We start from the raw sequence: 72089 nt of genomic DNA on the forward strand, positions 1-72089 counted from the left end.
GTGTATTTCGTTCTACTCAGCCCAAAGTCGTTTGGGCAAAATGCACGTTTTTCACACACAAAAATACATTTTTCTGCATTTTGTCACCGAATTCCTTTGGTTGGATTTGAGTCTTAATTTATATGGATTTTTTTGAGTTATCAAAATAGTAGAAACGTTTCAGTTGGTAAACCTTTCTTTTTGACATAAGTTTATTTGTTGTAAACTTTTAGAACTGGTTCGAATTTTATGACTTGAAATAGGTCGATGGTAAGAAAGTGTTTTGTTTGCAATTTGACTTTATGGTGACGGTTTCTTTTATATCTATATGTGCTTTCTTCTTCAGATCCTTTTCCACAATGTGTTTAAATTTCGGTTTGGGGGTTCGCTTGGTCTCAAATAGTCGATCATACATCTGTTTAAATTGTCAAATATTTATATTTTGAAGAGGTATTCTACAATAAAGATCATTTTCATTACTTTTCCCGCCCGACCGCTCGCCCCTCTGCTAAAACCTTGGAGATGAAAAACACAAAAAGAAGTATTTAAAAGACGCTCTTACGCCATGCACAAACGATGGTAGCTCTACCACCAAACCGATGTACCGTGAACCGGAAGTAAGACGAGGGCACATGACTGGGTTTGTTTGTCAGACGCGAGCAACCATGTCAACCTTCTTTCAAGATACAAACATGACTATGACAGTCTTTCAGTAGTGTAACCATACAACCCTTTGTTACAAATAGTCACCATTGGAACTCACAGATCATTCCGGGTTTGGATATGGCTCGGAAAAGAGGGCATCAGGTATATTTCACAAGGAAGATCATGTCGCTTTGCTCGCAACTAACTCAACAAAATGGCGTCCTCCATTCATTGGCATTCCCATGTTGATGTTTTAACCTAACAGCCAACATTTATTCCATCCAAATAATTTCAGTTTAATTTTGTTATGATTAAAGATTAACTCTTTGAGGGAGTGAGTATGGTTTTACGCTGCTTTTATAGCAATATTCCAGCAATATCACGGTGGGGGACACCAGAAATGGGCTTCACACATTGTGCCCATGTCGGGAATCGAAACTGGGTCTTCGGCTTGACGAGCGAACACTTTAACCACTAGGCTACCCGACTGCCCCTTAACTCTTTGAACATGATTAGAATAAAAAAAATGCATAAAATGTGATGATATTGTGTAAGAGACCGGTCATTTATAATCGGTGTGGGTAGGGGGGAATCGGGGAATATAACCTGACACATCGTGACATCACTGGAATATAAACCCAGCTCGCTCACTCATGAAGCAAGCAAATAAAAAGTATATTTTAGAAAAAAAATTATTTAAATTTTACTTACCCTCATTTAAACTGAAACAAGTATTCTTTTATTGGCCCTTGTTAGAAGACTGTTTTTTTATTTGATTGCCAGGAAGAAAAACTGTACACATAATTGATCATATGGTCTGTCTATGAATCGTCTGCGATAAGCTGGTGTATTTTGTGATGATGTTCCAGGAGACTGGTTGTAAACATGCCCTGCAGCCACCGGACAGAGGCAGGAAACGGCAGAAGCAAGACATCCAAGATGGCCACCAGGGAACTCTGCAGAGCGGGTTAGTGTCTGGAAAAGATGGCAGGTTTTGTTTCTTTAAAAACATTGGGAAGCATAGGTGTGCTAAGTTCAATAGGATGCTGAGTAAATCCTTCTTTTTCTCGGAGGGGTAGCCTAGTGGTTAAAGCGTTCGCCGAAGACCCAGGTTCAATCCTCCAGATGGTTACAATGTGTGAAGCCCTTTTCTGGTGTCCCCTGCCATGATATTGCTGCAATATTGCTAAAAGCATAATCACTTACACTCTTTCTGTGGAGCACTTGTTGGCCTAGCAGGGACAGGGGGGCATTTTAGAAAGAGGCCAAGGCAACAAATGAAATGCAATATTTCTTGAAATATTCCAGACAGTGCTGCTATATTTGCTAGCCCATAGTGATAGCAGAGCTGTCTGTCATCGGGTTGTTCATCTACTCTTTTGTCTCACTCACCATGCTTACATTCAGAATCACAATTTGTGGCACTCGGAAGTTATGACTCAATTCCCTCATTGCTCTCTGTTTTGGAAATAAGTTTAGAATTATTTTTTAAGTGTCTTATAACCATGATAACCCTTGCTATCTCCATTACTTTATCAATTATTTGACATGTTGTATGATAACTTTACTCAAGTACAGCAAACGGCCCATCTACTTCTATCCTTTGAAACAAAACTCTAAGTCGTAAATTGTTTACTGCATTCTGGAAGAGTGATGAAGGTGTCTGACAATGGATTGGAGAGAAGAGCTTCATAACCTACCATACATGCCATATGCACATCAAACAGGTGTGACCTGTAACAGGATCGGGTGGTCAGACCCGCTGACTTGGTTGCTGCATGTCATCAATCCTAATTCCTTGGATCAATGCTCATGATGTCAATCACTGGATTGTCTGGTCCAGACTCGATTATTAACAGACCGCCGTCATACAGCTGGAATATTGCTGAGTGCAGCATTAAACAACAAACCAAAACCAAAATCAATCATATGTTTTGTTTGTCGTACAAATTTTCTTTAAAATTGTAAACCACCCATTCTACTGCTGAGTGTTCCTGTTTACCAGGTTTTTTTGGCAGTAAAATTAGGCTTGGCCCGGAAATTCATGTGACTGGCAAATAGAGTACCTTATAAATCTTAGATGTTGAACAAAACATTGGCGATATTCTCATTCGTTATATTTCGAACAAAGTCGGCTTGTCTGTTACCATCAAGGTTTCCCGTTGTTTATTTTTTGTGCCAGGAAATCATATTTTGCTTTTCTTTGAGGTTAAATATATATTTGTAGTGACTTTGTCTTGAAATGATTTTAAAAAAGAGAGAAAATTGTGACTGAACTTTGTGTGAATGTTGTATAGATCTAACCAAGTTACTTCAGAGGTGAAATGAACATGATGTTGAAAGAATTAAAAGCTGGTAAATTTCATACATTTTTTATTTGTTTAAAGTTGGGACTGACAAAAATTAGGGGGGGCTGGTAGTTTTTAGAGTATATGCGACAACAGTATGTAGCTTTGTGTTTACAATGAATTGTGACTGCAGTCAACTGTGTGTTCCTGTTAGTCGGTGTCACTCTGTGTTGTGGTTAGCGAATAGTAGAAGCAAATTGCATACTGTCAGAGCAGGCTAAGTAATATAGAATATTCAAATTCTTGAAAGTTTATGTTACATATTATCATGTACACTCGAACCCTGTTATCTCGAACCAAGCAGGACCCGTGTTGTACCGTAACTTCGAGAGATACTCGGTCATTTGAGATAACGAGACATGAACATTATATAGTGAAGCGGTTGAGACCGGAGAAAAGGTTCGGGGTACCAGGGTTCCAGATAACGAGGCTCGGCTGTATCAACATGATAATGAAAGCTTAGAAAAGGAACTTTTGTCCAGTGTGAAGAAGAGTCACCTTGACATTAATTCCCTTACTTGTTTTGATGACACAGATATTTAACACTGGTTACAGGAAGAGCAGAGATTCACAAAAGCTGGAGACAAGCACTGGTTCAAGAACACGATCTACACAGAGCAATGAGAAAACAGCCTCCGTCAGTAGCCCTAGAACCAGATCTTCCATCTGTGAGAAAACAAAGCCTGTTTCTAGTCCTGAAGATAGATCATCCCATCACAGTGTGCGGAAGTCAGACAAGTTGTCAAGCTTACCAACTTCTGGTATCCAGAAAGAATTATTACCCACATCTAAGAAGTCTCCAGGTGGTACAGAGACAGAAGTTAATCAAGGAAAAACGTCTTTTGGTTTCCACGAAGAATTATTGTCCAAATCGAAAGAGTCTCCAGTTAGTACTGAGACAGAAATTAATCAAAGAGCACACATTGAACAGAAGCAAGAAGATGGAAAATGCCAGCAATCAAATTATGCACAATTAACTCCTCAAAAGAAATGCAGAAGGAAATCTACACAGAAGTTTGATGAACAAATACCAGGTTTTATGTCTGGACAAAGCAAAGTAGCTGATCCTGAAGATGAGGACACCTGGCAAAGGAAACCAAACATATCTGATCAATCTGACAATCAGGTTGTTGAATCTGCTGATACATTTTCTCTGACTTTGACCCCTGACCAAGGTCGAAGGTTTTCAGGTCGTGTAAGGAAACTGACTCAAAAGGCTGCCGAAGCCCGAGTGACATTCAAGCCCAAATTCCGCAGCAAAGCTACAAGTCCCAAAACACAACTCTCAAAGCCTGGGACACAACTGGAGAATGCAATCGAATTGCCAACAGCTCCTTTGAAACAAGTCACCACGGAAGTAGCGATTATCTGTGCTGACACAGTTTTAAATAAGGACAAAGAGGAGGGTGGAACTGGCAGTTCAGTTCACATGGGATCAGGGCCAACAAGTGACGATAACATCGCTAATGTTCAACTTTCGGCAGTCCAAACTGATTCATGTGTGTCTCCGTCTGGTGAAGTTGAAGAGACAGTTTCCAGCAGTGCTCCCGAACCTGCTCTTGGAAACAGTGACTCTTGTCCTAGCTCTCAATCCAGTAGTTATCCATCACATGAAACTCTTAATACGATATCTGTTCTCTACGAATCGGAAAATGTTCTTTCTAACAATCATTCCACTGGCTGTTGTTCCAGTTATCAGAACACCGATGAAGAAATACCAGAGAGTGAAAGCAGTTGCCATGGAGACTCTGGTGACCATGGCGATCATCTCTATAATGCCAGTTTACACAAAACCTTGCAACATTCAGTCTTATCCATGTCCAAACCTCTTGACCATAACAGTGTTTCTGTGGTAGCGGATAGGGGTGTTCAAGCCTCTTTGTTAAAAGACTCTTGTAACCGGGTCAGTACAGGTATTCAGGTCGACTGTAGTTATACATTGCCATGCCGACAGGCTCAGTTGGACAGCGACACGCATGATGATGAAGACCCAACATCAAACCCCCAGCAGTCGTCTCCCTTCTCCACAGGTCTTCCCAATGTGAATCTCGCTTCTCTTCTTGCCTTACCAGAGGCTGGAGAAAAGGTTTGGTTCAAACATATTATACTATATTTGACATAATAAGCGCCTAGGGAACTCTCAAAATTAGAAATAGGGGGCTCTTATTGGAATATAATTTTGGTGAAAGAGTTGAAAGATCGTAAATTTTGTGGTTTATGCTTACAGCCTGAATTGATACAAAAGAAAAGTTTGTGTGTATTATACATAACAGATGTATTTTTCCGGAACTTATTTGCCTGTAAGTAAGGGTGCATATAACACACGAGTGTGTATTATACACAAATAAATTTAAGTCTTGTGTACATTGAGCAATTGCAAGGGGTGCTAATTGGGATTGTTCACCAGCAAATATATTAGCAAATATTGCCGTTGGCGCTTATTAGAGCGGGGCGCTTATTACATCCAATACCGTATTCAGAGTGAAGTGGACATGGTAGATCAGGTACAAACTGTTCAACTGCAAATTAGTTTTTTTATTATTATTTCTTTGTTTGCTATTTTTAGGAGGCCAAATTAGCATGCTGTAATATAAACAGTAGAACACGGATATAACAAACACAGATAGAACAAAAATACGGATACAACAAACTGTTAGAAAATCCCTGATTTATTTCCTATTTATTATCATATAACATTAACGCACATAATGAACTCTCTACAGCGAAATAACGGATATCGCGAACTGATATCTGATCACCGACAAGCCCATCTACCACTAATTAGTGACGTGTATAGCAAACTGAGAAATCTCACTCAGTGTCAAGTGTCACTGACAACTGGGTGTACGCAATCAGCGGTGAATCAACACAATCACTGGTAAAAGTTCAACCTTGTTAAACTTGCATTATGTTAATCTTACCTGTCCATGTAATTGGACTAATCTAGTCTGTAAAACAAACAAATTTCATTCAATAATGTTAACATTAATTGCGGTGATATTGGAATGTATTATTCTGATAAAATAATAATTTCATATACAATTTCTTCCGACCATTGCATTAAAAAAATTTGAAGTTGTATCATTGGTTACTTTTTACCCTAATCACCGGTAGATGCGGGAGGAAACGTGTATAAATGTGTATGTGTATTGTGTTTTGTTTGAGCCAAGATGGCAGACATTTTGTAGAAGCTGGAAACCTTTGTTTAAGCATGTTTCCTCTTAGGATCGAAAGAAGAATGAGAAATGCATAGTGTGAGATGGGATAAGTAAATATATAGACAACTTATTGTAAAATTTACAATTGTAAAATCTTTCTAATATTTGTTTTTTAAAATGTTAACCATGTTGACATGTATAATTTTATTAGGGAAAATAAGATTGTGAAAAAAAGGATTCTGTTGGCCCAAACAACATGATGAAGTTACAAAGCAATGTAATGTTTAGCAGTTCTTCATGATGCCCCCAATGTATTATGTCAATGTTCTGTCGTGCAGGTTTTGGGTGGAGTCTCTGCCCTGGTCAAGGATAGCCTGCTGCAGATCCAGGGCATGCGACACTTCATCACCCATGACCTTCCCACCATGACCAGTGTGGCGTGCTTCCAAACTGCGGACAAGATCGCCATCAGCGGAACCATCCAAGGCGTGTGCCGAGCCTGGTCCATCCTCAGCAATGTGAGTGGGTTCTGTGTTCAATGTTCACAGAAGCCCCAGATACAAAGATGCCAACCCCAATCAGTAAAGAAATAGTAATTTCATGTGAATTGTAATGGTATTGTTTTGGAATGGTTGTCACCTTATAGAATCTCCAATGCAGGTTTTTGCCTTGAAACTTTCGTTAGGCATAGATGCAAGTGAAATGTATGGTCAAAATTTCACACCTTCTTTAAATTCATCATACGGCACTAATTACCATATTCGATGTAATAAGCACCCAGGGCACTCTCAAAATTAGAAATAGGGGGCTCTTATTAGAATATTATTTTGGTGAAAAAAAACAGAGTTGAAAGATCCTAAATTTTCATGGTTTATGTTGACAGCCTAAAATGTTTATATACGACAGACATAATTTTCCAGAATTTAATTGCATATAATTGAGGGTGCATATAACACATAATAAATAAGTCTTGTGTACATTGATCAATCGGAAGGAGTTCTAATTGGGATTGTTCACTAGCCAATATATTAGAACATATCGACTTGGGCGCTTATTACGTCAAATATAGTAACTGTTTTTCAGAAAGGCAATGTGGTGTTAGAGTTCAGAATTAACAGAATTCATGGGGGAAAAAAAGACAAAAATCCTAATGTGGGGGAGGACAGGCGTCATTGTGTAATTTTAAGCTAGAAATTATGATTATTTTGGCATCTCTGCAAATGCAGGCATCGTTTGTTGTCTCAAACTCCTGGGGACCAGAAACAGAGTTCAACTTTTCCTAGAGTTTGATGTGTCTAACTGAAACTTATTACCATCTGAGGCGTAGAACTAGAAGCATCTGATACATACCAAGGATAAGACACATTCTTTACTAGATTGCAGGGATATATATTTCTACCATTTTCTTGACTTTGATGATGCATTCCATATAGTGTTTAGGTCATATCTGATACAATTAGAAGTTGTGCTTAAACAAAAATGTTGAGTTTGACTTATGAGGGGAATTCAATAAGTTTTGCAACTTCAATATAAGACCAAGTCGCAGAACATCTTTTGCGCTTTTATTTTTCAATATAATCTCCGTTCACCTCAGTACACTTATTCCATTTGTCCTTCAAGCTTTTAATACCACTTTTATAGATATCTGCAGATTGGCCCTCTAACCACGCTTCTGTGGTAGCCTTTATGTCCTCGTCATCCTGGAAGCGTCTTCCACGTAGGGCAGATTTCATTTCCTGGAACAGGAAATAGTCACTGGGGGATAAGTCTGGGCTGTAGGGTGGGTGATTTAAGTGTTTGAATCCATATTCACATATGGCGGCCTGTGTGATTCTCGATTTGGGAACCGGGGCGTTGTCATGCAAAAGTAGAATACCATGTACTAGGGTAGTTTTATGTCAAAGTTAAAGAAGGCAGGATGTTGTGCTTTTCTGTATCATTAACTGCAGCAGAACTGTGTCATGTATGATGTTTACAGTCGATCAGTAAATATAAATCTGTAACGAAATACAAAATAAACTGGTGACTTTGGATGGTAAATTGTTTGGTGTATATCAGACCAGTGAAAATTAGGTTTGATCTTTAGCAACCCATGCTTGCCAGTAGAGGTGACTGACGGGATCTCAATTATGCAGATCAATGCTCATTATGTCAGTCACTGGAATGTTTGGTCCAGAGTTGATTATTTACAGGCTGCATCCATATAGCTGGAATAATGCTGAGTGCAGCATTAAACAACAAACAAAACTAAATTGTATTTTTTACGCAAATATGAAGCTTATCTGGAACTAAAGATAACTTGCTCATTCTCATGATTGCTATGATCGCTTATGGTATTTTTAAAAGAGTTCCTCACAGGAGGTGAATGTTTCTTAATTATGCTATTCCTGTATTTCAGATAGAACACCATATTCAACAGAGGGATTTAAAGAGTAAAAAAGCTGTCCGTGAGTAATTTCTGGATATCAATGATGATTTTTTACCATCAGCTTTGAAACTGGAACATTTAAGACTTAACATATGGTTAAGATGCTGTTGGGTAACAGTTGAATATAATTTTGTGGCAGATGGAGCCTAAGCTTGGTATTTCAGGGGCAGACTTGGTATCTATTTACTTCATTGTGTTCATGGTCGTGAGAGTTGACCCCCATGGGAGTCCGAACACCTCGTGGTCTAGTGGATAGAGAGGGGAAGGTCATGGTTTGATCCTGGGTCATGTCTTACCAAAAGATGTTAAAAGATAGTACTTGTTGTTATCCTGTCTGGTGCTCAGCATTAAGGGGACAGAACAGGGATGGATTGGATCGGAGTCAGTATTCTGTTTCTTAGTAGGGTATTCATTTTAAAACTGCGGCATGGTATCTCAGTGGGCTAGCACCAAAAATCGGCATCAGTCCGGACTAGTACAAGCAGCCACACATGCGTACATGCAGTCGCTATATAAGTGGCATTAAGTGCAGTAATCTTGGACACAACGTTAAACCCCATTTCACCTCTCTTCCTGATTCTGGGCTAGAAGTTGTCCCCAGCAGTCAATGCTGGTTGGAGAGGTAAGTGGATTGGGTGGTTAGACTCCGTGACGTGGTTGATTGTTTGTCATTGTACCCCGATCAGTGTTCGACGCTAACAGTGGCCTGCTGGTCCAAGTCTTGTAGTTCCTACCACAAATGCGTCTTTAAGGACCAGTAATATTAAATAAATGCTGGTCCGGTGGTGTAGTGTTATTTTGGGCTAGAACAAAGTAATCTTAGTTTGTATGATTTTTTAAATCAGTGATATATCGACTCTAAACTCTAAGCAACACCAGCAGCCTCAGCAGCGATAGAAACTAACAGTTTTAGTCCACTAGTCCTTATAATGATAACATATAGAGAAACCCTTGAAAAGGACAATTTTCTACTGGTCCTTTGGATACCTTAACTATTGGGCAGGTTGGTGCCAATTTCTAACGCTGCTCAGCATCCTAAACAACCCTGCGTGGTTCAGTGGTCACCTTCCTGACTGGTTTCTCATTCTAAGTACGCCTGCTCATTTGTTGTATGGACGTGATGAAGTATCTGGGATAGAAAACCTTTCTTGGTCAGCACCCTTGTGTCTAGTAGAGATCCAACAGGACCATTACATCTTTCTGTGTGTTGGGCCTTTGGACCACTGACAAACCTTGGTCAGCATCAAACACTGCCGATGGTGTGGGTCATTGCCTCACTGGATTGTCTGGTCCAGGTTCTAGACAGCTGGAATAATGCAACAAGATGGTGGATTGTCTGGTCCAGGCTCTAGACAGCTGGAATAATGCAACAAGATGGTGGATTGTCTGGTCCAGGCTCTAGACAGCTGGAATAATGCAACAAGATGGTGGATTGTCTGGTCCAGGCTCTAGACAGCTGGAATAATGCAACAAGATGGTGGATTGTCTGGTCCAGGCTCTAGACAGCTGGAATAATGCAACAAGATGGTGGATTGTCTGGTCCAGGCTCTAGACAGCTGGGATAATGCAACAAGATGGTGGATTGTCTGGTCCAGGCTCTAGACAGCTGGAATAATGCAACAAGATGGTGGATTGTCTGGTCCAGGTTCTAGACAGCTGGGATAATGCAACAAGATGGTGGATTGTCTGGTCCAGGCTCTAGACAGCTGGAACAATGCAACAAGATGGTGGATTGGATGTCCAGACAGACCATTAAGCAAACAATTGTTGATTGTGTCTCATTGTTGTCCAATGTGATTGTGAAGTACTGATGCTAACACCCTAACCACAGTTTACTTGGTAAATGCTTAATTACTTGGCATCCACGATATTTATGTCTTGGAATTGGCTGAAAAGTCCATACTGCCTGTTTGGTCAGATCATGTTTTGAGCCTTTTGGGGATTCAGGGGCTGAATACATCCCGAGTAACTCTGTTGTGTTGTAGTGAGTATGATTTTATGTCGCTTTTACCAATATTCCTGCACTATCACGGCGGGGAACGCCAAAAATGGGCTTGACAAATTGTACGCATGATGAGAATCGAACCCACGCATTCAAAGCATGACGAGCAAAAGCTTTAGCCACTGGGCTACCCCACTGCCCCCTATTGTGTTGTAAGAGGTGATTGAAATGAAAGTGTCTGTGATTGTTGTTCATGCTATCAACCACTTCTTTGCCTGTCCCAGATTATCCAGAGGCAATCATTAAATAGGAAGAGTTCAGCTGAAACAATATTCACTCACTTATTTGTAAGAACAAAACGTCTACAGATCAGCTGGTCAACTTTGAGATGATAATGATTTTATATTGATTGACGACTAAAAAGAATTGTGTAATTATATAAGACCCATGAAGATCAAGGTTAGAATTGGTCTTCAGCAACCCATGATTGTCTTAAGAGGTGACTATGCTTGTCAGAATGGGATCAGGTGGTCAGGCTCCCAATTACATAGATCAGCGTTAGAAATCGGCACTAGTCCTGTAGTCCTTGCCAAACTGCCCAATAGTTAAGGTATCATAAGGACTAGCAGAAATTTGCCATTTTTAAAGGTTTTGCTATATGTTATCATTAAAAGGACTTGTAGACTAAAAATGTTCGTTTCTACCGCTGTAGATCGATGCTCATGATGTCAATCACTGGATTGTCTGGTCCAGACTTGATCATTTGCAGACTGCCATCATATAGCTGGAATATTGCTGAGTGCAGCGTTAAACAACAAACAAACAAAGATTGATTGTATTAAAATGAAATAACAAAATTTAGTATGTGTTGATTTCTCTCCTGCAGAAATTCAGTGGATAACAAAGGCTGGAGTGAAGAAGGTTATCGAGTTCAAGCGTCCAGTAGGTGATGATTCTGTGTCCCCAACCAAGTCTCCCAAACCTCTGACTGTTATGGTTGACATCAAGACACCCGAGAAAAGAACAGAATCAGCGAACATGCCAATCTCTCCACTCAGGAAATCTCCCCAAACACATTCCACCTCAGACCAGAATAATTCTAAAGGAAACATTCCGGATCTCTCTTCCAAAAAGCAAGTTAGTTTGTTGTCTGGAAAGTCTTATTCTTACCCTCTCGTGGATGGACTTCCTCTGGCAAAAGATGGTGAGAAGCAGACAAAAGATGCAGATGTGGGATCTGATGGAACTGAGACGGAAAAGCAGACGTCATGTGCACCAGATCTTGCAGATGACAAGACAGCTAAAGCAGACGGTCGAATGGAACCAGTAGCTCATGAGGACAATGGAACTCTTAACAATATTGATATAAAGAATTTGATTAAGAAGAAAATTAAAGCAAGTTTGGAGAGAAATGAAGAAGAGACTCAGACTGATTTGCAAGATGACTTATCCGATTGTGGTTATGATGATGATGTTCATGATGAGGACAGAGATAGTAGCGGGGTAGATGCAGAGAGAGTAATCAAGGTTGAGAAGACTGCTGAAGATCATGTCCAGCAAGGCGACACTGTCATCTATAAGGGGCGGGACAGGAACGACTGCATGATCATGGTTACGAAACGCGGTGAATACGTTTGTGAATACTGTCCCGAGACCTTCCCTACAGAAGATGATCTCGCCTCCCACAAAGTTCACGAACATGACATTGATGAAGCTGCAGAAGAGAGTAGATCATTTGTGGAATGCAAAACTTGCTCACAAAGGTTCCGGTGTCATTTGGAACTTCATCGACATCAACGTCGGGCTCACAGTCTCGTCAGTCTGCTGCCCAAGACCGAGCCATCTGTAAACCATTCCTGCAATGTCTGTGGTAAGAAGTTCTCTGAAAAACGCTACTTGACGACACATTTAAAACGCCACACTGGGATCAAGAAACACAAGTGTGATACTTGCGGATGGAGGTTCTTTGAAGCTCACAAACTAAAGTTTCACCTGGAGACACACAAACGTCAAGAGGACCGTCAACTGCCATACCGCTGTGTCATATGCCTGCGTCAATATCACAACCGTCAATCTTGGAATGATCACATGAACACCCATACTGGAGCCAAGCCTTACAAGTGTAATGCCTGTCCGTCAACATTTGCCCATCGTATTGGTCTCCACAGACACAAACTCACCCATGAGAAAGAGTGTCCATTCAAGTGTCCCTATTGTAGTCGTGGTTTCAAGGTCAAGGCCAACCTTAACGCACATATTACAATGCATACCGGCATCAGCAAGCACACATGTAATGCTTGTGGGAAGGTGTTTACCGTTGCCACCTCGCTCCGTCGTCATAAGTGTCAGCCAATTAGCTCGAAACAGGCGTCGCCCGAGAAGGAAACTGAAGAGCAGTACACCTACATGTGTGGTGTTTGTAACATGACCTTCCAGACCCTTGAGCTGGCGGAGACTCATTCCCTGGCCCATGTAGATGGCGCCACCGGGGATATGAGTCTGGTTGGGGTCCAGGTAGAAGAGGTAACTGAAGATACCGATTTTGCTACTTCTGGTTCTATGGATGCTTCTACTACTTACATTGTACATACCGATAGCAATGGACAGCCTGTAACTGCTAGCGATATTTCAGCTATTATATCGTCTGTCGAAAAGAATATTGGTCAAGATGGCGATTCTTTGGTTGACGAGGCAGAGAAGATTCACATTGCGGCGAGCACTTTGGCAGATTTGTCAACGCTGTCGAAAGACGTGGAGACTTTAGGAAGAGGGTCTGTGGATTCTTTATCCCAGGAATTGGTGGACGGGACATTGCACAAAACACACACAGCAGCAGATGCAGCCCAAGTCAACATGCATGATACAACAAATGTAACCATGGTAACAGGACAGGATACAGTTGCTATGGCAGTGGTAACACCCAAGACTGGGACCCAGGAAACTACAAGAATGCTACAACGTGATGCAGCAGGCAAGACCGTGGGGTCACAGGGTGCAAGCAGGGGTGCAACAGAAACAGATGCTGAGGATAACTAGATACTGAGACATAGATGTTTTTACCTGTTCAGGATACCACAGGTAGGAAGAGCTCCATGCCTTGAGGTGGCGCTGAAACACACTTCTGTGTCTTGAGGCAGAGCTGAAATGATTCTTTGTCGTCAGGAAGAGCTGAAACACACTTCTTTGTCTTAAGGCAGAGCTGAAATGATTCTTTGTCATGAGGAATAGCTGAAACGCAGTTCTGTTTCATGAGGTAGAGCTGAAATGATTCTTTATCTTCAGGAAGAGCTGAAACACACTTGTGTCTTGAGGCAGAGCTGAAATGATTCTTTTTCGTCAGGAAGAGCTGAAACTCACTTCTCTGTCTAGAGGCAGACCTGAAATGATTCTTTGTCACGAGGAAGAGCTGAAAATCACTTCTCGTCTTAAGGCAGAGCTGAAATGATTCTTTGTCATGAGGAAGAGCTGAAACGCAGTTCCATGTCATGAGGCAGACCTGAAATGGTTCTGCGAGGAAGAGCTGAAACGCAGTTCCGTGTCTTGAGGGAGACCTGAAATGGTTCTGCGAAGAAGAGCTGAAACGCAGTTCCGTGTCTTGAGGCAGACCTGAAATGATTCTGCGAGGAAGAGCTGAAACGCAGTTCCGTGTCTTGAGGCAGACCTGAAATGGTTCTGCGAGGAAGAGCTGAAACGCAGTTCCGTGTCTTGAGGCAGACCTGAAATGGTTCTGCGAGGAAGATCTGAAACGCAGTTCCGTGTCTTGAGGCAGACCTGAAATGGTTCTGCGGGTGTCTTGAGGCAGAGCTGAAATGGTTCTGTAAGGAAGAGCTGCCACAGAATGTGTCTTGAGGCCAAACCAAACTTGGACCAAATTTAAGTGATTTGTATGAAACAAGCTGAGGGCAAAGTTATACACTTATTGACACCAGCAGATGACAGATTCCTGAATGTATGCTGAATCAGAAATCAGATGGTGTTGGAACATGTAGAACCTAAAAGAATCTAAATGCAAAGCAATTGTGAATCACAAACCGACATCCGAAGTCAGACATGCTAGATATGTTGCAGGAGACACAGCTTTTCACTGCAACAAACAGCAGAAGTCACTTAGGTCAGTTTCTGGAGATGTGCAAGTCGTCATTTATAGGACTATTATGAGTCAGCTCAATGGTTTCTGACATTCATAAGTGACAAAGCACTGCACAGCACTGCACAGCAAATCAGTGCGCGTCTAGGTACGACAAGTGATTCCTGTCTGATCATGATCAGGAAGTGAGGACATCCAAGGACCAGGAGAGGGGTTTAAATTGGATATGCAATTATTGTTGACGCTTTAGATTGTGATACAGTGATTCCTGTTATGTGGTGGTGTATGTGAAAGATATCTCATGAAGTATGCATTGTATAGTACTTGATGATGCAATAACTATCATGTAACTGCATCAAAAAGATTTTATGTCAAAACATTCAAATATTCGTTAAATGAATCCTATGCAGAATGAAATAATCTTCATTATCTTAAATGGCAGCATTGTAATTGGTACAGGTCAGCTTCTATGGAACAGAATAGCTAATGGAGCTGAGATGATATACAAGTCGCGATTCATATTACAAGAGTGAAATCACGATACAATATGTATCATGATGCAGAGAAAATTCTCTGTAGAGCGGCCAGTGACATTGGTGAAAAATTTACTTTGCACAGCCAAAATTAGTTTCAGCTCACCTGACTGAATTTCATGTGAGCTTATGTCATAGGCTGTTTGTCTTGCGTCTATTGTGTGTGTGCTTCGTCCTCAAAAAAACACTGGACCAATTACACTGAAACTTCACGTTTGTTCCCACAAATTATGACATTCAAATTTGTTCTTGATCTTAGAATCTGATTTTCAAAATGGCCGCCATTACAGCCATATTAAAAAAACATTTCTGTTAAAAAATGTAAGGAAATTTGGTACGTGTTGTTAGTAGAGGGAATTTGCATGTTCCAGATATATTTGTTTTGACCTGACCATGGTCTAATTTCTCACAAAATGTGCCCCGAGGTCTGTAAACATCATCTTTGAAGAAACCGCTGGGCCAATAAAGCTGACACTGCACATGCTTTTTCCCGACCAGTGACAACCCCTGAATTTGTTCAAGAGGTCTAAATTTGAGTTTCAATATGATTGCCAGAACAACCTTTTTATTGCCATTGCGAAGCCATTTTGTGTTTAAAAATGTAATGAAAATTTGCATATGTTTAGTAATTTTAGTAGTGGGGCTAACATATATGTTCCAATTTTTGTGTGTGGTATCCTAAATTTTGAAATTGATTTGACCTTAATGTTCTGACCATAGTTCTTAAATAAGCAAAAAATGCATATTGGGTTCTTAAACATCTTCTCCTCTGAAATTAGTTTTTAGTCCTGTATATTTATTAGAAAATATTTGAATATCAATTTTGCAGCAACTTTTATTAAGTTGGCAGCCATTTTTAAAAAATCTCTTTTATGGCCATTACTCTACCATTTGTGTTCAAAATGGAATGAAAATTGTAAACCTTTTCTCATCTAAAATTGCCAGAGCAAGCTTAACATTGGCATTTGTGTATGTATGTTCTATTATGCTGACATAATATTTTGTTCAGTTCAACTGCAGGACTACATACCCAGGTGAGCTACAGTGCCATGGCACTATAATTATGCCGTAAAAGGCGACTTTGCTTGTCATAAGAGGCGACTAATGGCATCGGGTGGTCAGACTCACTGACTTGGTTGATGCATGTCATCAATTGCATGGATCTATGCTCATGATGTCAATCACTGGAATGTCTGGTCCAGACTTGACTATTTACAGAACGCCGTCATATAGCTGGAATATTGTTGAGTGGGGCGTTTAACAACAAACAAACTTACAAACATGATGTGTAACTTTCATTGTTCCATAGCAACACATCAAACTACAACCCGATAGTCAAAATCAAAACTTGATGTAACTCCTCCCCCAAACACAGTACCTTGTAATAGCTGTCCAACAGAATGAAAAGAAGGTGTGATCTGTATATTTTAAATGTGTTGTATATCTCTACATTTGTTATAAGCATATTTGCTGTGTATATGAAATGTTTGAACAAGTTAAGCAATATGTTGGTATCCGTTTCTGATGTTACCATGGTTACAGAGGTAATGAAATATGGATACCTGCCAGTACCATGAGTGCTCTTTGGTGCAGAGTTTTGTTACAGTTAGAATAAATTCTATACAACAATTTGTGTGAAGTATTTGCCTCTTGTAGATGATGTCTTCAGTAGGGACCGCCTCAGTGCATCTTCCTGAGGCAAGAGCGAGTCTTAACTGACTATTAAGGTCAAGTTTCGACAATTGCCCAACTAGACTTTCCAGGCTCAATTGTTGCGCAACCAGTGGCTATTACGAGTTATGTCCCTTCAGATTCAACACTCATATCACTTGCATTTGCCCCAAACAAAAATGTGGCCCCCAATCAAGTCAGTCTGATCGATAATCAAGATATATATTGTAATAAAATGGGTCTTGATTAAAAACATGAAAAGATTTGCAAAACATCTGTCGACGCCCAGTTGGTAGTACACATGCTTTGCAAATGCTGCAGTCAACCGAAATCTGCATGTTGAACATGTTGTTTACAAACCGGATGTCTAGTTGGTTACGATTTTGATTGGACTATGCATAAACTTGTTTGCCCAGCCAAAAAGTAATTCCAGACTTCCAGCCTAGTTCGGCAAGGTTGGAAACTGGACTTCTATAGTCAGTGAACTCTTTTGCTTCGGAAGGTGGCCTCAGTGATTTAATAGATAGAACGTCGGCTCAGAGAACAAAAGGTCGGGGATTTCAATCCCTTGTCGTGTCATACCAAAAGATGTTAGAAGATGATGCTTGTGCTACCCAGTCTGGCGTTGTGTATTAAGGGGATAATACAAGGACTCAGTAGGGTATCCATGTCAGCTGGTATGGTATCTCACTGAGCTGGCACTGTATAACCAGGATTAGTCCAGGCTACTGCAAGTAGACACACACAAACACACATGTGCAGGCACATCACAATATAAGTGCTATAATCTCAAATGTGAAACCCCATTTCACCTCACCTCAATTAGGATACAGCAACATCTTTAGTAAATCCCATAATATGCATTATGTTCTGTTACACTATGAAAACACAATCTTCATGGCCGTCCATGGGTTTTAGTTGATAGTTTCAAAACATGATTATGACAGATGTATACAATTTTATGTACTTTCTTACATTCGATCCTCTGCAACAGACCCATGAAGAATCCAGGGTAGAATAGGTCTTCAGCAACCCATGCTTGCCGTAAAAGGTGACTATGCTTGTCGTAATGGGATCAGGTGGTCAGGCTCACTGACTTGGTTGATGCATGTCATGGATCCCAATTACGTGGATCGATGCTCATGATATCAATCACTGGATTGTCTGGTCCAGACTCGATTATTTACAGACCGCCGTCATATAGCTGGAATACTGCTGAGTGCGGCGTTAAACAACAAACCAACCAACCTCTGCAACAAGAATTATTACATTCCACTGCAACCAGAATTATTACATTCCTCTGCACCCAGGATTATTACATTCCCCTGCAACCAGCATTATTACATTCCTCTGCAACCAGCATTATTACATTCCCCTGCAACCAGGATTATTACATTCACCTGCACCCAGCATTATTACATTCCTCTGCAACAACAACTATTACATTCCACTGCAACCAGCATTATTACATTCCTCTGCACCCAGCATTATTACATTCCTCTGCACCCAGAATTATTACATTCCACTGCAACCTGCATTATTACATTCCTCTGCACCCAGCATTATTACATTCCTCTGCAACCAGAATTATTACATTCCTCTGCAACCAGCGTTATTACATTCCCATGCAACCAGCATTATTACATTCCTTTGCAACCAGAATGTTTACATTCCACTGCAACCAGCATTATTACATTCACCTGCAACCAGCATTATTACATTCTCTGCAACCAGCATTATTACATTCCTCTGCAACCAGAATTATTACATTCCCCTGCACCCAGCATTATTACATTCCTCTGCAACAAGATCTATTACATTCCACTGCAACCAGCATTATTACATTCCTCTGCAACCAGAATTATTACATTCCACTGCAACCTGCATTATTACATTCCCCTGCAACCAGCATTATTACATTCCTCTGCACCCAGCATTATTACATTCCTCTGCACCCAGCATTATTACATTCCTCTGCACCCAGAATTATTACATTCCTCTGCAACCAGAATTATTACATTCCACTGGAATTACATTCCTCTGCAACAAGAATTTAGCTAGACCTGCTCAGAGGTCAGACAAGTTGGCAGCAATGTCAGTAAAAATTTGAATGAAACATTTCTTCTCATTTCTTCAGAATTTTTAAAAATCAGAACATTTATAATATCCATTCACCAGTGCATCCAGGCATAAACTTCCAACAGTGCCACCAAACATTATTTCATGCCAGCAGTGTTTGAAATAATTTTAAAACCCATCAAGACAGTCGGGCAGGTGAACCATAAATGTTACCTTCCCACATTCAGACATTATAAATATTAAAAAATCACATCATGATTTCGTTGAAATAATGCAAACAATAACCAGGGAATCTACGGAGAGGGATAATAAAACTGAATACGTAGTCTTAAATCATCTGCCAGACAGTCGGGCAGGTGGAGGAAAATTTCATGCAGCCCGACAGAAAAGTTGCCAGCCACGGGCAGGCCGGCAGTTATTTTGTATGGTGAGTGAGTGAGTGAGTTGGGTTTAATGCCGCTTTTAACAGTATTCCAGTTATATCGCGGCATGTCGTATGCGAGGAAAGTGATGCAAATCTCAGACGTTTACCACTTCGGTGAAACCCAAGTTCTTAGAAACAAAATCCGGGGGAACCGGGATTCAAACCCACAATCATAGGTTTCTGGCGAGCCAAAGTGATGCAACTCTGCACAGCAAATCGTGGCACCTTAGACGACTACGCCACCCGTGCCCCCGCAAATATGGAAAATACGGTACGATAATTATCTACTAATTACCGTTAATTACATCTTAAAAATACTGTGGACTACTGAATGCCAGTGTGTCAAGTCAAAAGTTCACAAAATTCACAGTTATGTTTTAACTCGCACCACTGTAGCCACGCATGAATTTACACCAGCCTAATATAAACTCGCACTAATGCAGAGGTCACACTTTGGACTGTATGGAGTGAATGATGCCGCTGTCCAGTCACCACTGGACTGTGTACAGATGGCCAACATTATGCCAGTGCTACAAAGCAAATAATCTAGAAATCTTGCTAAAAATCTTTGCTTTATTTTATCAAAATATGAATCTGTATAATGACAAGAATATGACCACTTGAAATTAATGAAGTGTTTTTCAATCACTTGAAACACTAAACCACTCAGTCTTAGATGTAAAAACAATGTTATATCTGATAAAATCTTAAAACTTTCTTCCTGAGCTTTAATATGGTGAAGTATATAAATTATACTTGTATAAACAATTAGCATGCCCTATCATCCTGTTAGCATGGTTAGTAATACTGCTGTTATCAAAGCATCAGTAAAACACTGTTCCATCACAATTTTATTTAATGCAAAGATGTCCTGTACTGTTCAGGGATACAATCCAACAGACCCTTTTCTTCTAAAACCTTCCGGCTGAAGAGTTTGTTGTAGTATTTATGGCCAGTGTCACACAGGCAGGTCACAATGGTGTGCCCTGGACCCATCAGTTCAGCTGCCTTCACAGCCCCAACAACATTCAACCCTGTCGAGGCCCCAACAAAGAACCCTTCCTCGTGAAGTAACCTGAATGTCATAGCAACAGCATCAGTGTCCAGTATTGCAAAAGCATCATCAATTGGGGCACCTTCGAGGTTTTTCGTTACACGACCTTGACCTATACCTTCTGTAATGGAACTTCCCTCTGTCCTCTCCAGCTTGCCATGCTTGATCCAGTTGTAAAGAACGCTGCCTTGAGGATCTGCAAGATAGGACTGTATCTTGTGGTTCTTATCTTTCAGAAAGGTGGACACTCCTGCCAGTGTCCCTCCCGTCCCCGTCCCGAAAACAACTGCGTCCACCCGGCCTTTTGTCTCCTGCCAGATCTCAGGGCCTGTAGTTTCTATGTGGGCCCTTTTATTGGCTGTGTTATCAAACTGATTCGTCCAGACAGCGTTTTCTACACCTTCAGCAAACCTCCTAGCCTGGTGGTTATAATTGTCTGGGTCGGTCCAGGCAACGACAGGCACGCTTCGAACTTCGGCACCTAAAGTTCTCAGTGTTTCAATTTTCTCTTGCGACTGGTTATTTGGCATGTAGATGACACACTTATATCCAAGAGCTAGGCACATGTGGGCCAGACCGATCCCAGTGTTTCCAGCCGTTCCTTCAACCACTGTACCCCCTGGTCGCAACAACCCCTTTTCTTCGGCATCCTTGATCAGGAAAAAGGCAGCTCTGTCTTTCACTGAACCACCTCCGTTACAAAATTCTGCCTTTGCGAGAATCTCACAGCCTGTCTCGTCGCTTAGTTTATTCAGACGGACTAATGGCGTTCGCCCCATCATGCCTGCCAATCCATTCCGTATTGAATCAGATGATACATGTCTGCTGCATGCGTTCTTGGCCAAACATCTCTTCAGAACACCTTGCCAAGCCATGTTTGTTTATGTACAGCTGTAAACATATGCTATTTCCGTGAGCACAAGTATCATTTGAAGAGGGAGTCCTGTGATTTAGTGTCCTACTTGGATCTGTCGGAACGTATTGTTAAAAGTGCCTCGTCACCGTGTCGACTGCTGATATACAGGAGATTAGGTTACATCCAGAAATCATAGCAGATAGTGGAGTATTTTCGTGAATCTGGGTCATTCATTCTGGGAGCATTATTTCTTGAATATCAACCAAAGGTTTCACGACCTTCCACTGTCAGGTTTTGGGGCGGCCGTTTTCTGACTCCTTAATTGACATGAGTAAGATACAACGTAACAACTAAATGTGTGTGAAATCTTCATGATGACAATTAATAGGCTACTTTATCAGCTGTACCGGGGAAAGGGTCATACACGACAATATGGACAAACACCTTGAAGGTTCGCCCTAAATATGACATACTCGGACCTTGTGAGATCATTTTTGTTTAATCTAGTTTGGATATATAAATATATAAGTTACATATGGAAGGTGAGAAGCACTAGATTTGCTAATATGGGACAACAGGTGTCTTAATCTTCGGAATTCGCTGTGCATAGTTGCCTCCTTTAGACGTGTCAGATACTTACGATCTTGGGTTTGAATCTCGGTTCTCCCAGAATCTGTATCGATGTTTGTCAGCACCATTCCATACCTCCATACATCGCCGAACCCATGTATGCAAAGACAATTCCTTAATTCAGTTACCCATTTGATTCTCAGGGCACTCAGAAGGCTTATGGCTCGATAGTTATCTGAAAACGTTGCGTCATCTTTCTTATGTACTGGGATGATAATTCCTAATGACCAATTTTCAGGAAAAACACCAGTTTCATACATACTCTTGAATATAATCTCAAAGTAAGGAGAAAAAACAAACATATGATGAGTGTTTTGGGTATTCGCTTATGATATGGTCAACTCCAACTGGTTTATTGTTCTTTAAGGCACGAATACTGTCTGTGATTTCTGATCTTGTTATAGGGCAGTCAAGAATGTCTGCTGTCAGTTCATGAGATTCACATAAGTACGGACTTTTATCGTCACTGTCAAGAGGATCAGTATTTGTGTACAATGTTGAGAAATATTCGGCCCACTCTCCCGTGGAGATAGGATTGTGATGATGTTGACGCCTGGACACACGTTTGACAACGTCCCCAAAACGTTTGGAGTCACCAGTTAAGTTTATCAGTCCTACTCTATTACACTGTCGATACTGGTCCCCCTTTGTCCTACACAAGGCCCTGTACTCATTGCGTACCTTGTTGTACTTGGCTAGATGTTCAGTGCTCTGAGTAACCCGAGAAGTGTTCAGTGCATGACAGCGTTCGTGGTTTTTAGTAAGACATTCGTTGTCATACCATGGGGAGTCACTATGCCTTTTACGTCTATTTGAACACACAAGCGGCAGACAGAATCACATCTGTCAGTAAAGTCACTGCAGTAGGTGCACCTGAGAGTGAACTAAATCTGCACGTTCTAGCATATCAGTGATACATGGTGATGATATATTCATCATGAATGTCTCACGAAGTCTATCAGTCCATATATACTTATAATGTAACTGACTATCCTCAGGTTCGAACGCATCTCCCTTATGACGAATGCTCACACGGACTGGTAAATGATCACTTTCTGAGCGGGACAATATGTCAAAGTCTGCAATATGTTGAAATATATATGTTGATGCTGACGCATAGTCTATGACGCTGCATCCCAAATGTCATATGAAAGTGAAGTCTCCGGAGTCTGCCCCAACCCTTCCATTGATAATATGGATGTCCAGAAGTGAGCACATTTCTGGTCGCTAGATATTCGTGGCATATCGAAGGTTGGTATAATGTTCATCCCCTTCCACATAGAGAATGATATCATCTCCGACGTAGTCTTGTTCTGTGCCAGTTCTGCTGTTCAAATCCCCGAACAATAAAATTGAGACATCTGGATACTTTTCCAACACACTAAGTAATAAGAACAAAGGTAAGTCAACACCATTGCGACTGTCTTTGTCATCATACCATGACGAGCCTTCTGGCTGAATGTAACTAAAAACACATAAGACATTTAAGTCACAACTTAATATGTCCTTGTCAAACAACACGGTAACTGCATTATCCCCAACCTTAACATCAAGAATGTACTTCGCTAATTGTGCTTTAACTAAAACTACTATTCCCCCAGAATATCGACCATACTGAGATAACGTATTTGCTGGTAGAGAAAGGATCTTATAGTCAGGAAAATGAGTGCTAATGAAACCGATTTCTGACGTCCATGGTTAATATATCGAGATGACCTCATGGTTGTATATGAAGGTACAAAAGTCACTATCCTTGAGTTTATGTTGCGGGAGAGAAATCTACAGGTGTTGGGTAAAGCATTTGCCACACCCCTATCTCCTTAACCCATGAGCAGAGTTGGACTTGGGTCTAGGGCGTAGTACACGGTCTTGGTCCCGATCCCTAGGGGTCTCCGTAGGCGGTGGTGATTGTCTGTTTTCTGTCGTCTTCGCAGTTGGTGACACATCTTCCACCATCAGTTTGTCACCTTTGAAGTAACCTCGCTTGTTATCAGAACGTAGGACCCGTAATGTTTCCCGCTGACGTAAGGATGGATCGTTTGGTTTTTTTAGCAAGTTCAGATCTATTTTTTAATAGTGACATCTTCTCGTCTAAATCTTTAACCTTAGCGATGAGAGGTCTTGATTTTTACCTGAACAGGTTTACCAATTCTATGGGCACGTGCAGTGTCAGATACTGTCAACAGTTGTGATGGCGAAGTCGAGTTGAGTGCATCTACAACTTTCTTTTTACAAATATTGCTAAGTATTGCTTGTTATGACATTTCATTGTTTATAATAAATTTTGTAATTACATTTCTCTGTTTTGATGTCTTTTTAGCCTAATCCCGCCTCAACGACCATAGGATTTAGACGTTATGTAACATACAAACGATGGAAAATTTAGTCTGAATGTAAAGGAATTTTCAAAAATGAATTTGTTTTAATCCCTCCAAATTATGTTGCTCGAGCATGAACCTATTCGAAGAAAGAGTGTGTGAGTTTGATTTTACGCCAGCCGGTTCTAAAGGAACTTGCTTGTTTTACGTTATATGTATATCATCTGTGTGTATGATTAACATAAGTTACAGAAGTGTTTGTTACAGTAATAAATCGATTAAATATTTATCATTCAAAATTCTGAATCAATAGTAGAGAGAAATATTAAGGGTTTGTTTTTGTCATTCGTGTCGAGTGGCGTTTTCGTCATGTCATTGGACTTTTCGTCTGATAGCGTTTTTTCACGGGGTCGTTTCAGCTATAACCCTTTTACATTGTGTTATATACTATAAGTTTAAAAAAATTAAATCCATTTGGGGATTTCGCTTTTAGAGTTAGCCGATAGGAAAGTACTTTATAACTTCTTATGTATCTCCTGATACAGAAGAGCGTTTTGACATACGGAATAGCTCGGGCCGTTCCGGCTCCCACTCAATTTATGTTGAACGTTGTGTCAGATGTGAAACTCCGATTGGTGTGAGGAGTTGACCAATGAAATCATTAGTTTACAATCATGGCGACAAGTAGAGGCAGGTTTGAGTTGTTTCCAAGCAGGATATGATATGAAGGAATAAACCTACTTAGATGTGAGTACACAAAGTGATTAATGTTGTCTCATTCATAGATAATGGCCTGTTGTAGGTATCCATAGTTTTAAACTAATGACTTTGCACCATACGTGCTTATCAGAAAGGCAAAAAGTGTTGCCGCGTCAAAACATTCACATGTACAGCAACAGTTCAACACTCCAAGCTGTCAGAAATATTATCCGTAAATTATCACGCATGGCGGCGTTTCAAGAATGCCTGCTCGTAGATCACTTAGACGACTTCACGCCGAGCGTAAATCTCTATCACAATCGCATTTAGTTAACAAAACAGACATTTAGCAGGTTCTTATACACACCGACCACATACTTATATTGGGTAGACTACCGTTGGAATTTGGATGACCATTGGAGTAGCTTCGACTACATGTCAGTAGGAACACTATGCAATATTTTGGATGAAAGTTCAGTTTGTGAAAACAAGTAAGACAAGTAGGCACAAGCAAGGTATGAGGTGTGAATTAAGTGTCATTTTGGCCGTAAAGTTGTGTGTGTTTTTGTGGGTCTGTCAGACTTTCTGTCATGGAATAGGCCTTCAGGGTTGTTGTCAGATTATAAATCAAAGTTTATGATTATCTGAATACTTTTAACAGTTTGTTTGGATGTTTAGTAATAATAAAATGTGCAAATTATTTTTCCGAAAATTTAAACAGCAAAAAGTTACCAAATTGTTTTACTCCTCTTTGCTCAAATTTTAACCATTTTTGATAGGCTGATCTCTATACTTAGACAATGAAACAAATTGCACATGTTATAAACTCAGATCAAAATAACCTCAAGGGATTTGTCTTCTCTTGCAAAATATAATTAATCTTTACAGGAAATATGAGCGTCACTCGTATCCCTGTAATGAAATGATGTAGTGTACTGTACTGTTACATTAATCAAATTTGAAAAAATATTTAGTAACAGAACATTTGTTTCTTGTCCAGAAGTTGATAAATGAATATTATTGTTTTTGTATGCGTTCATTCTATGCATTTGTGTGTACTGGACACCCATTTCTGAGTCGTCTAAAACACTGCACACATGACAATGTCAACTCACCTCAGCATGCTAACAGATGACTGACTTCACAGGGTTCAGTATCACTTGTATTTGAGTGCCAATGGCAGGGTTAATAACATGAGTAAAATGCCGACGCTGAGCATGCTGAGGGGACACTTAGAATTCAAACATCAAATTTAGTTAAGAATACATTGTGCCAATGTTTGTTATGTTAATTATATAAAATATGTAATAAAGTAAATTTTGCACTAACATGGAACGTATGGAAAATGAACATATGTTCTTCAATGCACAGTATTATTCATAAAATCACTCTCGAGATTCTGTAACTGGTTTTATCAATCTCACCAAAAAAAGGGCAAACTTTCAAAGTGTCATTTATTAATATCCTGCTAGTAAATATGGAGCCCAGAAGCTGGATCCCAGCTTATCGGCCAAGGAAATGGTTAGGGTTGATTGACTTGTACTTCCAAGTTACCTAATAGCATGTGTAAACTGCAGGGATAGAAACTAGCACTTGCCCGTTGACCCAAGCCAGTACCGCCAATGTTAAGGGTATCCTAAGGGCCTGTAGTCTTTTGAACATTTTGGAATGTTTCTGTATGTTATCAGTATTCAGTCAAGTAGACTTTCCAGGTGAATTTCTATCCCTGATTCTGACCAGTGTGTGACAGTAACCATGGTAACACAATATCGATTGCAACACATTTTTAATTGATCAGAAGTATTCTTCTTGTTGGTCGATTTAAATTCTAAAAGGGTACATCTAAACATATGTATGCATGTTATAACCATGAGTGCCCTATGCCACACTTGAACATAAAGGCATTTCGATCCGTGCTTCACTAACAACACATGTGCAATTCACAGAAAGTGCCCCTATCTAAAGGATCTAGTGTTTCAATAAAACTGTCAGCAGGTCAGTAAGGTGTGGTGAGCTGACATTCCAGAGTTCCTCCCCCACTGCCCAGCTTGTCACAAGGCAGTTTCATATACCTGTAAACATGGTAAATAAACAAATCTGGTTCCTAGCAGTATATGAGGAACTAAGTTTCAGCATTAGAAATTGGCACTAGTCCTGTAGTCCTTGCCAAACTGCCCAATAGTTAAGGTATCATGAGGACGAGTAGAAATTTGCGCTTTTGAAGGGTTTTACTATTTGTCATCATTATAAGGACTAGTGAACTAAAACTGTTAGTTTCTGTCACTGAGTTTACATCATAAACATATTGTATTGCGTTGAAAGATCTACAATCTGGTCAAAATTGACCTTTTCTAATGGAATGTGACAGGCACAGGGGCACACAGGACAGGGATATACAGTGGAACAGCTGAGGCATGGGGTGTTAAGCAGTTTGATTACTTGATTTTCACATACTTTCTGCAATTTTCATATGAATACTGTAAACAGTGAATTTTTGGCGACCGTTTTATTATTGCGAGTTTTGCGAACGAGACTCAATCGCAAAAATTAAAAACGCAAAAATAAGTATAAATAATACATACATACTTTATTCATTGCAACACGTCATCAAATGTTGAAATCATCAACCAGAACTACAAGTTACTCAATAAGTTAAAAACACAAATGAATGCAGAATGGTCACACGATACATCACAAATGACAGTGTAAACAGACCAGTTAGTGTCACGGTTACCTCACAGTAATTCTGCCTTCTTCCAACCTCGCTTGATTGCGTCAGTATCCTTTGCAATTTTGTCCACACATGACATGACACTGAGTTGAGTCAATTATCGTATTTGATAATTGGTCGCAATCTCTTCTGGTCAACTTTCCGGCCAACTCAGAAAAACTAGCTTCGGAGAGAAGCTGTCTATTGTTTGGTACGCGAGGGGTCATCTCAACACGACAACTCGCAAAAATATCTCATCGCAGTATTGTCTTTGGTGTGGTATTCGCAATATTTTAACGGCGCAGAAATAAAGCTGTTTACAGTAAATAGTTTACCATCTGAACAGACCTGTCCAGGGGCCATAGGATCGAGATAGTTGACTTACGCAGGTTAGTTTTGGTTTCTACTGCTGATTTGATAGGATGTGATACTTTTGTGAGTGTAGAGGTTGATTACACTGGAAGTCCCTTTCCAATATGAATTTGAAAAGTAATGTTTAAAAAAATCCAAGATAGATTATTTTCCTTGTAGCTTGTGTGTTTTGAATGCATGTAAACATAATTATGGAAACAGACTGTGTTTGATAACATTTTTTATCAATATTTCAAATTATACTTATAATCTATTCAAGTTTTTGTATTTTTGTTCTTTGTTTGAGGTGATGTGAGACACTACTTACATTTCATTAGAATAAAAGGCGACTGTTGCAGTCTAGCAATGGATCAGTTTCAGGTAGAGATGACAGCGAGGACATCAAGCAATTATTACACTGTGATGATGGTGAAGTGAGGAAAGAGAGTAGCAGGCATGTCGAAGCCTGTCATCCCCCCATTCGCCCCGGCATCCCCCTCGGGACAGACTATCGAGGTCCTGGAGCACCGACTCCAAGCTGCAGAATGTGACACACGTGACCTCATCCACCGTCTCAACGAGATGGGCTTCAGCCGGGAAGTGTCCGCTGATGCTCGTAACGAGGATGAAGGGCCCATGGAGCCATTCAAAGCTAGGTTAGCCGATGCTGAACTTTTACATACAAATTATGAAGCGCTGGTGTCCAGGGTGTGCCGGACAGAGAGTGCAATACAGACGCTAAAGCTGTCCCTGCTCAACATCCAAGGTGATAAGGACTTGAAGAAGAAGATATACGCCCAGGTGGAAGAAAAGTGGTCAGCAGCCAAACAGACGTATGAAAGTCAGTTGTCGTATCTCAAACGGGAGGTTCGTGGGCTGCAGGATGAACTGACCTCGGAGTGTGAGACGAGGACGAGACTCAAGGATGAGGTGAAGAAGCTGCAGAAGTCTCTGGATGAGGCAACCACTGCCAGGGTATGTACTCTTTTCTCGACATGTTACATTTTGACATGGTTAATACCATTCTCTATAATTCTTTCAATCTGTACTTTACTAAGAACGTGTTATCCCAAATATTACATTTGTTACACTATGATTATTACTTTTGGCACCTTGAAGGTGACGGAAAATTGATACATATATCATCAATACCTTACATTGACTACGTTGGAGTTTGACTATGATATGTCAACATAATGTTTTTATATTTGAAATGGCTAGACCATGGGGAGTCTCCATACTGGGGCTGTAACGATTCACCGATACCTACGATATCATTGATACACATGTACACACAATACTTGAATCATCAGTTTGTGAGATCGCAATACTCTATAAATAGGACAGGAACTAATAGAGCTACATCCCGTAATGGCCGAAGTAGCACAGCGCCACCTGTAAGCATGGCAGAACACAAGGATGTGTACCCGAGGAGGCACCGTCTAACTGTTACATTTGATAACCAGCCCTTCATTTAAACCTGTTTTATTCTTGTGGATTTCTTTGTAAACATTTTTCAGGTAACAATGAATAAATGTATGGAGAAAGAGAAAATTTCAGTGATTTCAACTTTTCATAGTATTTGATGTGTATAGTTACACCAGTAGTATCACAAGTCCGTATTGTGATACGAATCATGTCACAAGATACCAGACGATACACAGCTCTACTCCAAATTTAGTATACCTTGCTTACGATCCAATGCATATCACGATTCTTGCATGTGCTCTTTTCTGTGTTCCCATGGTGACAGTCATGCTGGTTTTGTTGACAGGCAGAAGCTTCTGTGACGGCTGAGGAGATTGCAACATCAAAACAGAAACTGATCCGGCGTGTTGCGGAGATGAAAGAAGAACTCAGCATGGAGTCTAGTCTCAGGTCAAGTCTGGAGGACTCCCACAACACTCTCCTAGGGAGGATCCGGGAGATGGAAACAGTCGTAGAATCTGAGAGGACAGAGGTAAGGGAGTGTGGTGTGGTGTGTTCTTAATGGCAGCCTAGTCTCATGGCGAGTCTGGAGGACTCCCACAACACTCTCCTTGGGAGGATCCGGGAGATGGAAACAGTCGTAGAATCTGAGAGGACAGGGGTAAGGGAATGTGGTGTGGTGTGGTGTGTTCTTAACGGCAGCCTAGTCTCAGGTCAAGTCTGGAGGACTCCCACAACACTCTCCTAGGGAGGATCCGGGAGATGGAAACAGTCGTAGAATCTGAGAGGACAGAGGTAAGGGAGTGTGGTGTGGTGTGGTGTGGTGTGGTGTGGTGTGCAGTCCCTTCAGTTGTTAGATGGGTTTCTGGAAAATATGCGGGGCACAGGTGGCCTTGTCATCTAGGCGCTGCTATTTGCTGTGCAGAGTTGCATCACTTGGGCACGCCAGAAACCTATGATTGTGGGTTCGAATCCCGGTTAGCCCAGATTATGTTTCTAGGTTTGTCTGCACCATAACCTGGCACGTGGGTTTCACCAAAGACCTGCATCACTTTGGGCTTTCCTCCCACATTAAGCTGACGCGCCGTGATATAACTGTAATAATGTTAGAAGCCACGTTAAACCCAACTCACTCACTCACTCACTGTAAAATATGCACAATGCATTTACAGGTTTATAACTTGACCACCACATGCAAGAGTCTGAAGACGGAGGTTATGAGATTGTCAGATGAGCTTGGCAAGGAGCAGAAGATGCGAGGGCAGCTTGATGAGAGATGTAGCGAACTCACCCACCTGAGAGGTATGCTCAACATAAATGTCCATCTTATGTCCCTTGGGACAGTTTACAGTAATGCTTCACTTGTAGCATGGACATTGCTTATTATATCAATCACTGGTTTGTCTGACAAGACTTATCTACTGGACGCTGTGATATGGCTGTATATTGCTCAGTAAGTGTGACTTTTCTCAAATATTTGTTAGTGTGCATGTAGAAGTTTGGGAGAATCCATGTTGTCTGGGCAGTGATCGTCTGTTTCCATGGTTGCGGCCATACAGGTGTTATCTAGGCACTGACCAACTCAAATGTCCACCTTGATGTCCCTTGGGGACTGCTTCACTTGCAGCATGGGACGTCACTCTTATCAATCACTGGTTTGTGTGACATGGCTTATTTACTGGAGGCTGTGATTTGGCTGGAATATTGCTGACTGCAGTGATAAGCAACACTCACCCACTCAGATTATTAAAACTTTAAGAGCACATTCTGAACAGTTAGAGGACTAGAAATATCTGGTAGTGTTGTCGATGTTTGGGTCCACAGAGAAGCTGCAGTACCAATACGACATAGCAGAGGCTGAGAGGCAGGTGGCTGCTACAGAGTTGAGCCGCTTCCAGAGCCAGTACCAGGAACTCATCTCCCAGGTGGAGAAGACACAGACACTCATCGACCAGAATAAGGTGAAAACAACTTTCAGAAAAACTGAGTGGAGAATATTTGCTTCAGGCATTCCCAATCTCATTAAAATCAGATCAAACCCTAGTAGATTGATTCTTCATTGGGATTCCAGGGCAGAGTAGGTCCCCAGTACCCCATGATTGACTCTTCATTGAGATTTCATGGCAGAAAAGGTCCCCAGTAGCCCATGATTGATTCAGCATTGGGATTCTAGGGCAGAGTAGGTCCCCAAGACCCCATGATTGATTCTTCTTTGGGATTCCAGGACAGAAAAGGTCCCCAGTAGCCCATGATTGATTTTTCATTGGGATTCCAGGACAGAAAAGGTCTCTTCATTGGGATTCCAGGGCAGAGTAGGTCCCCAGTACCCCATGATTGACTCTTTTTTGGGATTCCAGAGCAGAGTAGGTCACCAGTAGCCTGTGATTGAGTCTTCATTGGTATTCCAGGACAGAGTAGGTCCCCAGTAGCCCATGATTGAGTCTTCATTGGGATACCAGGACATAGTAGGTCCCCAGTAGCCTATGATTGAGTCTTCATTGGGATTCCAGGGCAGAGTACATCCCCAGTACCCCATGATTGACTCTTCATTGGGATTCCAGGGCAGAGTAGGTCCCCAGGACCCCATGATTGAGTCTTCATTGGGATTCCAGGACAGAGTACATCCCCAGTACCCCATGATTGACTCTTCATTGCGATTCAAGGGCAGACTAGGTCACCAGTACCCTATGATTGACTCTTCTTTGGGAATTCAGGACAGAGTAGGTCACCAAGACCCCATGATTGATTCTTCATTGGGATTCCAGGGCAGAGTAGTTCCCCAGTAGCCCATGATTGATTCTTCATTGGGATTCCAGGACAGAGTACTTCCCCAGTAGCCTGTGATTGATTCTTCATTGGGATTCCAGACAGAGTAGGTCACCAAGACCCCATGATTGATTCTTCTTTGGGATTCCAGGACAGAAAAGGTCCCCAGTAGCCCATGATTAATTTTTCATTGGGATTCCAGGACAGAAAAGGTCCCCAGTAGCCCATGATTGATTCTTCATTGGGATTCCAGGGCAGAGTAGGTCCCTAGTGACCCCATGATTGATTCTTCATTGGGATTCCAGAGAAGAGTAGGTCCCCAGGACCCCATGATTGATTCTTTATTGGGATTCCAGGGCAGAATAGGTCCCCAGTAGCCCATGATTGATTCTTCATTGGGATTCCAGGGCAGAGTATGTCCCCAGTACCCCATGATTGACTCTTCATTGGGATTCCAGGGCAGAGTAGGTCCCCAGTACCCCATGATTGACTCTTCTTTGGGATTCCAGAGCAGAGTAGGTCACCAGTAGCCTGTGATTGAGTCTTCATTGGGATTCCAGGGCAGAGTACATCCCCAGTACCCCATGATTGACTCTTCATTGGGATTCCAGGGCAGAGTAGGTCCCCAGGACCCCATGATTGAGTCTTCATTGGGATTCCAGGACAGAGTACATCCCCAGTACCCCATGATTGACTCTTCATTGGGATTCCAGGGCAGACTAGGTCACCAGTACCCTATGATTGACTCTTCTTTGGGAATTCAGGACAGAGTAGGTCACCAAGACCCCATGATTGATTCTTCATTGGGAGTCCAGGGCAGAGTAGTTCCCCAGTAGCCCATGATTGATTCTTCATTGGGATTCCAGGACAGAGTATGTCCCCAGTAGCCTGTGATTGATTCTTCATTGGGATTCCAGACAGAGTAGGTCACCAAGACCCCATGATTGATTCTTCATTGGGATTCCAGGACTAAGTAGGTCCACAGTAGCCTGTGATTAATTCTTCATTGGGATTCCAGGACAGAGTATGTCCCCAGTAGCCTGTGATTGATTCTTCATTGGGATTCCAGAGCAGAGTAGGTCACCAAGACCCCATGATTGATTCTTCATTGGGATTCCAAGACAGAGTAGGTCACCAAGACCCCATGATTGATTCTTCATTGGGATTCCAAGACAGAGTAGGTCACCAAGACCCCATGATTGATTCTTCATTGGGATTCCAGAGCAGAGTAGTTCCCCAGTAGCCCATGATTGATTCTTCATTGGGATTCCAGGACAGAGTATGTCCCCAGTAGCCTGTGATTGATTCTTCATTGGGATTCCAGACAGAGTAGGTCACCAAAACCCCATGATTGATTCTTCATTAGGATTCCAGGAATAAGTAGGTCCCCAGTAGCCTGTGATTAATTCTTCATTGGGATTCCAGGACAGAGTATGTCCCCAGTAGCCCATGATTGATTCTTCATTGGGATTCCAGAGCAGAGTAGGTCACCAAGACCCCATGATTGATTCTTCATTGGGATTCCAGGATTAAGTAGGTCCCCAGTAGCCTGTGATTGATTCTTCATTGGGATTCCAGAGCAGAGTAGGTCACCAAGACCCCATGATGGATTCTTCATTGGGATTCCAGGGCAGAGTAGGTCCCCAGGACCCCATGATTGATTCTTCATTGGGATTCCAGGACAAAGTAGGTCCCCAGTAGCCTGTGATTAATTCTTCATTGGGATTCCAGGACAGAGTATGTCCCCAGTAGCCTGTGATTGATTCTTCATTGGGATTCCAGAGCAGAGTAGGTCACCAAGACCCCATGATTGATTCTTCATTGGGATTCCAAGACAGAGTAGGTCCCCAGGACCCCAGGATTGATTCTTCATTGGGATTCCAGGACAAAGTAGGTCCCCAGTAGCCTGTGATTAATTCTTCATTGGGATTCTAGGACAGAGTAGGTCCCTAGTGACCCATGATGGATTCTTCATTGGGATTCCAGGACAGAATAGGTCCCCAGGACCCAATGATTGATTTTTCATTGGGATTCCAGGACTAAGTAGGTCCACAGTAGCCTGTGATTAATTCTTCATTGGGATTCCAGGACAGAGTATGTCCCCAGTAGCCTGTGATTGATTCTTCATTGGGATTCCAGGACAGAGTAGGTCCCCAGGACCCCATGATTGATTCTTCATTGGGATTCTAGGACAGAGTAGGTCCCCAGGACCCCATGATTGATTCTTCATTGGGATTCCAGGATGTCCCCAGTAGGAGGTCCCCAGTAGCCTGTGATTGATTCTTCATTGGGATTCCAGGACAGAGTAGGTCCCCAGTAGCCCATGATGGATTCTTCATTGGGATTCCAGGGTAGAGTATGTCCCCAAGACCCCTTGATTGATTCATTGGGATTCCAGGACAGTAGTTCCCCAGTAGCCTGTGATTGATTCTTCATTGGGATCCAGGGCAGAATAGGTCCCCAGGACCCCATGATTGATTTTTTATTGGGATTCCAGGGCAGGGTAGGTCCCCAGTAGCCTGTGATTGATTCTTCATTGGGATTCCAGGGCAGACTAGGTCCCCAGTACCCCATGATTGACTCTTCATGGGGATTCCAGAGCAGAGTAGGTCCACAGAACTGCATGTTTGATGTGAGAGTCACTAATATAAGGACTGGTTGGTAACAGTGTGTGACCGGACTGACAGTGTCATGTCCTTGAAGCCCTTGCCATGTTATATGACAGGTCTGTGAACCAGACAAGCAATGATAAGAGCAATGCCAAGTCCGGGCAGCCTGGATGACATGTTCTCAGTGTTTGCTGTGTGTTGTAGATGAGATGCCAGGAACTGGAGTGTGACAACCAGAGACTGGGCAGCCAGCTGGACACCACGTCCAGTGAACTGGAGCGTCTCAGGACGATACACAAGAGGGAAGTGCAGGTAAAACCCACCGATTGCTGGACTTCAATACAGAACAAATGTCAGAAGGATCATGGCCAGGGGGTAGCCTTGTGGTTGAGGAAGTGGCGTTACTTGTTACGCTGAAAACCCGGGTTGGGATCCCCAAACATGTATGATGTGTGAACTGCGTAATACCTGACTAACTCACACACTTTGACCTTTTGTGTATCAAGTATATCTGAGCCGAGTTCTTCCTGCATTTTACATGCAAACTTATGTTGGTTTCAAACAAAGTGCTGAAAACAGTCTTGAAATATTCCAAGTATCTGAGACCCCTTACATGGTTTCTGCCTGGTGTTTTGATCCCCGGACACGTCATACCCAATGATATTAATTCGCGTGAAGATCCGGGGTGAAATAGGTCTTCAGCAACCCATGCCTGCCATAAAAGGTGACTATGCTTGTCATGAGAATCGACTTACGGGATTAGGTGGTCAGGCTCGCTGACTTGGTTGATGTATGTCATCATATTCCAATTGCGTGGATCGATGTCAATCACTGGATGGTCTGGTCTAGACTTCATTATTTACAGACCGCCATCATATAGCTGAAATGTTGCTAAGTACTTTGTTAACCAACAAACAATAAACAAAAAAAGATATTATTAGATGGTACTTGTTACCCTGGCGTTTGGCATTAAGGGGATGAAACAAGGACTTGTCAGCTCGGAGTCAGTATGCTGTGTCTGAGGAGGGTATCCATGTTAAACTGTGGCATGGTATCTCAGTGTGCTAGCACTCTAATACCAGCATAAGCCTGGCCTAGTACAAGGCGCCACACATAAGCACACGCACATGCATGCACGTCACTAAATAAGAGCAGCTCCAACAACCAAGAAGGGGCCAGTTGATGTGATACTGTATACTCCCCAAGGAGCTGATAATTCAACTTTTGAAGCAATTGAGCAGGCTGATCATTATGTACTTTTGGCAAGACATTCTGTGGTGTCAGGTCTTTATTTTTTATTGGAATATTATTTTTGAACATGGTAATAATGACGATGTTGTTACAGGTGGAAAAGACCCACGTTGAAGAGCGTCTGGCCCTGGAGGAGGAGGCCGTGAAACTCCGCAGTCGCACCCGGGACACTCATGCTGAAAATGAAGACATGAAGAAAAAAATGTAAGAGCATGGTTTTTTGTTGATATTGAGTTCCAGTAAATGTGAGGGTATGGATAAACCAAACTTGAAAGTTGAAAGTATCCTTCCACTGCCCCCCCCCCCCCCACTGCCTTCAGATATGCGCCGAAAGAATTGGAAGTCTTGCCACATCCAAACAAGACAGCATTATGTTGGCATTGTCTTCCAGATGGTCAACCGAAACGTCTAATATTTGGCCCAGTCATCTAAGGCATAGCAATTTGCCGTGCAGAGTGACCTCCATCACTTCAGGCTTTCCTCCCGAATCAAGTTGACACCCCATGATGTCACTGAAATACTGCTGGAAGCGGGGTTAGACCTAACTCACTCACTCACTGTTTTATTGCTGTGTTGATCAGAGAGTTGCTGGAGAAGGAAATGAGTTCCACAAAGGGCGAGATGATGAAGAAGGACGTAGAGTTCTCGCAGGCGGCAGAGTGTCTGGAGAGGGAGCTGAACTCCCTGAGGACCCAGCTGCACAGCATGCAGGACGAGAAGCAGAACATCCTCCGGGACAAGGAGAACCTGCTGGAGGAGGTCAGTACACACGACACAGCCATGACTTTACACCGCCGCCACAAGCTAATGTGTCACATTTCACTTGTTTGTAAACGGACAGCCTCCGTGGTCTTGTGGTAAAGTGTCCACCCTGTCTGGCTCTCGGTATTAAGGGGTTAAAAATAGGACTGGTTGGCTCGGAGTCAGTAAACTGTGTCTGAGTGGGGTATTCATGTTAAGTGAGGGAGTAGGTATGGTTTTACGCCGCTTATAGCAATATACCATCAAGATCACGGCGGGGGACACCAGAAATGGGCTTCACACATAGCACCCATATCGGGAATTGAACCCGGCGTGATGAGTGAATGATTTAACTTCTAGGCTACCCGACTGCCCTGTATTCATGTTAAACTGTATCTCAGTGGGCTAGCACTATAAAATCGGACTATAAAACAGTTCAGACTAGTACAAACACACGCACAAGCACACGTGTCACTGTATAAGTGCAATAATCTTGGACGCAACGTTAAACCTCATTCCACCTCACCCTGTTTGTAGACACATTCTGGAATGGCCTCAGTATTTCAAGTGTGTGGACAGTTTATCCAGACAGTTGAAGCTGGACCCACCCACCAAGCCTGTTGCTGGCTCCAGGGTAATGTCTGTTGACTGTGTTGTAGGTGAACCAGACTGTGGACACGTTGATGGAGGAGAGGGTGGTGCTACAGACGGACCTGGAGGAGACCAAAGTGGAGCTGGACACACTGTATGGGACTCAGAGACAGCTGGAGAGAGAGAAGGCAGACCTCCTGGAGCGACTGGCTGGATACGAGCAGCAACAGGTGAGTCGGACAGATAGGTGGAGAGAGAGAAGGCAGACCTCCTGGAGAGACTGGCTGGATACGAGCAGCAACAGGTGAGTCGGACAGATAGGTGGAGAGAGAGAGAGAAGGCAGACCTCCTGGAGAGACTGGCTGGATATGAGCAGCAACAGGTGAGTTGGACAGATAGGTGGAGAGAGAGAGAGAAGGCAGACTTCCTGGAGAGGCTGGCTGGATACGAGCAGCAACAGGTGAGTCGGACAGATAGGTGGAGAGAGAGAAAGAAGGCAGACTTCCTGGAGAGGCTGGCTGGATACAAGTGAATCCTGGCCTGATATGGTTGGAATATTGGTAAAACCAGCATCAAACTTTACTCACTCACTTTTGGTTAAAAGCGTCAGGATGTCCTCTGTTCTAAAACATTGCAAACAGAAACCTATTACCTCCAGGTTTACTCTGCCCTGCTGGAGGGAAGTTTCTGCTCCTGTGACCACACGTAGAAGTAGGCTCAATAGAAGATGAGGCTCAATTGTCAGTTTGCTTCTAAACATGGCTGAAGTCAGTTTATTCTGCACAGTGCTTGGGTTGTCCGCCGGGCTGTGTGGAGCTCTGTTGTTTGGTTTCAGAATTGAATCATGCAGGAACGAAAGGTGTGACATACACTTGTGAATGATTTAAAATCACCTATAAACGTTGGCGTCCCGGTCGTTTAAGACCTGTCAACAGTGACATTCTTTTCTGGTAGATGAGCCACAAGAAAGTCCACTCAACGCTGAAGGAAATGATGGAGCAGAAGAACAAGCTGGCATATGAGAATGGACGTCTGCAGTCCCAGATCCACCAGCTCAAAGACGACCTTGACCTTGCCACGAGGGGTCAGCTGGATGCAGGCCATATCAAGAAGTTGAATCAAGCTCTCCAGGAGAAATACAGCAGTGTAGGTTGAAACACTTAAAATGATCAGTCAACAATCATAACTCCTGGGATTGAAGCTTCCGTGGTCTAGTTGATAGCACGTCTGCCCCGAGAGTGTTATATGTTCAATGCATTACTGTACAATTTACCTTTAAAAGCCACTTCCTATTTATTAGTCATCCAATCAGTGAAGACCCGTGATGATCCGGAGTATAGAATAGGTCTTCAGCAACCCATGCTTGCCGTGAAATGCGACTATGCTTGTCGTAAGAGGCTACTAACGGGATCGGGTTGTCAGGCTTGCTGTCTTGGTTGGGGCATGTCATTGTATCCGAATTACTTGCATCGATGCTCATGATGTCCATCACTGGATTGTCAGGTCCAAACTTGATAAGCAGATTAGTTATAGACTGCCATCATATCACTGGAATATTGTTGAGTGCGGCGTTAAACAACAAACAAAACAAAAAGATATAATAATCAGTGAAACATAAGTCACCTCTACTAAGTCATCACATGAGTTACAGACACATTAACGTAAATTGTAATTTATTTTGGTTCCCATTAGAGAATATTTGACGACATTCGCTTCAGACTTGGAGCCGAATATTGGTCTCTGTGTGTTGAGATAAGTGTGTGTGTGTTCCAGGCCCAGAAGGAGGTGAGTGAGCTGAAGGTGGCTATCCAGTGTCTGGAGAACCAGCACCGCCTGTCCCAGGAGCTGATCCAGCACAAGGACCAACAGCTTCAGACCGTCACCTACACCCGGGAACAGCTGGAGAAGGACGTGTCCAAACTCGGGGCCCACGTACAGGCCATGGACGACCGCAATAAACACAAGGTGGGCTTGCTGGCAACTGCAGTTGTTGTTTTACTATCAACAGGAGTTTAAACATGCACACTCGTCTGAGACGCAGCAATTTGCTGTGCAGAGTTGTGTCCCTTGGGCATGCCAGAAAGCTTGCATTGTGGATTGGACTCCTGTTCTCAGGTTTGTCAGAACCATACCTGTGCTTGTGGGTTTTACATCAGTGGTATACGTCTGAGACCTGCATCACTTTGAGCGTTCCTTCCACATTAAGCTGACATGTTGTAATATAAGTGGAATACTGTTCAAAGTGGCGTTTAACCTCACTCATAGATGATTGGCCATAATGTCACCACCACTGTCTTCTCTCTTACAACTGACTTAGCACAAACTTTCTCTATCACATGAGTGTAATCAGATTGGATGGCTGTCTGTAGCATCATGTAATTTAAAATGGGTTCAAGATGAAAGTATGGAAGCAAATGGGTCTAGGGTAATTTTGGTTATTCATCATAATGCAGATTTAATACCCAGGATAATCAAGGCAACAAAAGTTGGAAATGGGAGCCTAGAAGTCCTTGTCATAACCCTCATATTAAATTAAGAAATATACAGCTGTTGCTGAAATATGATGCTCTGACGAAATACCAGAAGGGCCAACTTAGATTCAGACACTTTCAAGTGTGTAGTTTATCACAAGCCAGGTTTAGTAAGTTTCATCTTGGGATAACTCTTAAATGCCTCTCAAAGAAGTTGGGATAACTTGTCAGTGATGATAGCCAGTATGTTAAAGAATAGGTCTCCAGCCCCTTATGCTTGTATGAGCTGGCTGACATCCTAGTGGTAGTGAGGATGTGGTGGTAACCTGGCTGTAACCCCTCACCTCATCTTGTTCAAGTTTCATAAACTGGCTTGATTTTTTAAAACATTACCAGGGTGTAACCAATGTTATTCTCATATTTTTGGGGGGTTGAGTCCTGTCTGGGATTTGATCCCACACTGCTAGAGTGGAGCACCTCATCGCAAGCACACAAAGTCAGCAATCCAACCCTCTCAGCCACCCAGATTTCTATGGCATTGTGTGTTCATAGCTTTCGGCCATAGGAGCAGTGCCAATTTACACTTGTCAGAGAGGTACACAAAGTACGTGATCTAGACTACCAGTTGTTAGACTTTCATTTTTTGTGGAAGTTTCGGTGGCTGAGTGGGTTAGATTGCTGACTTTGTGTGCATCCCAAATTTAACATTTATTACATTTGACCACTTTCTAAATGGCTTTGTGTGTTCATTACCAGGGTGTCAGCTATCACAAGAATCTTGAATCCGCCAAGACTGTCAATCGTGAGATCACCAGCACCCTTGAGGCGGTGATGGCGTCACACTCTCAGCTACAGACACTGGTGGAGAGCCTACAGGTTGAGCTGGGGAAAAGAGACACGCAGATCACGCAGCTCCGCAGTCAGAAGTACGTACCCCTTCATGACAATAAAGAGCCTGAGTTGGCCGGGGAAATCCTGTGTCTATGTGTGTAGGACAATCAGCATACAGAGTATGTGTGACTCAGATGGTTGGGAGGTGACCATGGTGATGCAAGGTGTGTTTGGGTGAATTGTTTTTTAGAAGTTGGAAACCTTTGTTTTGGCATGTTTCCACTTAGGACCGAAAGAAGAATGAGAAATGCATAGTGTGAGATAGGATCAGTATATAAATAGATTTCTGGTGTAAAATTTTCAAAATGTGTTCCACACACTGATGTTTATATATAATTAAAGTTAGACGTTGAGCATCCATGTTAAAAACTTTGCTTGTGTGTAGGCTTTGTCTCAACAATAACAGGACAGCAGTAAAATGTTTACTCAACTATATATTGGTTGTGTTGGTTGGTCAAGTTTGTATGGACATTGTTGTTGCTATGGTGACAGGAACAAGGACCAGGAAGAGATGAGGCTGGAGATGAAGAACTTCGAAAGCAAGATGTCTTCCCTGCGAGAAGAGCTGAGGAAAGAGAGGGACAAATCCTTGAAGAAGAACTCCAAGGAACTGGGAGAGGTATGACACAGGCATTGCAAACCAGTCATTAATCCAACTTTACTGTGATAAAGTCTAGAGGAGGCAGCGTCTCCCCCAAGAGCAGTTCTATCCTTGGCTGTGTTATGCCTCTAGATGTTGATGTTAAAGATGGTGCTTGTTTCGGCATTCAGGGGATAACACAAGGACTGGTCGGCTCGGAGTCAGAAGAGTGTGTCTGAGTGGGGTATTCATGTTACACTGCTGTGTGGTATCTCAGTGGGATAAAACAAGGACTGGTCGGCTCGGAGTCAGAATAGTGTGTCAGAGTGGGGTATTCATGTTACACTGCTGTGTGCTATCTCAGTGGGATAGCACAAGGACTGGTCGGCTCGGAGTCAGAATAGTGTGTCTGAGGGGGGTATTCATGTTACACTGCTGTGTGGTATCTCAGTGGGATAAAACAAGGACTGGTCGGCTCGGAGTCAGAATAGTGTGTCTGAGTAGGGTATTCATGTTACACTGCTGTGTGGTATCTCAGTGGGATAAAACAAGGACTGGTCGGCTCGGAGTCAGAATAGTGTGTCTGAGTGGGGTATTCATGTTACACTGCTGTGTGCTATCTCAGTGGGATAAAACAAGGACTGGTCGGCTCGGAGTCAGAAGAGTGTGTCTGAGTGGGGTATTCATGTTACACTGCTGTGTGCTATCTCAGTGGGATAAAACAAGGACTGGTCGGCTCGGAGTCAGAAGAGTGTGTCTGAGTGGGGTATTCATGTTACACTGCTGTGTGGTATCTCAGTGGGATAAAACAAGGACTGGTCGGCTCGGAGTCAGAATAGTGTGTCTGAGTGGGGTATTCATGTTACACTGCTGTGTGGTATCTCAGTGGGATAAAACAAGGACTGGTCGGCTCGGAGTCAGAAGAGTGTGTCTGAGTGGGGTATTCATGTTACACTGCTGTGTGGTATCTCAGTGGGATAAAACAAGGACTGGTCGGCTCGGAGTCCGTGCACTGTGTCTGAGTGGGGTATTCATGTTACACTGCTGTGTGCTATCTCAGTGGGATAAAACAAGGACTGGTCGGCTCGGAGTCAGAATAGTGTGTCTGAGTAGGGTATTCATGTTACACTGCTGTGTGCTATCTCAGTGGGATAGCACAAGGACTGGTCGGCTCGGAGTCCGTGCACTGTGTCTGTATGGGGTATTCATGTAAAACTGCGGCATGGTATCTCGGTGGGCTAGCACTATAAAACTGGCATAAGCAGCGTGTATACACATTGTTAGTAAGTGCAATGTTAACCACATTTCACCTCACTTCCTCCGAAGAATGCTGGTTCATGGGAGAGAGCCCCCCATACTACTAGTAGATTTGCACATTCTCCAAACCAAACCACATGAAGTGTCATAAAATCTCCTCCACCTTTTGTAATGATCATATTTCTTCATGAGAGATGCATGTGACTCTGCAGCGATCTGGAAGGATAGGATGGCCAGATGGTTTTAGTCATGGTGACTTGTTTGGCAGACTTATGTCCCCTAGCTTGCCAGAATTCACTGATCATCCCTTTTGGCTACCTCCCACATTCAGCTAACACAGTGTGATATAACTGAAAAACTTTTCAATCCTGACCTGTAAATTGACCTATAAGTCCTCAAATCCTAATATCAACTGTCAATGTCGGACACCGATGCTTAACCAAGTACTCTTTTCATCATGCACAGTTCGTCTCAGTGTGTCTTGTGACCTGTGAAGATCCCGGGTAGAATAGGTCTTCAGCAACCCATGCTTGCCGTAAAAGGCGACTATGCTTGACGTAAGAAGCGACTAACGGCATCGGGTGGTCAGGCTTGCTGACTTGGTTGATGCATGTCATCGATCCCAATTGGGTGGATTGATGCTCATTATGTCAATCACTGAATTGTCTGGTCCAGACTCGATTATTTACAGACTGCCATCATATAGGAATATTGCTGAGTGCGGTGTTAAAGAACAAACAACAAAAACAGCCCTGTGCCTTGCTCCTCTTCCTGGTTAGGTAGTTTGTTTGTCTCTGTATCTGTAGAATACTTCACATAATCCACTTCTGGTTGAGTTGTGCAGGTGGGTGGGGAGTGCTGTGCAGCATGTAACTTCAGTCAGTATTTAGAGCATATTGTATGTCAGTTTTCATATCATACCCCTAGTCAACCCGAGACCCCTATAGCAGTGCAAGGCTGAAGGCCAGTGGACAGATTTTGGGGTTGAGGGTTGATATGGGGTATCACATAAAAACTTGCAAGTGAATGCAAAACATTTTCACCTTGTTTGGAAGTCATTGTCTTGGGAAAGCTGGCTGAACAGATGAGCCGACAACGCACTAAGTGATGTAACTCCAATTTCTTACCACCCGGACTGATATCGATCGCCCTTTAAAAATGCATTGACTAACCATATCAGCCCGCCATGGGTGTAATACGGGTCTGGTTATCACACCCCCTATAGTATGACCCTCTCCATGTTGGCTCTATCATACATGCAGACTGCCTCATATCATTGATAGGTACATGATAAATAGCCTTATCACACACAAATTGTTGACTATTCATTTTGGCTTTTTTGTCAAAAGCATGACAACAATTTTCTGTCAACTTGAGGAATTAAAGCAGTCTTTTACCCCCCACCCCATGTAGCTGTTTAAGAATCTACTTTGATGTATCAGAAGTTTAAATATTGTCTTCTCTTTTTCTGTGGAGATGATCCTGTATTTTCATCACAATTTCCTACGGCAGTGGTTGTAGCATTCGCCTTTCATGCTGAAGGCCGTGGTTTGATTCCCCACATGGGTTAAATGCGTGGAGCCCATTCTGGTGTCCCATGCCGTGATATTGCTGGAATATTTCTAAAAGCAGCATAACTAGCACCATATTCACTCACTCACTCACTCACTCAACATTTCTTGCTTCAGATTAAGAAGCAGAATGAAAGCTTATCATCTCGCAACATGGAGTTGGTGAGGACGAATACAGAACTGCGACATCGGGTGAATGAGTCGGACCGTACACACACGGAACTTTCCCAGAAACTTGTGGATCAAAGACGCAAGACTGAGTACCTCAACAAGGCCAAGAAACAGCTGGAGGAAAACCTGGCGAAGATGAAGGTAGGTCAAGGTCACCTGTCAAGGTGACACTTTCTATTTGGGTGAATTTTCATAACAGGTAGAATTATTACAGATCTTATCAATAAATGGTTGGTTGGAATGGGTTGGTGTTGTGTGCAGTGTATGAGTTAGTTTTCCAAAGTCACTGGCCAGGATGGCTCGTAAAATAAATGTTTCCAGCCCAGATCACGCTTTACTATCACTGTCTGCGAAAGGTATGGGATTGCCACAAGAACACACATTTTATCTTCGTCAGATATGACATTAGCCTTAGCATTATATGTACCACTAGTTCCTTTCCTGCACAACATTATAAACGTTCCGTGAAGATCCAGTGTAGAATAGGTCTTCAGCAACCCATGCTTGCTGTGAAAGGATACTTTGCTTGTCGAAAGAGGCGACTAACGGGATCGGTTGGTCAGACTCGCTGACTTGGTTAATGCATGTCATCGATCCAAATTGTGTGGATCAATGCTCATGTTGTCAATCACTGGATTGTCTGGTCCAGACTCGATTACTTACAGACTGCCGTCATATAGCTGGAATATTGCTGAGTACGGGTGTTATAGAAGGAACCTTGTTCTAAGCTTCCTGAGATAACCATGTGAATACAAAATGTCAAAGGCATTAGCCCACTTTTTGCATTAATGAATTGTTGCAATAAACAAGAGACGCTTGGGACTATTAACTATAGTCAATCTACCTTCAAAAACATATTTCTGGTCCAAATCATAATCCACTAGCATTTTACAAGCAGGCAGACAGCTATTTAAAAAAGTTGAATGAAATCAATGATGTTTGCAAGGATATTGACATGTGTTATTGTTGCAATTGTGAAACCTGCGTTAATCTCTAAAGTTTGTCATTGTTTCCTTTGCGACTGAATATTCTTCTCTTTATCACATGTTTCACTTTGCCTTGAATGTGTGGAAATATATTTTCCTAAAATATTTAACAGTATACGTGATTATATAAAGTTTGTTTGGTCTTTCTACAGAGAAGTTGCCCTAATGATACAAAGTAAACCTAGTGAGCGGCCTCTTGTTCTCATGCACTTGACGTATCTGTCTCTCCGACCTGGGGCTGTGGCTCTCTTGTACTCTCGCTCGCCTTGTTTAATGACATTACGGGGCAGTGGTTAAGGTACTGGCTCACCACACAGCTGGCCACGGTTTTAATCCCCATACAATGTGTGAAGCCAGTTCTTGGTGATGCAAGCTGGATGTGGCTGGTGAAGTAATAAACGCAGCATAATACCTTACTCACTCACTCACCTTATTACAGCTATTGCCAACATTAAGATTGAGGAAAGTTTGAATTTAAGAATATAAATGTATATCCTCGTGATACAGTGAGTTCCTCTTTTAATGTGATATTGCATGTTAAATAATATATTGTTGAGTTTGAATATTGTGGTTAATCAGCAAGTCATTTCCCATTTGTGATTCCTCGTCAGGTTATCTTCCCAGCAACCTTTACTTGTAATAATTATCAATGTAACTATCATCAATTCATGTTTTAAGCCAACTCATTGCTGAGCATGTTTAAATATTGGCTAGTATTGTGCACAACCACCAATAGCTAAAGTGATGACATAAATCCTGCTGCGGTTTTGTTAAGCTGAGGCACCAAAAGTTGCCATTATCCCCAGCGAGGTGGCCTAGCTTTGGTCACTGGTGGTCTATAGCCTGTGTTTTAAACAGTTATAAATAATGTTGTTATGCCCAAATATGTTTGACAAATTTGCTTTTCAAAATAAATTGTATATATGTTAACTTCTCATTGCTATACGGCTGAAATAATGCTGATGAGATGTTAAATGTTCACTCACTCACTCATGCGTTAAATGAGGATTGGGTGGTGAGACTCTGTGACATGGCTGATTGTGGGTCATGTACCCCAATACCACGGATCATTGCTCATGCTTTCAGTCACTGGTACAAAACTTTATAAAGACAGCCATGATATAGTGGGAATATTGCACCGGTGTTAAACAACAGAGATTGTGGATAGAGTTGGTCCTTAATAGCCATGTTTGTCATAAATGCTACTAAAACGGGAATTGGATGGTTACAATGGCTGGTGTGTAGGACCAATAGGAGGGCACAGCTTAACTATGTACATTTCATATCTTACTCATCAGGACCATTTACATGGACGACTATGCTTGTTGTAGGAGGTGACTAACAGGATCGAGTGGTCAGACTTGCTGACTTGGTTGATGCATGTCATCGTATCCCAATTGCATGGATCGATGCTCATAATGTCAATCACATGATTGTCTGGTCCAGACTCGATTATTTACAGACCGGCGCCATATAGCTGGAATATTGCTGAGAGCGGCGTTAAACAACAAACCAACAAAACAAATGCTGGCACTACAGTGATTATTTGTAATGTCTATAATGACGACAGAATTGAACTTCATTTACTCACTCACTCACTCACTCACTCACTCACTCCTGCTCTGTGTGTTGTGAGACTCTGTGTGCAGTGCTTCTGTGTGAAGTGAATACTGGTAACCATGGTAACAGGGCTACGTCAACTGGAAATGCTAACTTTAGTGAACTACTTGAACCAGAAAGAATACGGAGACAGCATTAATTGGTATTCTCTCTAATCACATGAACAACTGTTAAACATATCCTTCACTTATAAAAGAAAACTTTCTCTTAAAACCAAGATATCATCTGAATATTTACAATGTCTGTGAGATGCTGACACCCCCCCCCCCCCCCTCCCCATTTTTGTGCGAGTAATCACGATAAACATGGCATAAAACTTATGATGTCCAAAAACCTATGATCCAACGAATTATGGATGATGCTCTTTTCTTTATAATTTTGTTTATGATCGTGATGGTAATAAGAAAAGTGAATTTATTTATTATTATAGCATGTTTCAGAGACAGAGAGAATAAAAATCTAGTTCTTGATACTGGTATGTTGTGAAACCCTGATGAACCCTGGTTTATCGAGTTGTATGCAGGACCCACAGGACATGACACATGTATGATGTGGAGTCTGTATTGTTGCAGTCGGTGAGACAGGACATAGACCAGCTGGAGCACATGAGAGACGAGTACATCAAGCGTAACGAGACGCAGGTGAGAATGTCACAGTTTTCGGTCTGTCAGCAGGAACTGCAACAAAGAATTTCTGCAAAATATTATTCCTTGATTACTGTACCATTGATTTTAAAAGTAAACTGATTATTACAGCGATGATGAGTTGCTTCCCTTATCAGCTGGATCTGCTGGCTGTGGGTTCAAATTCCAGATTTGCCCCAACTGTTGTCCTTGGTCAGTGTTTAAACACAGCCTGTGTCTCTTAGGAAGTAAACAATTTTGTATACTGAAGTACTATTCAAAGAGGTGCTGCACTAAAACCATGGGTCACAAGGGAAGATAACCCCGTACCTTCTGTTTCATGGGGGGCCCGGTCGTCTAAGGTGCCACAATTCGCTGTGCAGAGTTGCATCCCTTGGGCTTTCCAGAAACCTATGATTGTGGGTTCGAATTAATTAATTCCAATTTGGGGATTTGCATTGACATTTGCACCAGACAACAGAATATGGGCTCCTGGGAGATGGAGATGAATATCTAGCTTAAACTTTCAGCAGTGATATTGCAGTGATACTGCAGTCCCTTCAGTTGTCAGATGGCTTTCTGGAAAATATGCGGGGCACGGGTGGCCTTGTCATCTAAGGCGCTGCTATTTGCTGTGCAGAGTTGCATCACTTGGGCACGCCAGAAACCTATGATTGTGGGTTCGAATCCTGGTTCGCCCAAATTACGTTTCTAGGTTTGTCAGCACCATACCTGTGCTCGTGGGTTTCACCGAAGTGGTAAACGTCTGAGACCTGCATCACTTCTGGCTTTCCTCCCACATTAAGCTGACACGCCGTGATATAACTGGAATACTGATAAAAGCGGCGTTAAACCCAACTCACTCACTCAAGCTTCTCACAGAGACAGCCTATTTGCGGAGCTCTCTATATTATCGCTGCTACCAGTCACAGCTCCCCGCTGTGCTAGGGGGCCTACAACCATGCATGGAGTTGAACTCACATCTGACTGATGTTATGTTTACAAACAAATGATGGCTGTCATGATGCTGAATACTCTTCCCCATCTATAATATTTTGTTTGCTTGTCAGTTAGAATTTCTATTTCATTTCAACTATCAACGATATACAGGAGAAGATGGGCACTTTTCTGTTACTGTGCAATCTCAAACTAATCTGATTAAACATTCAAATGTCAATTCATCTGGGAAATAGTAACTCAGTGGTATTCACCATGAAGGCATTTCCAAAGATGCACACACAATATTCAAATCACTACTGTTTGGTTTAGAAATAAAATATTGCTTTTCTCACAGCTGCTGTTGGGAAAGGCATTTTACTACCTACCATATTTTTCAGCGCCAGGTATTAAGCAGAGCACAACGCAATAAGCACCTGGTCTCTAATAAGTGCCAGGTATCATGGAATATATTCTGTATCAAGACCATAAAATTCTCTTGTTTGTCAAGTTTTTAGTGACACTAGTTCAGACATTAATTGCCAGGTCTCTAATTACCGCTAAGCCTCTGGATTTGGTAGCTTGTTGAAAGAATAGGAGCAGACGCTCATAAGGGGAAATATGGTACCAAAGATTTATTGATTTAGAAAATATTTTAATCCAGATGTATTTTCAAAATTAAGCCTGAAAGTCAAGGGGTCCTTATAAGAATAATGTAACAACTTCAAGATGTAGGGGTCCCTAGATTAAGTTTCGATTGTACTTTTGTTCTGATCCCATAATTCCTGGCACTGCAGATGTTTCCACAATACCATCAAGATTAACTAGGTTTTGGTGCATATAGGTTTGCAGACTGTGCATCACTTGCTGGCCTATAGACACAGCTGTTATTGCTGAGTAAGGTGTTCACTGTCAGCTTGCTGCTGTGACATTGCTGTTGGTATCTTGTTCCAGGGGGAGACAATCCATCTGTTCATGAGTCAGATAGCCTCCCTCCAGGAGGAGATTGGGCAGCTTGCCATGGCACAGGCCAACACCAGCCAGCTGCTGCAGCAGAAGGAAGCTGCACTGGAGAAGGAGAAGCACATCCGAGACGACATCAAGAAGAAGTACTATGTGAGTGGGAGGTGGTAGTGTCATTGTGAGAAGGGGGAGTCTTAGTAGTACCACGTGAGAGAGGGGAGGTGGTAGTGTCATGTGAGAAGGGGGAGTCTTAATAGTGCCATGTGAGAGAGGGGAGGTGGTAGTGTCATGTGAGAAGGGGGAGTCTTAGTAGTACCACGTGAGAGAGGGGAGGTGGTAGTGTCATGTGAGAAGGGGGAGTCTTAGTAGTACCATGTGAGAGAGGGGAGATGCTAGTGTCATGTGAGAAGGGGGAGTCTTAATAGTACCATGTGAAAGAGGGTGTGTGGTAGTGTCATGTGAGAAGGGGGAGTCTTAATAGTACAGGATTTGTACAGGATTGAAAAGGCCTTGAATGTTTAGGTCCCTCTTGAAAAGCCTTGATTTTTAGTGTCAGCCTTAAAAAGTCTTGATAATAACCAAAAAAGCTTGAAAAGCCTTGAATTTGTACAAAGTGACATCTACATGTACCTGTTCATTGAAGTTTAATTGTGATTTATCCCAGTGATAGATTTGCGAGGCAAAGACCATGAAGAATTCATGACAGACTTAATTTAATTTTTTTTCTTTACACATCACTAGATTTCAATTATTCAACATGTAGTATGAAAGTAAGTGGTCCCCATATTTGCTCTTTTGCTGAAGGTAAAGATTTGTGAGGTCCCTTGATTCCAATGCTACAGGATCAAACCTCAAGGAGCCCAGGAACACATCTTTCTGACAGTGCCCTTTTTGGGTAATCGAACAGGAAGCTCATACTGACAATTCTTAGAAATAAGGGGGGCGGTCGGGTAGTCTAGTGGTTAAAGCATTGCTCGTCACGCCAAATACCCGGGTTCGATTCCCGACATGGGTACAACGTGTGAAGCCCAATACAATACGCCGTGATATTGCAGGAAAATTGCTAAAAGTGGCGTAAAACCATACTACTCACTCACTCTTAGAAATAAGAAGCAACACAAACCATTTCCATAATCATATGATCCAGGATTTAAAAAAAGCAGGAATGCACACTATATCCAAAACATGAGAGGTTGACTATAGGGTGTGTGAAGAAAGTGGGTTTGCTTCTGTTCACTGTTTCCACCTGTGATTCTTGTCCCATCTCTTGGGATGCCACTAAGACTTTGATCTGGCCCTGCAGGAGACGCGCAAGCGAGAGGAGGCAGTGTCGCGGAGGAAGAAGGATGCAGAGGGGAAGCTGAAGGATGCTCACTCAGAGAGTCTGGAGATCTCACAGCATCTGCAGGAGGCACACGAGTGGTTCAAGACCAAGTTTGACAAGCTACAGATCGAGCTGGACATGTCCAAGTGAGTGACTGGTGTCCTGCATGGAGTAACACTGGGTTAAACCAATTTCACCCCATCTCACGCGTAAATACATTTCCTGGAGCTGTACACTGTAGCCGTCTCCTGGAGCTGTCTGCATCTTGTTCCAGGAAAACCCAGGCCAAGCTGGAGGAGGCTAACGCAGCCCAGCGGGAACAGCTGGAGTCGGAGAGATACCACGCCCAGGAGGCGGCCGAGAAGGCCAAGGACATGATCAAGGTGAGGAACAAGCACTATGATACTATCCCATAAAATCAGCACTCGTCTTCTAGCAAATGTTCTCAAAAAGGAGACAAGGCTTGAGCCAGCTGGCAGTCAAAGCACAATTGGTTCAAGTCGCTCAAGCATCACTTATTGTCTTAAAATAATTAGGTAAATTTCACTGTGTCCAGATTTGATTGTATCTCAATGTTCCTTGACTGGACTTCGAAATACTTTCTTTTACAACGCATGTCTACCTCAAACAAATGCTTTTCATTTATTTTGATTTTTAAATTTATCCTATCTCATATGATATATTTCTCTTTCTTCTTTCGATCCTATGTGGGAACGTGTCTGGACATGGGTTTCCAGCTTCTAAAATTAATTCACCCGGACATAGCTCGCATCACCATGGTCACCTCCCAATATCTGGGTCATGCACACTTGCATGCTGGTTGACCTACCTGCACTATCACATGGTTTCCCCAGCCAACTCATTCTCTTTCCGATCGCCACAGAGTGTTGACATGTTTGTCAACACTTGGGAATCCACACACGTTTCCACTCAGGATCAAAAAAGAAAGAGAAATGCATAGTGTGAGATAGGATAAATATATAAATATGTAATTTATTGTAAAATTTACAATTTTTATCACATTTCCATTATTGTGAGTTGACCAAATTTTAAAAGTTTTGGTATATAGGTTCGTGTGTCACCTGGCAGACTGTGTGTCACGCCCCACAGAGTGGATCAGTGCTCATACCATCAACCACTAGTTTCCCTGGCCCAGATATTCTTGTCAGACCACTGTGTTACAGCTGTAACAGACTACCTCTGTGGTCTAGTGGTAGAGCCTCCAGCCAGAGAGTGGAAGGTCCGGGGTTCGATCCTGGCCATGTAATACCAAAAGATGTTACAAAATGGTACTTGTTTTTACCCTGTCTGGCGCTCGGCATTAAGGGGATAAAACAAGGGCTGGTCGGCTCGGAGTCAGTATACTGTGTCTGAGTGGAGTATTCATGTTACACTGCAGTATGGTATCTCAGTGGGCTAGCACTATAAATCAGCATCAGTCCAAACTAGTACAAGCAGACACACACGTGCATGTCACTATATAAGCACAATAATTTTTGACGGATTAAACCCCATTTCACCTCACCTGCAGCTGTAACATGGCTGTGCCTCAAAACTTTCACCCACTCACTGCTACAGAAGTAATAAAACAGCAAGACCTCTACTCTACCAATTTCTACTTTCAGGCAAGTCGGGAGACAATCAGTCGCCTGGCAGACTACGCTGACCAAGCCGAGACGGACACCAAGCAGCAGATGGCCAAACTGAAGGCTGAAGCCCGGACAGAGAGGGATGTCAATAAGTATGTGGAACTCAGGCACCAGAAGTATAAAGTGAGCGTCCATCTTGGTTTAAGCATGCCATGCATTCAGACGTTGCTGTCGCCCAGGTTTGCCGAGGGCTGAGGTTCTGTTAACATCATTGACAGTCTGGTTTGATTCTTGTTCTGCTGAATGAATGGAAACCAACCTCTGTTTCCCAGCTTTGATTAATTTCAATGATTGACTTTTTGAGAACTTTGGCATGGTTTTGGTTGATGCTTGACTGATAACACTATTCTGCTCAATTGATTTCATTCAGTAAACATTTTATTAGTTGTTTTTTTGTCTTATTCAAGTTATTTCTCATTATATCCCACCCAGGTAGCATGTTTATCTGTCCGTTTGTTTTCAGAAACATCACTCAGAATCTATTCATTATCTTTCATGACTGTTTGCCCACTTCGATAAAGTGATGGTGCCTTTTGATTTTATGCGATTTTTTGTTTGTTAATTTAGCATTTTTGGATTCAAGTTGTTTAAGATTCATTTCTGGATAAGAATTGATAAAAAAAACGTTCGATATTTCTTCTGTTCTTTGCTCAAAACATATAATAGCCTTGGTCCTCAGGCACCGCCCCCATCATCTTAAAGTCTGCCACACTTTTTGTTTTTATTTCCATTTTCAAATTAAATTTTAAAAATCCTAATACTTATAAACAATGCGATCCAATATAGCATAGTGCACCTTTACATGTGCACTGCTTTTCTGTGCATCTAGTGTTATGGTCATAGCGGCAATATGGAGGCCCTTTCCCAACTGTTTATTTGGTTACATACTAGATTGACTCCCCCCCGAAAAACAACAACTCACGCCCGCACTAATAGTGATGATTTTTTTGTTAACATTTTGATACTGATTTTGTTCATGGTAAACAGTATCTACATTGATGAAAGTTAATTTGTGTTGGGGCAGGGGGACCAGTGGTGAAAGAAGCCACTATTTCATTGTGCCTGGATCAGCCAGATTTACCATAATTATGATCTGGTTAATGTCTGCAGCCTGCATCACTCTGGGCTTTCTGTAACATCCTGTATGACTGAAAGAACTGCTTTATATCCTGTTATACCCAGTGCTAATGCTGCTGCTCCAGTACTAACCATTGTGATGTGTCGGTTGTCTGTTGAATATTTATTGGTTAACTTAATTCCAGTTGATTGCTCATCATTATCACACCAATGTACACACATGTGCATGCATGCATGTTGCTCTATATATGCAATACTCTTGAAAACGAAATAAAACACACACACACACACACACACACACACACACACGTGCGTGGTGAAATATAATCTGGAACTCAACATTAAACCCCATTTCACCTGAACTACATGGTCCACTGGACAAGTAAATGAATCTCTCTCTCTCTGTCTCTCCCTGTCTGTCTCTCTCTGTCTGTCTGTCTCTCTGTCTGTCTGTCTGTCTGTCTCTCTCTCTCTCTGAGTGTCTCTATCTCCCACCAGCTTCACCCACATATTGCTAAATAGGGTTGAGTATATATTCTTCGGGTCCTGAGAAAATGTTACTTGTATTGGGGTAGTGGGTGTGGGCATTATCTGCTACAGTCTCAAATCAATCTCACCTGTCCCTGAGTGTAGATATCTTGAACACAATGTTAATCCACATTCCCCCTCATTCTAAAGATATGACAATGTGGACTGTTATTATCAGCCGCCCAACAAAGTAGGCGGGGGATATAGAAACGGGCTCCGTCCATCCGTCGGTCACGTTTCGTTTCCGGAGCATAACTCATAAACTGTTCACTATTTTTTCGTCAAACTTTGCAGGTTTCTCAGGTACATGCTGAACTGGTGCCTTTTGTTATTTAAAAATTTAGAAATTTTTATTTTTTTACGTTTCCATGGCAGCAAGAGTTCCAAACTCTTCTTTTTTTTACAATTTCCATGACAAGTTCCACCTCAGTTAAAAAAGGTTAGGGTTTGTTTAGATTTAATTATGTCATAAATTCTGCAACAGGGGCGGGGGATATAGCCACGTTAGTGGCAAACTCTTGTTGAACTTGAACTGCAACAGCCTTGAATAGGTGATTATGTTGGGTGATAATCTTGCAGACATGTTGTCTCCTCCAAATCTTCAGGAATTAACATTTGTTTCTGACATCACTCTTCATTATGTAAAGAGTGTTTCATGTGGGAGTGTTACGATATATTGATGTAATGCAATGGTTTGTCCTACGATTGGACTATATCAATAGGAATTGATAAATGCCACTAGAATTGTTGATAGTATAGATAACCATCAACACCTTTTATACAATGCTATAGTTGCAATTAGCTATAAATATAACATAAATTATGCGTATTTCACACCTTCATGTGTAATGGCTAGCAATGATTACAACTTCAGAAAAGAGTTACTTCCCTTTGGTTAGAGTAGCGACAGGGCCGACTTTGAAATTGTCAACAATACTTTTTTTCATTTCTCTTACATTGATATCATAATTATTCAGCACTAAGATGTGGGATACTATAGGGAAAATATCCTCAATCGTCACCCGAGTATAATGTTGTTTATATTTGTTTAGCCTTCTTAATGAACCATGTTGAACTATGATGACCATTGACAGAGATTCCTGTGTCTTATTCTCCAGAAAGCCAATGATAGCTACTTGGACGAGCTGATGATGCTGTTAGACTCCACATCAGCAGAAGGGGATGTCGGCTGGCTTGCCTGACCTGACCTTCACCTCCAACTCAACTGCCTTCACCTTGCATTGATGACCTTCACCTCGCAATGATGGCCTTCACTCTGGGCTGCTCAAATGTTTTGTATGGCAGTTTTGGAAACAATGAACAAGGCATGAAGTTCACCTTGCTTATGTGACCTTTACTTTCAATGTTCTTAGTTTTAGAAAGTTTTCTTCATGAGTCATACGTTGTCATGGATATTAGTGCTTCCAGAAGCCTTAAAGAACTGATTGAAGCCCTGCTTCTCATTATAAAGTAATGTCTCCAGATGTAATGATATTAGAACTTAGTACTGTATGATATTGCTTATTAGGTACTTGCTGTATACTGTCAATTACCATTCTTGTCTTAAGAACACAAAGACCAGTCGTCTAAGGCGCTGCGATTCGCTGTCCAGAGTTGCGTTCCTTGGGCACACCAGAAACCTATTGCCCCGATTATGTTTCAAGGTTTGTCAGCACCATACCTGTGCTCGTGGGTTTCACCGAAGTGGTAAACGCCTGAGATCTGCATCACTTGGGCTTTCCTCCCACAGTAAGCTGACACGCCGTGATATAACTGGAATACTGTTAAAAGCGGCTTTAAACCCAACTCACACACTCACTCATTCTGCTTGTTGCATAACACATCCACTGGGCACAGCTGCATCCCTTAGCTGTGCTAGGAGCTGCTGACTGGACCAGACTAGTCCCATTATGATCCTTAGTCTGTGAGCACTCATTGTCCTGGGTTTTACCAAGGCGGTAATATCTGATTGAATCCAACTCATGAAGTTGATAAACCAAAGATTTTCAATCTGCATTTAATCATTTAGTCAGTACCTTATTGTATTTCCAGCTCACAAAGAAAAAAAGGAGCTATTACGTTAAGGATCTGTTGCCAGTCCATGGGTATATTTACTTGATATGTGTTTGTTGTTAATTGTATATATTGTTAGGAGAGACAGGAGTAGAAATCCAACTGTGGACATGAATGGTTGTTACAGGGTTGTAGTGTGGTGAGTGGTTTGATGCCGCTTTCAGCGATGTTCCAGCAATATCACGGCGGGGGACACCAGGAATGGGCTTCACACATTGTACCCATGTCGGGAATCAAACCCGGGTGATCGACGAGCGAACGCTTTAACATGTTTAACCACTAGGCTACCCGACTGCCCTACAGGGTTGTAGCTGTGAAAAACACTACCGGTATATAGTGCATGCATGAAGTCAGTGGTAAGTAGGATCATGGGGGGGCAAGCATTAATTCAAGAAGGGCATACCATACCCTATGGCATGGAGTAAGTAATTCAACAGGGTACCCAGTCAGTATTCAATAACAGTCTGATGTTACAGCGACTGAACTTACAGACTTATATTTTTATTAGGGTTGTACCAATTCGAGGATATGGTGCGTCTCAAAAGTTATGTGTACAGAATTGAACAAGTATCTTTATAATGCCTGAAAAGCATATGTTTACCAGACTGATCTAGATTTAAGGTGCCGATACCAGTTATCAGTGTAATAAATGTTATATTTGGGACAACACTTTCTCAGTGAAGTAACGATTCTCGTACTCTTTGGGTTGAGTCCTGTCAGGGATTCACCAACGCACAACCCACTCAGCCACCAAGGCTTCCACAAAAAATGGAAGTCCGACAAGTGAGGCACCTAATCGCAGCACACAAAGTCAGCGATCTGACCCACTCAGCCACCGAGGCTTCCACAAACAGTGGAAGTCTGACAACTGGTAGCCTAGATCACATACTTTGAGTACCCCTCTGACAAGTGTATATTGGCACGGCTCTCATGACCGAAAGCTATGAACACACACAATGCCATTTAGAAATTGGTCAAATATAAAATTTCTTATTGGCATTGTTTGTTCATAGTTTTCAGTGATTTGTGACGAAAAAATCTCACTTGAAAACAAACAAACACTGCTTGTTTTACAGTAGTTCTTCATAGAAGTGTGTTTTTTTAAATACATCCAATTTTTCTCATTTTTAAATTAGGCTAAAAAATAATAGTCTTGGTTTTCAGGCACTGCCCACATCATCATAAAGTTCATTTTCAATGTTTTTTGTGTATTTTGTTTAAGTATTAGGATGTTTTTATTTTTTTTAAAATGGAAATAAAAACAAACGTGCAATGAAGTTTATGATGATGCGGGCGGTGCCTGAGAACCAAGACTATTATTTTCTTTAGCCTTAAGTGTAATCAGAACGACAGTATTATTTTATTCTTCTAAAGGAGGGCATGTTTAATTGTATGAAAATGATTGTAAAATACTATTTCTGAAAGTGTGTACAAAAGTTCTAAAGTTATACATGAGTGAAATTTCTGAATGTGTTTTTGTAAACCTCTGTTGTTGATTGAATTTGCCTTCTCCACATAACAAGTTACAGCTTTAGAAATTAACAATCCCATGCTTGTCATGAGAGACGACAAAGGGGATCGGGTGGTCAGGCTTGCTGACATGGATGTTGCATGTCATTGAATCCCACTTGCATAGATCAATTCTCATATCAATCACTGGTTCATCTGGTCCAGACTCAATTTACAGACTGCCGTTACATGGCTGAAATATTGCTGAGTGCAGCATTAAACAAACAAACTGCTTGTTCACATGGAACTTTGAGACTCATTCTCGACCCAAAGTTTTTTTCTCCCCTTTTGGAAAAGTCGTATGTTTTCACTGGAAAGAGCTGTGTGTGACAGAGGTGTACAAGATTTTGTGTAGGAAATAATGGAAGTATTTGTATTCCACTCCTTGCTGAAGATGAGTATGTGTTTCCATCACAGTTGCCAGAAGACATTCCATATGATATTACACTTTGATGTTCAGATTTGCACTGACAACTATATTCTCCATTTAAAAAAGTATCTTTTTATGGATGCAGACTTGACTGATTAATACATAACAACAATTTTACATATATGACCTACTGGAACCAAAAGCCACAATCAATCAATAAATGGAAGTTTATTTGAACTTATTTTTTCCTGCGAGAGGAAAGAAAATCTAGTTTTGAAATTGGATTATTATTATATTCAGACCTCCTGATCTGACTTTTTGGACCAAAATTTCATACACAAAAAAAAGAAGAAGAAAAAGTCTGGCTTTCCTTTGTCATTGTGCACCTATTACTGCACAGCAAGCAACACCTGCTCATACATATTGGTGATACAAACATATTATGTTCATAGATTCTCTTGACGATCCTTACCAATGTATAGATCTGTTTTCTCTCTTGTTTCACATCATTTACTTGGCACAACACAGGGTACATGAGATATGAGGAAACATCAAATAGAACTGAAGTTGATAATTTGATCAAGACGTAATGGTAAACGATGACATGAGAATGGTCTGCAAAGCATTATGATGGATGGTCATTGTTGCGACATTGCACCCAAGGATATCTCTTTTGGAAGCCTGTTTGGGATGATAAATAGATCATTATTACCAAATAAATATGAAGAGTTCTTTCCTTTTCATTGAACTAGCTGCCTGGATTGGTCAAGGCAAGCCTGTGTTTCCATCCAGGTTACGAGGGTATCGCAGTATTAGTTACTTTCTGGTGATATTGCTGGATAACTCAAATGACTGTATATTCTTTCTGTGATATTTTAACATGATTATACATTAGATGTTCATGTATATGATTGAAGTCATAACACATCATATTTATTTTGCTGATTTGATTGTACATGTATTTATTTTAGCCATCCTTTCATCTGCTGTTCTTGTCTGAATCTCATGTTAATCATAATAATTCAGAATGTAAAATGTATATTTGTATTTACTTGTATAAACAATAATTTATCTCAACTTGCTTCTTGTATTCATTAGTTTTCTTGAGAAATTGAACAAAAATATGTTTCAGTTCACAGTTCTTGTGTTTTATCTTTTAAGTATAATTCATGAACATAATTAAATGCAGTTTTGGTCATCTTATTTTATTGCTCGGCCAACTTTAAACACTACACGATCAGCATGATCAGTCACAGCCTTTTTCTGAGCATGCTTACTGCATGGTTGGTTTGTGAATGTCACGCCCTGTGCACTAATACATTAGCCTCGGCACTCTCCCAGTAGTATAGGTAATGGGGGTTCTGGCTCACTTCCACTGGAGCCGGATTTATATACCAATACCACCACTACAGGGGGAATTTTTTATGCAAAAAATGATGATGCGATTCAAAGATAGTCATGAGATTAAACTAAATTGACTCCAGCTCACCACCACCTGGAGTCAATCAATGCTTCTGTGCTAATTTTTTTATAGGTAATGGGGGTTCTGGCTCATTTGGCTGGAGCCGGATTTATATATGCCTATACCACCACTACAGGTGGCATTTTTTATGCAAAAATGATGATGCGATTCAACGATAGTTATAAGTCATATTAAAAGAAATATCAATATTAATTAATAATGAATAAAATTTCCTATAGCCCACGAGGATATTGGAAAGGTATAGGAGCAATAAGAAAAATTAGCCACCGCGGCTAAGGTATCTAAAGATGTGGCCAAGGATTGGTTAAAGAAACAAGCGATGTGGCAAATATATTTACCGGCACCGCGTTATATACCGAGTTTGATATATTTACAACGTATGAAGTTCATCAGGCTGACCTCTTGTTTCTTCCCCACGATAAGGTAAGACACAAAACATATAAATACGCTTTAACCGTAGTGGATGTGGCTAGTCGATACAAAGAAGCTTAGCCATTAACCTCGAAAGATTCAACAGAAGTAGCTAATGCACTGAGTCGCATATATAAACGCGGACCACTAAAATGGCCTAAGCTATTTCAAGTAGATCCTGGTCGCGAGTTTAAGTGATCGGTAACTTAACTGTTAACAAAGCACGATGTTGAAATCAGGCGTGGTGAAAAAGAGGCCCACCGCAGTCAAGCTATCATCGAAAGATTTAACCGGACATCAGCTGAACGTTTGTTTGACTATCAGTATGGGATCGAAATGAAATCCGAGCGATTGAGATCAACCGAATGGGTGACACGTTTATCAGCTGTTGTATCAGCGCTGAATAATGAAGTGACGAGATTAATCGGGAAGAAACCATCCGATGCGATTAAAATGAAATCCGTGACTTCCGAATCTTCAGCACCGAGGAGAGGCAAAGAACGAAAACTTCCGGATAAAGTAAGCGTAAGATATTTATACCAGCCCTGTGAACTCGAAGGAGGCCTTGTTACGACGTAAATTGTAATAAAAAGGTAAATTGTAATACTTGCAGCAAATTGTAATAATTTTGACGCAAATTGTAATAACAACGTAAATTGTAATACGCAAATTGTAAAAAAATTGACGTCAATTGTAATAACCTTATAAATTTAGTGTCAAAGGCGTTAAATGACTAGAACCTATCCTTGTCAGGGTTGGGACAGGGTTTATCGTACAATCGTCATTAAAGTATGGGTGCTGGGGAAGGATTGAGGTCGTTATCGTACATTATTGTATAATTATATAAACGCATTGGAATTTCATTTCTATGGTTGTCCAGAAGAGGATTAATTACTAGAATGAACTTAGTTTCCTTCTTTATTTGAGAAATACTGTGTGTGTGTTGTATTATATTTTGACGAAGAATTCAAATACAACAAATGAGTGACAGATCTCCTGTGCAAGCTCAAATGAAATAAAACAGTCATCAGCAAATGCAGCATAGATTTACCATACATGGGAAAGAAGAATACTTAATACATAACATTATGTAACATGTTTATATTAATATCAAAAGAGGGGCGTGGATATTCTTTACCTACATTGCATATACTATTAGAGATTGTGTATTCTCGATCTCTGTGAACTTCTCACAGATAAAGAAATAATAATAAATAAATGCAAACCATGTTAACGTATGCAATATTTGTAGCAATGTATGATTAACATGTGGATCATTAATATAACAGAAAAATATTTCCTTTCATAGGAAGAAGTATATTTAATGAAATAAATGAATAAATGTAACTGTCTGGATTCCTTTCATATGTCACGAAGAACTAATAACAACTTACTGACAACTTTTGCTGGGATAATAACTGCTTGCCCCAACGACAAAAACAGAATCCATCATGATAACGGCACGAAATTATAATTCAAAGCATACACAAATATTATCCGGTACCTTCGGGCATGTCTTGTTGAGTTTCAAAGAGCATCAGAATGTATAATAAATTTGTTACAATCAATTATTGCTGAAATAAATCTGTATTGATCAAAGCTGAAAGGATGGAAAATCTATGATGAAAAGGGTTTTGTCACTAACGTAAATATTCTCTTTGACCTTATACGAAGAGTATTCTAAGATCATTAAACTCGGCAATCGTTGGTGGATTGCGCCAAGAAACCTTGATACCAAATTTGGTACCTCACGTATAATGCGGTGCATAATTTTCGAAACAGATAATTACGTTTTTCATAAGTTATCACTAATTCGTGACATATATACGGACAAAAATTACCTTTAGAGGATAATCTTCTATTGGGGTTTAAGAGGATTAAAATAATTCCAGCTAACATCAAGCACTGTAATAAAATATTGAAATTAAAGCATACCTTCTTAACATTCCAATGAAAAGAATAGTGACTAAGTAAGAAATCAAATTATATTATCTCCGATACTATGCCCTCATCAGTATACACACACACGCACACACACACACACACAAACACACATATACACAGCAACACACACATGTGTGCGCGCATGTAGGTGTGTATGTATTGACAGTAAATGTGAGCTCTCTGTCATTGGTATCACATATATGACTGCACTTCTACATACTCTAGATGACAGTATCATGTACGTAGATGAAAGTATGTAAGTGGACGATAGTATCTAGATGGCATACTATCATCTACGTAGAAGATACTATCATATACGTAGATGAAAGTATCTTCTATGCAGATGATAGTATCTTCTATGTAGATGAAAGTATCTTCTATGTAGATGAAAGTATCTTCTATGTAGATGATAGTATCTTCTACATAGATGATAGCATGCCACAAATATCACACCACTTCCACAGATCCGATTTGGTCTCTTAAGACATATAACATTAGTCGATTGGTTACGAAAGAAGGAGAGCCTATTCTTTATTATCTTCAAGATGGACCGGGTAGGGCATTTGTACGAGAAGAGTTGTTCATAGTTCCCAACGATACAGTATTACCCTCCTAAGTAACCATAAGCATAGGTAGTTACACCATCCTTATCAATCCATCTCTTTGTATCTAAGGGGGGTAATGATGTCTTGTTCATTCTTAATCCATATATCCTATGATTGTAACTTCTGAAAGAGTTCATCTCATGTTTGAACGTTCTTCCGTTGAATAATGCTTCTTTATACTGTTCGTGTTTGATATGCTTTTTTACCACATACTTTTTAACACCCTTTGCTTTTCTTATCTCTCCATTATCGGACTTCCTTATAGAATACATCTTAGGTCTTAATCCGACATATTCCGCTATAGGAGTCCCAGCACATTCATCCTTCATCCTACCTAACACCTTTTTATTTACTACGCTGTGCAGTGGATTATCTTTTGGGTAATCGCTCGTGTCGTACATATCTATTTTTTCTGTCATATCCTTATACACATCCTCGGTTTGTATTTCCATCAACAAAGAATCTGTGTCGGTATACACTACTGCCTAGAAGTTCATTCCCCTTACACGCATGGGCAACGCGTTACGCAACCCGTGTGCAACGCGTGTCACACTCATTAGAGGGGAACAAACTTTTGACCAAAGGGGACCGGTTACAGGCCGGCAAAGCCACATTTCGAAAATAGATAGCCCAAATTGATGTGGCTCTCGCGGCAATGGTTATGGTTGCGTGATTGTATAATGTGGCTCTCGCGGCTATGCTGTCAAAACATGCTTTGTGATTCTAACAGGTTACCGTATATAACAAAACAAGTCTTGTTTTTCTCATTTTTTATTCAACAAGGATAACATATTCATCAAAACTTTACATTGATGAATATGAATAGCATATGAATATCATAATGGATTTAATGTCATTACTGCAGATGAAGGTGTCGCCCACGTGGTCAGCATATTCCATCTCACTCAGGCGTTGGTTCAGGAGCTGGATCTTGAGGGACGCAATACGTGCATCGATTGCCTTGTACTTCTTTCTTCGTGAAGGTTCTGACCACTGGTGTGCCACCCTTCCAGGTGATTGTTGGTACGGTGGCCTTGGTTTTCGAAATGGTTCCAAATCTCTGGCATGAAGGCCTGTCCTTGAACCCAACTGGTTGTCACGTAGTCCATGAAGGCAGTCACTTTAGGGCCAGCAGGAGAGTCAGCAATGGCATCAAGCCACATATCATCGACGTTGTCACGAGGTACTAGAGGAGCAAACTTTTGACCAAAGGAGGACCCATGGGCATGTCTAGCTGAACCTGGAGGTGGTAACAAGGATATAACTTTTTGATTTCCTGACGAAAAATGTTAATACACATTTCATTAAATGTACTTGCTGATGTTTAGATGTGCTTACATGGTGTCTTGCGATTGTGTTAAGAGAATACATGATCCTGTTACATGTTATTGCTTTTCAATTGCTTTTTTTGTGATTTGACATTAAACGTCTGTAGTACGACTTTCAGTGATCATGTTTATGAGGTTTGGTGGAGCATTGTTTTTTTTGGACCCTAATTACTTTATGATGGTTGGGCCTTTTCGTCTCAGCTCCATAGGCGTGACGCTGGGAAAGGGCAGCATGTAATTTATGAGAGTAGAATATATCCTGGAGGATACACTTGAGGGAAAGGGTTTTACTAATTACCGTACTACAGGAAGAGACCTGTAGACACAGTCTGTAGAGCACGGGGTTGTGTGTAAGATGGCCGTCGCATAATGGACGCCAGAGGTGGTAAACATTGAGCTAAAGCAGTGTTGTTTTCACGGGCCTGTTGAATAAATTCCCGGCGCTGCTGTCCATATATCTTCTACTTGATCCTGGATACATCATTTTGGCATTTGCATTATAATATTTTTCAACGTACATTAATGGTTTACTAGTCATATATTTTAGAGTATTTGTCAATTGTGTTGAACGTACAAGCAATAATTGTAATTTGTGGTGACATCTAAATTTAAACGTCTCATTTAAAACAATAAGTAAGTACGATAGTAAATAATAATATTCAAATCGCATTAAAATACAATGATAACAAGATTCATATGTAACCCTAAAGCCTGTGTTCCACATTCATAGCCAGGAGGACAGCTACTGACTAAACAAAGGGAAGAAGCTTGCCCTTACATAATATATGTAGATACATCATCTGAATATGACTATATATCCAAATGTTACGAAACTGTACCTATCTTCACGAATTTTTAAAAAATGGGCATAAAGTTCACGGAGACGAAGGCTATAGATACAACAGCATATTTTATTTTTTCAGATGATAAAGTACATCATTTGGTAATAAATTCAGTTATTGATATCTAAAAACCGATTTTCCATATTAATAAACATTTCATGTTAAAACACAATCAAATGTGTGATATAAATTCATTCTTTAGTATCCATAAATGAATTACTGATATCATATAACGAATAAATAGTAAAAAGGCGCCCTATATATTGTTCTTTGTGGACTGTATTAAGTAACGCATTTGCATCACGGTTATAATGTTAATTGCTAGTCTTTTTTCTGCACCATCATTTCTTTCATCTTATGAAAAACTGTTTAAAAAATGGCTACTTATAATTAACCAAGGTAATAATACTTACCCGGCCTGCGTTTATTTATCTCTCTGTCATTATTATCGTTTACATGTGTCTACGTTTAAGTGTATATACTTATGCCATACATCGTACTGGTTAAGGAATGACACATCATCGTGAGATATATGTACTCCATACACATGATTCTATAGCACAGAAAATCGTTACCCCGAGTTACTGTGTAACGGTTCACCCCTTGTTTTCAGGGTTTATGCACGCCAGAGAGACATTGGGGTGAAAATAGCTCACTTTGACTCAACTTGTATGTCGCTCTCGCGTTAGATTTGCTAACGAACCAATTAAGGTCGGATTTAATGCACAATGCGTTTAAGCTACCATGTCTAATCCTTATGAAAACACATTAAGGGTTTTAAAAGAACACAGTAATCCATATCATGTTTCACATCACCACGAAATATGACACATAAATAAGATATATTTCTTCTTTTAATAACAAAATAAGATAATAAAAAGTTTTGTCACTCTCATTTTATTCACAAAACAAACCATCAACAATGTGACAACGATGTATCATTTTACATTACTCCAAGTGAAGCGATGGTCGGCATACTCCATTCTGAATACGGCACCATCCATCAGTCGTGCTCTAGTTGTTAGTTCTTGGACCATCGTTGCCGAAGTGGTTCGAAAGATGTCGCAAGTTGTCTCCAGTGGAGTAACCAAGGATCTTCAGTCGAAACACGTGCAGGACATGTCTTTTCAAGACACAGCCAAGACTGCCACGTGTCTCTCTTCTTATTGCAGCGGAACATAAATCCATGAAAACAAAGAATCCTACCTCCACGATGGGATGGTATGAATTTGATGTCAACTTGAGCGTTTGCCCATTTTGCAACTGACTGATATAGAAGATTTAACGTGCGCTTTCCGACTGTAGCGTATTTCGCACACGGGCCTGGCCAGACCATTTAGTGTATTCCGAAAAGGGTGAAAGTGGTGTGTGCAACCCAAGAGGGGGCTTTTAGGGGTTGCTTATATTGAATTTTTGGAATTTTAAATTTGGAATAAATGCCGAGGTGGGTGGAGGAGGGAACTAAGGGAGCCGGGTGAGGTGGGTGTTTGTATGTTTATTGGATTTTGGATTGGTAGATTAATTAGTTTTTAGATGCGCTTAATTAGGTCTGTTTTGATTAGGAATACGCCTAGGGCCTTGAAGTTTTCTAGTTTATTTTGAGGGTTTAGTATTTCATCTAGAGTAGGAACCTTATTTAGATTGAGGGTGGTTTGTAGTGTGGTTCTGTGTGTTTGGTAGTGGGTGCAGTGGATGAGTGTGTGTTCTGTGGTTTCGGGTTGTTTGCAGTGGGGGCAGTTGCCTGTGGTGTGCCTTTTAAGTTTTTTTAGGTGCTTATTTAGGTTAGTGTGTCCTGTTTGGAGTTTTGTAATTAATCTGTCAAATTTTTTAGAGGGGTGTAGGATTTTAGGTTTGGCTAGTGGTTTTCTGAGCACTTTTTTGATTTGGCTATTTGAGTTTTGATATTGATTATGCCATTTTTTGGTTATTTTTTGTTTGTTTACACTTTTAATTTCTGATTTTGAGATGGGTAGGTTTAGGCTTATTTCTGGTATTTTGCACGTAACTTCTCGCTTTTTAATAACGCCCATCTAATTTATTAAGATTGACACTGATTGAACATGCTACTATGATTGGCATGATTACCATAATTAATTACTGAGATGTCGTCATGGAGAACATAATAATCCTATGTTAAAACATACTAATCCTTTACGTAAACAGATTAAAACCCATGGCCTGATATTATTTATTATTGAACCCGACCTACCCCGTCGATGTAATACAGGATGTTGATGTAAAACCTAAAACTTGATGATGATGATAATATATGAATGTTAATACAACAAGCGGTGCGTGTGAAGATATAATGAGTACGTTTGACACATTAATCTATTTCTACACCTTTCTAACGGTAAAATTAGATACACTTAAACGTAAGTAGCATTTAACCGTTGAAATTAAAAGGTCTACAAGAAGATGTATTTCTTATAATAGAAGGTACATAAGGGTATTTAGTATTTCGTATTTCCATATAAAAGACTGTCATGGTGTCTGACTACAGATAGGATTTGGGGGGTTTCAAATTAGAGGTGATTTGTACAATTGCCCAAATGATCCTGCTGAGTATTGGTGCTTAGTAATGTCAAATGGAATATTTTATTATTGAGGAAATTGGTAGTGAAAACTTAATACCATCTGTAAGGATATCTTCAGGATTTTTAGCCCTTTCTTTCTCTATGTGTAATTCTGATGGAAAGAAGTCACTCAACCAGTTCATGCATTCCATGGTAAAAAAAATCAGACTTGGTTAGAATCCGTGTTTATCTCCGATAACTTCCCACTGGTGACATTGTAGTGACTTTGGGAAGTGGTGATGCTTTTTTTATATCCATATTATTATAATCTGTCAAACTGTACATAAATATATGTGTGTTCAATCATAAAATTCAAAGGGACTGTTCCCTACACCCATCAATATCATAATGAATGAACATTAGTTTATTGTATGGATTATATAAAGCTCTCACTAAGCATATGTTTTACATGCATGAAAGATGGGATTAAGGGAGAAAGGAAATATTTTCCTGGGCGTTTCCAATAACTAGTGGAGGAAATTGGACATGGCTGAACCTGTAGATAGCGTCAAATCCGTGATGGATTTGACAGATCTCATAGGGTAACATTCAACAGGCTCTTTACCGTGTGATCATGTTAACATTTTTTCTTAACAGTTTAGAAAAAGAGAAGATATTTGAAGTGAACTACATTGAAAAATGAGAGAAGAAATTAAATGTCAATGCTTTTTATCATAAAACTCTCTGGTCAGTAAACAACAGTTGTTATTTTGGTACTTTCAAGAGGAATCCCAAACCTTCTCTTACTCTGTTATGATATATAGTGTCAAAGTGAAAGCAAAGAAACATTAACGTGCAACAAAGCATTTTCCAACTATAAATTTCTTCCGTGTGTGAATACGTGTAATACTTGCATATTGGCACCCCAGTTCTCATAATGCTTCATATGAAAGCAAAATTGTGTGTTTGATTAACATCATCTCTATGTCAGTGACTGATTTCAAACCGCATGTCTTGGTGTTACACAGCCAGTGTCCCAACGCTCGTTATTGTTTCGCCCTCGCGATCTAACGTTATAACATTTCAGGTCATAGATATCCTCTTATACACAGCAGATGCGTTCCGGACATATTACCTTTCGGCTCCATAGTCTGTACTGTCTTAAAATTGACTTTATTAGTCTTCGGATGTTACGTCTAGTACACACAAACAAGACCGTTTAGCCTATATAAGGAATGTAGCAGACAGTGGATCTTCCAGTTGGCTAACTTACTGTTGGTAATATCCGTTTTCTTTTAGCAAATAAGAGGATAGTTAGTAACAAAATATACGATATACAACGCATATTTGCACAACTATCACCAAACCATTCGACATTGACAACGCTTCAGACCCCGCGGTAGACTGGACACAGTTATGTGCTCACCGATTAAATAACCCCTACCGACAGGGTGGGAATTGTGGTTCAAAGCGAAACAGACAACCCTGTCTGTTGCCTAATAAATTCAAGGCGGCGCCTTTGATCTTGCCTCTAACCATGCATGAAGTAGGAGTAAACGATGACCAGGATGGCCTTGAAATAAACAAGATTCTTTCTTGTTGAATATCAAGGTACCAATTCATCGGTCAAGGGGTTTTCTTATGTATCCAGTGTATCCACAATTAACTAGAATGTTTCATATCCACCAAAATGTATATGCGTCAGTGTTGTTTATCAACACATGTATAATGCTTATTCACGCTTGGTGTGCCAGACTGAAATTGAACATTATGATAGCATCAGCAAGGATACTAGAGGTCATATGTTGCAAACTTGACTGCATTGTTTACACAATATAAATTCTAATTGATCATGCACTACTGAGGCAGTCAAGCACCTGTATAAGTAATATAAAAGCAGCCAAATGAGTGAGTGAGCATGGTTTTACGCCGCTTTTAGCAGTTACTGTGTTTATACAAGCACAGGCGTCATGCCAAAAATGCTCACAGTAGTTAGTGAGTAAACTCAACTGAGGATTATACAAGTATCTATCACAACCTTTGAAAGCTAACATGTGAAAAAACTCAGTTCACTGAAACTTAAATAATTAAGGCACTTGCAGTGACCAGTTAACAAGTAATCAGTGAGATATTACATAAATACTGGGAACGTCAAACAACTTCATTGTAAATAGACAAATGCACCTGTGAATGGTCAAGGTTTTAAATACCGAGTGAAACAAAGACGACGTGCCAGCCTACACTGGAAATGCTGTATGCTGCATGTCTAGCCTCCATCAACAGCTCTAGTGATCTATTCGTGATTCCGAGCCTTGCGCATAACCATTGTCATGACCTGGTTGAGTGACTTCCTTCCATCAACGTGAAAGGATTACCCACAGAGAGAGAAAGGATTAAAATCCTAAAGATATCCTATCAAAATGGTATAAGAAGAAAAAAAAGAAGAAGAAGAAAAATGGTTTATTTAAGTGTCCAGCGGTGTATACATAAAATTACATCAATTTATACAGGAAATAAAATATATTAAAAGATATACATCGCCCGGCCAACGTGGGCCTATTAGACACTAATGTTCTTAAAAGTACTGCAAGTGCTAAAATAGTTATAGTGGAGAGTGATGCATTTATTAATGGTGCACAAAATAAGTGATAAAAGTATAATACTCGTACATTTATAACAAGCATTGCTATACAATGACATGTTTTATAAAATATACAGGGGCATACAATACTAGAATGGGTTTATGACACGTTGTTATATAACCTACGTTTGTACATTGATTTAATTAGTGCAGCCACAGAATAGGATAAATTATCGCACTTCATAAGGAATGTGGTTTGATCTATAGGGGTCATGAGACAAAAATTTGGGCAAAGAGACGAGGCATAACCCCAAACATATTCTCGTTGATCTGCATAAAGATTACACGTTGTTAAGAAATGAACCTCGTCTTCGATACTGTTTGTATTACAGTGTTTACAAATACGATTATGTAAGGGAATTTTTGGTTTCAAGAAACGACCGAGTTCAATTTCCAGGGGGAGGGTGCCACATCTAAATTTAGCAAATATACTACGATGTTCTCTGTTGGCTAAATTAATGACATATTTGGAGGTACTTAAAGACGTTTTAAACAGTCGATATGTTCTTAACTTAATACCATTTGTTAATCCTCTGTCATCCCAGAGCTGTTCCAACCATAATTCCTTATCCTTATTGATGAGTATATTTCTAGCATGATCGAAGTCACAAGATAATAGATTAGTTATAACAGAAGTAATTGATTTCACATCGAATAATTTCTTAACTGAATTATCCCATGACTTACGAAATTTAGATGACCATCTTTGCACTATATGCATTAGCCTGTTTTCATCTGCCAAAATCAGCCTTTTCCAGAAACGTACTATCTCAATTTTTTGCTTTGTATAGTTAGATGACCATTGCCCCTCTTACTGCCAAATTAGGTGTTTTGTTGCCTACTCCCAAGAAAAAGCGGCAAGCTCTATTTTGGATAGCGTTGATACAACTAAATTCTTTGGTGCCCCAAATAGCTGAACCATATGATAAAATTGGTTGAACTAGGTTATTGTTTAAAGTAGTGATGCCGCCCACCGCTTTAAACTTACTGATAATTACCCCAAGTGCCCTACTGGCTGATTTAGATATTTCTTTTGCTGTATAATTCATATCTAAGTTTTCATGTAACCAAAGCCCAAGATACTTATATGAATGAACAATTTCTATATTTTCCGCACCACAAGTAAAGTGATAGGATGACTTAACAGAGGATGTGTTACGATAATGAACATTTTTTGTTTTTTTGCTATTTATTTGAAGGCGCCATTTCTTGCACCAATTGCCGACACAGGTTAACATTGATTGTAATGACTTTTCATCGGGTGCTAAAAGAGCGATATCGTCGGCATACAATAAAATACTGATTATAGAATTATCAACCTTTATTCTGCATTTCAGATCATTAATTTCTTTAACTAAATCATTAATAAAAACAGAAAAGAGCATAGGCGACAGAACACAACCTTGTTTACACAGCTAAATACAGCGAAGCTCTCAGTCATTTTACCATTTATAAAAACCCGAGAGCTATTATTTTCATATAGCGATTTAACTGATCGGAAGAACTTTCCGTTTATTCCCAATCTATGTAATTTATACCACAGACTGTCGCGGTTCACACGATCAAAGGCTTTCATGGCGTCGATATAACAGACGTAAGTTGGGAGTTTAACAGATTTACGGTTTTTGATAATGGAGAATAAAGTATAAATGTGTTCTGTTGTACTTCTTTTACTGCGGAAGCCGTTTTGCTCTTCTGCCTAAATATCATTAAATTCCAACCATCTAGAAAAACGAGTATTTAAAATATCCGCGTGTAACTTACATGGTATTGATATTAAAGAAATTCCGCGGTACCCTAATGGGTCACGTGGGTCGGTATCAGCTTTTTTGATAGGATAAATTTAGCTATGACGCCAAATATTAGGGCAAACATTGTTATTAAAACAATATGAGAATATGCGCAATAATACATCAATACAGTAGTTATTTTTTAATGCCTCGGCAGGTATAAAATCTAACCCAGCAGCCTTACCACATTTAGCAGGATTAATTGCATGGAGGACCTCCTCGCGTGTTATAGATGCATCTAAAGAGCCTGTGTCCACAGTGCTGGTACAAGTAACGGAATCAGAAGATACACACTCCACTACGTGATGGAAGTGGTTATCATCGAACTGATCATATATGTCGCCATTGTATAATTTACAATAATCAGATTTCCACTTATCCGAGACTTTGCCCTTATCAGAGACAACCGTCCCATTTTCCACAACTTCCCAGGGGATAGAAGTACTCCTATCATTAACTATTCCGATTTTCCCGATAGCCTTCCAAAATTCCCTGGAATCCTTATCCTTATATTTATTAAGAAGTGTTTGTTGTTGTTGTCTCTGGTAAGACCGCTTCCGAGCCCGGGGCATTTTGCCAAAAGTTTTAAGTTTAGATAAATAGTCACTTTTGAGTGATTTTCTACGAAATGG

General features: G+C 41.0%; 3 protein-coding genes across 3 annotated transcripts; 2 read left to right on the top strand and 1 right to left on the bottom strand.

Moving 5' to 3' along the window:
* Positions 1-647: 647 nt before the first annotated feature.
* LOC139470898 (uncharacterized) lies at positions 648-16683 on the top strand. The gene is made up of 6 exons (XM_071253227.1): positions 648-786; positions 1494-1591; positions 3528-5058; positions 6469-6648; positions 8529-8577; positions 11387-16683. Exons 1-6 carry the CDS (start codon positions 763-765, stop codon positions 13534-13536), a joined length of 4032 nt encoding a protein of 1343 aa, XP_071109328.1. The 5' UTR covers positions 648-762; the 3' UTR covers positions 13537-16683.
* Positions 16684-19906: 3223 nt separating this feature from the next.
* LOC139470903 (uncharacterized) lies at positions 19907-21302 on the bottom strand. Its single transcript, XM_071253231.1, has one exon. The coding sequence runs from the start codon at positions 21221-21223 to the stop codon at positions 20150-20152; it is 1074 nt and encodes a 357-aa protein (XP_071109332.1). The 5' UTR covers positions 21224-21302; the 3' UTR covers positions 19907-20149.
* Positions 21303-24833: 3531 nt separating this feature from the next.
* LOC139470939 (coiled-coil domain-containing protein 150-like) lies at positions 24834-58864 on the top strand. The gene is made up of 20 exons (XM_071253262.1): positions 24834-24899; positions 28294-28887; positions 29687-29872; positions 30513-30642; positions 31165-31301; positions 34920-35027; positions 36061-36170; positions 36548-36725; positions 37367-37528; positions 38253-38444; positions 39072-39263; positions 40526-40695; positions 41153-41279; positions 44186-44380; positions 47418-47486; positions 49359-49520; positions 50671-50837; positions 50966-51074; positions 52317-52463; positions 55064-58864. Exons 2-20 carry the CDS (start codon positions 28369-28371, stop codon positions 55145-55147), a joined length of 3144 nt encoding a protein of 1047 aa, XP_071109363.1. The 5' UTR covers positions 24834-24899; positions 28294-28368; the 3' UTR covers positions 55148-58864.
* The last annotated feature ends 13225 nt before the right edge of the window (positions 58865-72089 follow it).

This window comes from Haliotis cracherodii, unplaced genomic scaffold (genome assembly GCF_022045235.1).
Source record: "Haliotis cracherodii isolate W230 unplaced genomic scaffold, xgHalCrac1.p SCAF_21, whole genome shotgun sequence".
Taxonomy (NCBI): Eukaryota; Metazoa; Mollusca; class Gastropoda; order Lepetellida; family Haliotidae; genus Haliotis; species Haliotis cracherodii.

Coding starts and splice junctions, on each gene's coding strand:
- LOC139470898 (XM_071253227.1), top strand. CDS start 763: ATGGCTCGGAAAAGAGGGCATCAG. Junction 6,649..8,528: donor CCTGGTCCATCCTCAGCAAT/GTGAGTGGGTTC, acceptor CCTGTATTTCAG/ATAGAACACCATATTCAACA. Junction 8,578..11,386: donor AAAGAGTAAAAAAGCTGTCC/GTGAGTAATTTC, acceptor TCTCTCCTGCAG/AAATTCAGTGGATAACAAAG.
- LOC139470903 (XM_071253231.1), bottom strand. CDS start 21,223: ATGGCTTGGCAAGGTGTTCTGAAGAGATGTTTGGCCAAGAACGCATGC.
- LOC139470939 (XM_071253262.1), top strand. CDS start 28,369: ATGTCGAAGCCTGTCATCCCCCCATTCGCCCCGGCATCCCCCTCGGGA. Junction 40,696..41,152: donor ACGCAGCTCCGCAGTCAGAA/GTACGTACCCCT, acceptor CTATGGTGACAG/GAACAAGGACCAGGAAGAGA. Junction 44,381..47,417: donor AAAACCTGGCGAAGATGAAG/GTAGGTCAAGGT, acceptor GTATTGTTGCAG/TCGGTGAGACAGGACATAGA.